The sequence below is a fragment of the Micromys minutus genome (assembly GCF_963924665.1).
Source record: "Micromys minutus genome assembly, chromosome: 29".
In the NCBI taxonomy this organism is placed as follows: domain Eukaryota; kingdom Metazoa; phylum Chordata; class Mammalia; order Rodentia; family Muridae; genus Micromys; species Micromys minutus.
The window spans coordinates 10678630-10750718 of NC_137964.1; the positions used below are offsets into that span (position 1 = coordinate 10678630).

The 72089-nt window shown below is 42.0% G+C and overlaps 2 protein-coding genes and 1 pseudogene across 3 annotated transcripts; all 3 read right to left on the reverse strand.

Annotated features, from left to right (window-relative positions):
- Nucleotides 1–6728: 6728 nt before the first annotated feature.
- On the reverse strand, nt 6729–7241 carry LOC308439081 (protein unc-119 homolog A-like; annotated as a pseudogene). The gene has a single exon. The product of its transcript is annotated as a protein unc-119 homolog A-like (transcript).
- Nucleotides 7242–15026: 7785 nt separating this feature from the next.
- LOC308439298 (CD209 antigen-like protein B) lies at nt 15027–23042 on the reverse strand (the record flags this gene model as incomplete). Its single annotated transcript, XM_080941026.1, has 9 exons — nt 15027–15177; nt 16271–16380; nt 17732–17883; nt 18372–18458; nt 19591–19677; nt 20519–20605; nt 21684–21770; nt 22217–22306; nt 22841–23042. 9 exons carry the CDS (start codon nt 23040–23042, stop codon nt 15027–15029), a joined length of 1053 nt encoding a protein of 350 aa, XP_080797152.1.
- A 7896-nt stretch (nt 23043–30938) lies between these two features.
- On the reverse strand, nt 30939–37869 carry LOC308439299 (CD209 antigen-like protein C; the record flags this gene model as incomplete). Its single annotated transcript, XM_080941027.1, has 8 exons — nt 30939–31089; nt 34173–34282; nt 34961–35112; nt 35729–35815; nt 35942–35990; nt 36465–36586; nt 37588–37674; nt 37776–37869. The coding sequence occupies 8 exons, from the start codon at nt 37867–37869 to the stop codon at nt 30939–30941; spliced, it is 852 nt and encodes a 283-aa protein (XP_080797153.1).
- Between the last annotated feature and the right edge of the window lie 34220 nt (nt 37870–72089).

A 72089-nucleotide genomic window follows, 5' to 3' on the forward strand; every position in this document is an offset into this window, starting at 1 on the left:
TACTAGCTTACAAACCTACCAACAATGGAGGAGTGTTCCTATTTCTCCACATCCTCATCAGCATCTGAATTCACCTGAGTTTTTGATCTTAGCCATTCTGACTGGTGTGTGGTGGAATCCAGGGTTGTTTTGATTTGCATTTCCCTGATGACTAAGGATGTTGAACATTTCTTCAGGTGCTTCGTAGCCATTTGGTATTCCTCAGTTGAGAATTCTTTGTTTAGATCTGTACCCCATTTTTCATAGGATTATTTGATTCTCTAGAGTCTAACTTCTTGAGTTTTTTTGTATATATTGGATACTAGCCCTCTATCAGATGTAAGGTTGATAAAGATATTTCCCAATCTGTTGGTGTTTTGTCTTTTTGACAGTGTCCTTTGCCTTACAGAAGCTTTGCAATTTCATGAGGTCCCATTTGTCGACTCTTGATCTTAGAGCATAAGCCATTGGTGTTCTGTTAAAAAAAAATTCCCTTGTGCCTATGTGTTCTAAGCTCGTCACCACTTTCTGTTCTATTAGTTTCAGTGTACCTGGTTTTATGTGGAGGTCTTTGATCAACATGGACTTGAGGTTTGTACAAAGAGATAAGAATGGATCGATTTGCATTCTTCTGCATGCTGACTGCCAATTGAACCAGCACCATTTGTTGAAGAGGCTGTACTTTTTCCATTGAATGTTTTTAGTTCCTTTGTCAAAAGATCAAGTGACCACAAGTGTGTGGGTTCATTACTGGGTCTTTGATTCTATTCCATTGATCTACCTGCCTGTCTCTGTACCTATACTAGAAAGTTGTTTTTTTTTTTTTTTTTTTTTTTTTTTAATCACTACTGATCTGTAATACAGCCTGAGGTCAGGGATGGTGATTCCCTCAGAAGTTCTTTTATGTTGAGAATAGTTTTTGCTATCCTGGGTTTTTTATTATTTCAAATGAATTTACAAATTGCTCTTTCTAACTCTATGAAGAATTGAGTTGGAATGTTGATGGTGATTGCATCTCACCTGTAGATTGCTTTAGGAAGATGGCTATTTTTACTATGGTGATCCTTCTAATCTATGAACATGGGAGATCTTCCCACTTTCTGAGGTCTCCTTCAATTTCCTTCTTCAGAGACTTGAAGTTCTTGTCATACAGATTTTCACTTGCTTGGTTAGGGTCACAGCAAGGTATTTTATATTCTTTGTAACTATTGTGAAGGGTGTCGATTCTCTAATTTCTTTCTCAGCCTGTTTATATTTTGAGTAGAGGAAGGCTACTGATTTGTTTGAGTTAATTTTATATCCAGCCACTCTGCCGAAATTGTTTATCAGCTGTAGAAGTTCTCTGGTGGAATTTTTGGGGTCACTATAGCATACTATTATATCATCTGCAAATAATGATATTCTGAGTGCTTTCTTTCAAATTTGTATCCCTTTGACCACTTTTTGCCTGATTGCTCTGGCTAGTACTTCCAGTACTATATTGAATAGGTAGAGAAATAGTGGGCAGCTTTGTCTAGTCTCTGATTTTACTGAGATTGCTTAAAGTTTCTCACCGTTTAGTTTGATGTTGGCTACTGGTTGACTGTATATTGCTTTTGCTATGTTTAAGTATGGGGCTTGATTTCCTGGTCCTTCCAAGGTTTTTAACATGAAGTGGTATTGAATTTTGTCAAATACTTTCTCAGCCTCTAAAGAGACTATCCTGTTATTTGCTTGAGTTTGTTTATTTAGTGGATTACGTTGATACATTTCTGTAAACTGAATGATCCTTGCATCCCTGGAGTGAAGACTATTTGATGATAGTGAATGATCATTTTGACGTGGTATTGGATTTAGTTTTTAAGAAATTCATTTAGTATTTTTGTATCAATGTTCATGAGGGAAATTGATCTGAAGCTCTCTTTATTTGTAGGGTCTTTGTGTGGTTTAGGAACGGGCATAATTGTGGCTTGGAAGAATGAGTTAGGTAGTGTGCCCTCTGTTTCTATTTTGTGGAATAGTTTGAAGAGTATTGATATTAGGTTTTCTATGAAGGTCTGATAGAATTCAGCACTAAACCCATGCGGTCCTGGGCTTTTTTTGGTTGGCAGGCTTTTGATGACTGCTTCTATTTCTTTAGGGGTTGTGGGGCTGTTTAAATAGTTTATCTGATTCTGATTTAACTTTGGTACTTGGTATCTGTTTAGAAAATTATCCATTTCCTCTAGACTTTCCAGTTTTGCTGAGTATAGGCTTTTGTAATAGGATCTGATGACTTCTTGAATTTCTTAAGTTTCCTTTGTTATTTCTCCTCTTTCATTTCTGATTTTGTTCATTTGGATACTCTCTCTGTGCCCTCTTGTTAGATTTCCAAGCGTTTATCAATGTTGTTGATTTTCTCAAAGAACCATCTCCTGGTTTTGTTGATTCTTTGTATAGTTCTTTTTATTTCTATTTGGTTGATTTCAGCTCTAAGTTTGATTATTTGCTGCTGTCTACTCCTCTTGGGTGTATTTGTTTCTTTTTGTTCTATAGCTTTCAGGTGTGGTGTCAGGCTGTTAGTGTTTGCTCCTCCAGTTTCTTTTTGGAGGCACTCAGACCTATGAGTTTTCCTCTTAGCACTGCTTTCACTGTGTCCTATAAGTTTGGGTATGTTGTGTCTTCATTTTCATTAAAATGTAAAAAGGCTTTCATTTCTTTCTTCATTTCTTCCTTGACCAAGCTATCATTGAGTAAAGCATTGTTCAGTTTCGATGTGTATGTGGGATTTCTGTTGTTTTTGCTGTTATCAAAGACCAGCCTTTGTCCATTGTGATCTGATAGAATGCATGGGATTATTTTGATGATCTTGTATCTGTTGAGGCCTGTTTTGTGACACAGTGTATGGTCAGTTTTGGAAAAGGTGCTGGGAATTGCTGAGAAGAAGGTATATTCTTTTGTTTTAGGTGAAATATTCTATAGATGTCTGTTAAATTCATTTGGTTCATGATTTCTGTTAATTTCACTGTGTCTCTGTTGAGTTTCTGCTTTCATAATCCATTCATTGGTGAAAGTGGGGTGTTGAAGTCTCTCACTATTATTTTGTGTGGTCTAATTTATGCTTTGAGCTTTCATAAGATTTCTTTATGTGGGTGTCCTTGTATTTGGAGCATAGATGTTCAGTATTGAGAGTTCAACTTGATAGATTTTTTCCTTTGATGAGTAAAAAGTGTTCTTTATTATCTTTTCTGATTACTTTTGGTTGAAAATCTATTTTATCAGATATTAAGATGGCGACTACAGCTTGTTTTTTGGGACCATTTGCTTAGAAAATTTTTTATCTCAACCTTTTACTCAGAGGTAGTACCTGTCTTTGTTGCTGAGATTTGTTTTCTGTATGCAGCAAAATGCTGGATTCTGTTTACATATTCAGTTTGATAGTCTATGTCTTTTTATTCAGAAATTGAGTCCATTGATGTTAAGAGATATTAAGGAATAATGATTCTTGTTTCTTGTTATTTTTGTTTTTAGACATAGAATTATGTTTGTGTGCCTTTAATCTTTTGGTTTTATTGCAAGACGATTATTTTCTTGCTTTATGTAGGGTGTAGTTTCCCTCCTTGTGTTGGAATTTTTCATCTATCATCCTTTGTAGGGTTGGTTTTGTGGACAGATATTCTCTAAATTTGGTCTTGTCTTGGAATATCTTGATTTCTCCATCTATAGTAATTGAGAGTTTTGCTGAGTATAGTAACCTGGGCTGGCATTTGTGTTCTCTTAGGGTCTGTATGACATCTGTCCAGTATCTTCTAGCTTTCATAGTTTCTGTTGAGAAGTCTGTTGTAATTCTGATAGGTCTGCCTTTATATGTTACTTGTACCTTTTTCCTTACTGCTTTTAAGATTCTTTCTTTGTTTTGAACATTTGGTGTTTTGTGTCTAGAGGAATTTTTTTTGATCCAATCTATTTGGAGTTCTGTAGGCCTCTTGTATGTTTGTGGTTATCTCTTTCTTTAGGTTAGGAAAGTTTTCTTCTATTATTTTGTTAAAGATATTTACTGGGCCTTTCTCTTGGGAGTCTTCACTCTCTTCTCTACCTATTATCCTTAGGTTTGGTCTTCTCATTGCTCCCTAGATTTCCTGGATGTTTTGGGTTTGGAGCTTTTTAAGTTTTACATTTTTCCTGATTGTTGTGTCAATGCTTTCTATGGTAACTTCTGTCCCTGAGATTCTCTCTTTTATCTCTTGTATTCTGTTGGTGATGCTTGCATCTATGACTCCTGATCTTTTTACTATGTTTTCTATTTTCAGGGTTGTCTCCCCTGTGTTCTCTTTATTGTTTACATTTCCAGTTTTAGATCCTGGATGTTTTGTTCAGTTCTTTTATCTATTTGCTGGTGTTTTCCTGTGTTTCTTTAAGGGCTTGTACTTGTTTTTCTGTGTTCTCCTATATTTCTTTAAGGGATTTACTCATGCACTCTTCAATGCCCTCTATCATCAGCATGAGGCACAATTTTAAGTCCAAATCTTGTTTTTCTGGTGTGTTGAGATATACACTGCATGCTGTGGTGGGAGAGCTGGGTCCTGATGTTGCCAGGTTGTCTTGGTTTCTGTTGCTTAGATTCTTGTGCTCGCATCTTACCATCTTCTTATCTTTGATGTTAGTTGTTCTGTGTCTGGATGGAACTTGTGCGTTTGTGGGCTGTGGGGGGTTCAGGGGGGGATTGGTCCTGGGTGTTCATCTCTCTATGGACAGGCTGTGAGTTCTGATGGCAATGGGCTGGCTCTAGCTCTGGGTGCAGATGAAGGCCTGAAAAGCACAGACCCAAGCAGTAGCATTATACCTTCACCCAAAGAGTTCCTGGAGGTTTTTCCCCGGATAATCAGTGAAGAGAGAGTGGGGGCTCACCTGTGGGCTCAGTAGGGAGAACGCTCCTGTGTCTCCTTTGGATGCCAAGCTCTCTGCAGACAGTCCTGATGGTATGTACTTTCTACTTGTGCTGAGGACTGGAGAGCCACAACCCATATTTCTGGTTGCACTGCCCCCACTAACCCGTGCTGCTCTGCTTTGTTGGCATAAGCACTCACTGTGATTTCTGCTGACTCTGGTGTACTGGTAGGTTCAACATACTCCTATTACTGCACTGCCTGCTGAAGATGTACTCATTTTACCCCACTGTGCTGTAGCATCGGATCTGCTTTCCATTTCTGCACACCCGGATTAGGTAACAGGCTCATAGCGCACAGTTCCTCCATGGTGATCTGATGTTTGAACACAGGCAATCTGACTCTATAGTCCTCATTGTAGATCAAGGAGAATAAAATGGTCCCAAGGAAAAAAAAAGCTTCCTAGTGGCCAGCACATATTGAATGAAGAAAGGATACATATTTTTTTGTTGTTTTTATAAAATGGAATACTCTTTATGGGCAGCAATGAAAACTGTGGAAGCTGGGAGTTGGTTCTTTTCTTCCACTATGTGGGAACTGGGGATCATATTGAGGCTATTAGGATTGGATACCTTTATCTACTGAGCCATCTTGCTGACCCATTTTACCTTATTTTTGACACTGAAAAGGTTCAGGTTGCCAATGAACCTTGAAATCATTGATTCAGCTAGATTGGCTGTCCAGTGGGCCCCGAGAATCGCTCTGTTTCTCCCTCCCCAGTACCGGGATTTACAGATGGAATCTTGCCATGCCTGGATTTTTACCTTGGGGTCCAAACTTGGTTCATCATGCTCATGTGGTAAGCACTACTTACTATCTTCCCAGACTCCTAATCTCTGCTATGAACTCGAAATGGAGGTGACCTGAATAGGTAGAGCAGAGACGGATCAGGTGGTTGAGCTACAAAAAGACTTCAATATTATGGAAATATTATATAAATTATATTGGAGTTATGTGGTGTGTGCATACATAAGTGTCTAGGTGGAATGAATGTCTCTTCACTGTGCTCCATGAGTGATATCATCTCGGCACCAGAAAGCATGCACACGAACCATAATCAGTGAGTATATTTTCCGGTCTTGTATTTATTTTATGGACTTAAAATACATTCTATGTTAATATTTGTTGGCTCAGAAACACAGCTCTCACCTCAAATAGAATGAAAAAGAGAATAAAGTGTCGATCTGGAGCGGAGTTTAGACAACAAGATTCCAGAGGCACACATTTATGTTGTCCTAAACACCAAGTTCTAATGGAGAATGGCCACATGAGATTTTTATTAGTTCAAGTAGGTGGGCTCCAGATGATTCAGGGAAACTTCTTCTCCCCCCCCCCCAAGAACAAAAAAGGTTTATTTAAAACTATTTACAGTTTGTCCAGGTCTCACAGGCTGTGCTCTGGACCCACCCCTCTCGAACCTCGGGCAGTTTCTCGGCTCCTGATGGAGAAGCCAGGGCTGAGACCAGGGTACCCACTGTGGATCTTTGTCTGTGAACTGGCAATTATAAATAGCATGGAGGTGGTGGGCAAGGGACAGGGAATAGATTTCTAACCTGATCTAGTCACAGTCAAGAAGGGGACACTACTCTGAAACTCAGACTCAGTGGACCTAGTGAAGCATCCAGAAGTCCTCCTCTTGCAGAAAGCCTTCCTGAACATGAAGACAGACAGCTTTCCCCTACTGCCCCTCCCACAAGCTTCAGAGGCTCGCCTAGGGATGCTGGGCACCTTTTCTCTCAAGACTGACTCAGGGTCCAGAGCTACTGGAGCCATCCCCGCATGGAGATGATGGTGGAGAGGACACAGCGCAGGTCCAGGCCAGAGCCTCAGGGGCAATGTTGGGGGTCAGGGTGCCCCACTGTAGGAATAGCCTGCTTTGTTGTGCATCAGCAGCCGATCATCCACGAAGTAGAAGCTGTCAGTCTGCCTCTCAGATGGATGATGAATCGTCTCATGATTAGCTCCTCGGAGGAAGGCGGGAAGTCATAGATGTGCTCACAGGTGTTCATGCTGCCGGGGATGCAGAAGCCAAAGTGGAAGTCGAAGCTTTTGAAGAGCCGGGTTCGAAAGTAGTGCCTCTCACCCATGTGGAAGTTGTTGACCGGCTTGTCTCCCCCCTGTGAACTCCACCTTGGCTCCCATCTGCCTCCCGCGGAGGAAGGCAGGTGTGAACTGGTAGCGAACAAAGCATCCTGCATTGGGGTTCCAGGTCCTGCCGATTGATGGGCAACCGTTCCAAAACAGGGGGCTTCTTGATTTCAAAAAGAACAGTCCCTGAATCCATGTCCTGGATCTTGAACTCGACGAAGTCAATCCTGTAGATAATTTCCTCAGGGGAGCACCCGTGATCCGCTGTAGCCCCAGCATGTCCTTGGACCCTACGGGCTGCTTGCCATGCAGAGGCCCCAACCTGGGTCCGGGGTCTGGCTCCCGCTACCACTCGGACCCGGACTCGGCTTCTGCCCCAGGCTCAAGCGTGGGCTCCATGCTCCGGTTCGAGATCCCTGGAACGGGCTCCGCCCCTGGCCAGGTCCCTTCACCTTCATGGCCTCGCGGGGCCACAGATCCTCGCCCGCTACTTGCACCGGCTGGAGCCAGGGGAAGGGGGAAACGTCTGTAGATTTAAGATTCTATCTGGTGACATTCTTAGCTTTGGATTGGTGGAAGCCAGTGGTCTCCTAAGAATTCATTTAAAATATGTTAGGTTAGATCAGAGGTAGGCAACAATGGTTTTCATAGGGACTAAACATGGCTCTTTTGCAGGGGTTGGGGGTCTGTAGCATTTTAACTTTCTACAGTTTTGAAGCTCAGTCACTTGTTTTAGTTTTAATTGTTTCTCTAATAAAATACCTTGACAGAAGAAGAAGAAGAAGAAGAAGAAGAAGAAGAAGAAGAAGAAGAAGAAGAAGAAGAAGAAGAAGAAGAAGAAGAAGAAGAAGAAGAAGAAGAAGAAGAAGAAGAAGAAGAAGAAGAAAAGCAATAGCAACTTAGGGAGAAAGGGTTGATTTCATAGTACAATTTCCATAAGGAACTCACTATGCAGGGGGCTCAAGATAAGTGTCATATCCATGGTTAGGAGGGAGGTTAACAGAGTCAAGCCACATTACTTGCCTCTGCTCAGCTCAGTTTTTACACTCTATAATTATAGAGTGCAAAGCTCCCTGACTAGGGAATGTGCCACCCATAGTCAGCTAGGTTTTTTTTTTTTCCCATATCACTTACTTAAGACAATCATCCACAAACATGCCCACAGAACAATGCAATGCAGATAATTCTTTGTTGAGATTCTCTTCCTAGGTGGTCCTAGAGTTATTAAGTTAACAATTAAATCTAGCTGTCATAACCTTGTATAATCTTTAATACAAGTGTAGCTCCTTTTTTTCCCTTCTGGGAACTCCAGTTCTCATCTTGTGCAAGTTACAGACTTACAGCAGCATGCCAAAGGGAAATACCTGTTTTCTGTATGCCTTTCACCCAGGATCCTCCAATGCTGATCTCCTACAGACCATGACAATGTGCAATGTTGACTTTTTAAAAGACAGATGTGTCCTGGATCCAGAGAGAGAGATGCCCAGTGGTTAAGGATGCATACTCTTCTTGCAGAGGACCTATATTTAACTCCCATGTCAAGCAACATAGGAGGATGATGGAGGGGGTGGGGCAAGAGAGTGTGGGTAGGTGGGGGAACATTTTCATACAGGCAAAGGGGAGGGGGACGGGCAGATGTGGGATGGGGGGCTGGTGAAGGGGAAACTGGGAAGTGGGGTATCATTTGAGATGTAAGTGAATAGAATGATTAATTTAAAAAAATTATACTAAGTCTGCCTTTACATGTTTTTTTGGCCTTTCCCCTGTGCAGCTTTTAATATTCTTTTTTCTGTACGTTTAGTGTTTAGATTATTATCTTTTGGGAAGACTTTCTTTTCTGGTCCAATATATTTGTTCTTTTGCAAGCTTCTTGTACCTTTATAGGTTTCATCCTCTTTAGGTTAGGGTTTTTTTTTTTTTTTTTTTTTTTTTAACCCATGATTTCTGAGCTAGAAATCTTCTCTTTCTTCTATTCCTGTTATTCTTAGGTTTGATCTCTTTAGAGGACTCCTGATTTCCTGGACGTTTTGTGTCAGGACCTTTTTAGATTGCACATTTTTTTGTCTGCCATGTCAATCTCTCTATCTTATCTTCTATGCCCAAGACTCTTGTGTTCTGTTGGTGACACTTGTGTCTATAGCTCTGTTCACTCACCTAGATCTTCCCATTTTCCAGTACCTCATCTTTTTGTGTTTTCTTTATTCTTCTATTTCTATTTTCACATCTTGAACAGTTCCGTTCACTTCCTTTAACTCCTTGTCTGCCCTCGCGTGATTAGTTTAAAGTCATGTTTTTTTTTTTTTTTTTACAAAGGCTTCTACTATTTTCATAAGACTGGATTTAAGGTCATTTTCATGTGCTTCATCTTTGTTATACAATCCAGTGCTCGCCGTAGTAGGATAGCTCTGGTGATCCCGTATCACCTTGGATGTTGATGACTCTGTACTAATACTGGCCTCTAGTCATCTGGGTTTTGGTTATTATATGTTTAGGTGATCATTTCTGACTTCTTTGTTGGATGGTTTTCCCCCTGCTTTTGGGTTTCTTTCTGGTCTTGTGGTCTGAGTGATGTATGATTCTGATGACCAGCAAGTCTTCAGGTCCGGTCCAGTAGTGTGTCTCCACTGGTGGTTTGGTGGCCTGTGTGAACTGACCTTTGGGATTCTGGGGTTCTGAGAACTGGCATGCCCTCGGAGATTCCACGTAACAGGTTTCTTGGGTTCCTAGTACCAGTGTGGCCTTTGGTAGAGTAGGAATCTTCTGGAGTTCCTAGTACAAATATGGCTCCCAGTAGAGACAGAATCTTCAGGTAGAGTTGGGGGCCCAGATATTAGGTCCAGGGAAAAGTGGAAATACAGATGTGAGGATGGAGGAGGAATGGTGAGAGGTTGAGATGTTCAGCTGAGATAAGATGCATTAGGAAAAGAATGTGCAAAAAGGTGCACACACACACACACACACACACACACACACACACACATGCATGAGACACATGGCTTTCTTTTTAAATAAAGCAAAAGATGTGTGGAAAAGTGGTTGTATATCATATTTTCTCATTAAAATATGTACCCACTGATTGATAGCTGCATGACTTTCGTGGGAGCAACCAACTGTTTCTTACTGTGTCAACGCCTTCTCTTCAGAAGGGAATTCATGACTGGCACTTTAAATCTGGCTAAAAATCCATAGCTGGAAAAGCCATACACATGGATGAATTGCTGTTTTGATAAATGGTCATATCGATAAACTACCCTCTAAGTATAATTTTCAACAATCTTAAGGGACTAGTCACAGATATTTTAGTGAATGCAACATGGACACACACACACACACACACACACACACACACAAACACACATGCACCACAGATCAATGGAATAGAATAGAGGACTGAGCTATAATTCTGTACTCCCATGCCATTTGAAATTTTGACAAAAGGTCAACAATACAAATTGAGAAAAGACATCTTCATCAAATGGTCAAACTGGGTAGACACATGTAGAAAAAGACAAATTTCTTATTTCTTAGTCTGCCCTATGTTACCATCAAAGCCCACTCAGAGTCTGTAATCTGGCATGCTTCCTGAAGCCATGTTAGTTGTCCGTGGGCACAGGGGAACTGGCCCTGTCCCTCCCCTCCACAACGTGACTGTCCTCGGTTGATGGCTTCTGGTGAAGATGCAGGTTTCCGTTGGGGCTGGCCAGTAGGGATCTGACCATGCTCCGGTAAGTATATGGACAACACAGAACGAACACGATTTTTCCTTTATTTAGGGAAATGTGGGAAGAATGGGAGACGAGTGCTAAAGAGCTGCATGATATGTGGTTCACAAATAATCAATTAAAAAATAAGGGTAAAAAGTTTCATATCCTTAGCCATTCAAACCACTCTGAAAACCCACCTTACCTCAGCCAGAATGACTAAGATAAAAATAAATATGTATAAATAAATAGGTGGCAACAAAAATGGCGGTGAGAATGTGGGGAAAATGAAACTTCCTCCTGGTGGGCTTGTAAACTGGTGCAGCCACTGTGGCAAGCCGTACGGGAGATTCTCAGAAAGCTAAACCTAGAACCGCCATATGTCTCAGCCGTACACTGCTGGGAATATGCCCCAATGTTTGCTCATCCAAGTTCACTGATACTCGATGCACAATAGCTATTAAAAAAGAGTCGGCTCAGATGTTCATCGGTTGCCGAATAAATAAGGCACTTTCGATACAAATACAGAGTTGAGCTTTAGTCATCTGTAGAGAAAGATGTAATTATGAAATTCACAGGTAAATGGGTAGAACTGGAAAAACAGCACTCCGTGTCAGGAAATGCAAACCCAGAAAGATAACCAGCACCCGCTTCTTCCTGTCTGTGGTCCTAGCTTCAGTTTTTAGATATCTGTGTTTAGACTGTGCTTGTATTGGCCGGGGGCCACTGGACGGGGAAAGAGCATTAACAACCTGGGGCTAATAGAACACACAGAACATTAAAGTGGGGGATGGAGGCGTAGGGAAATGAGTATGGGAGGTAAGGGTTAACCAAATCAAGAGAGGTTGCAGAATTCCACATGCAATCGTAATAGTTTGTAACAATTAAACGTATAGTACAAAATGAGTTTGAAAGGAGACATCTAGCATGGGTACCTAACAATGCTCCCAGAAACCACTGGTTACTAAGCAACATGTCTAGGGCCAGATTGGGATATGGAAGTAGGAGTGGTGGGCCGGGAATGTGGGTCAGGTAAAGGCACGTGCTGCCAAGCCTGATGACCTGAGTTCAGTCCCTGGGAAGAAGAGAACGGACTCTTGTAAGCCCTCCTTTGGTCTTCACTTGAGTGACATTCTGCCCAGCACGGGTATCTAAACATAAAACAAATAAATAGTGTACTAAGAAAAAAAAAAAAATAAGAGTCTGGCTTGTTGGGAAGAAATAGGGTTTGGTGGGACAGTGAAGGGATAAGAGAGGACAATTGGCAAGAATGTGATCAAAGTACATTGTGTGTGTGTATTTGTGAGTGTGTATGTGCATGTGTGACTGTGTGTACATGAGTATATGTGTGTGTTTGTTTGTGTGTGTGCCCAATCCAGGGGAGAAGTTTTATATTCTTTACCACATGGCTCTCAGATATCAAACTCACGTCACTGGGCTCACCTGCTGAACTGTCTGTCTTGTGGTAAGACTGTGCCAAACAGCTTGCTTCCTGTGAATTATCATGTTAAAACAAATGATGAGTAGTGTGGGAAAAAAACAAAGCTACCTATCACAATTGCAGGGAAGAGGGAGGTATCTCATAATAGGAAGAGGCTGAGGAAGTGTCTGACTGCTCAACCATTAAACGGAGAAAACAGTTGTCAGAATGACTCCAGAGGCAGGGAGAACACATAGGCTCTTACATAGGCAGGGGTCTGATTGTGGTGGAAACAGACAGTCACATATGCGCCTAGAAAGAGGGCTATCTGACTCAAGTGAGCTGGTGGGAAAGTATGCAGAAGAATCCCCCAGGTTCAAACCAGACAGAGTCCCCAGCAGTAAGACCGGGAATGAATACCCCCTAACAAAGAAGGTGTTTGCAACTGACACCCACTTACTTGCAAAGGGAAAAATCAATTCTCTTCAAAGGAATGTTGCTAGGACTATCAACTGCTCTCTCTCTAGGATAATACATTGCTTGCTGGTGTCCAGAATCTGATCATTACTCAAGCTCAGGACCTCAGAGGTAGGGAGGGAATTTGTTTATAGGCTCTACCATTCCCTAAATCCTTAGGGACCAGGCTTCAGGAGAGGCATGGCATGATGAGGTTTTCTTTGGTTTGTGATTGCTTCTTCCCTTTGAGATGGTTTCATTTTTCCCCACAGAGCTTGTCAACTTTAGGAGAAGAGGAGGTGCCCTGGTGTCTTCAGGCTGGGAGACCTAAAGGTCCTGGTTCATAATCTAACACAAACAAGCTCTACGGATGATACCGGAAGGACTACCTGGGGATGAAAAGAATAAGTGCATCCAAGATACAACATGAAAAAGTAATGCTAGCACATCTGTTAAGACGAAGAGAAGCTAAGAAGCAGAAGACTGCAGCTTTGTCCCACATACCTGAGCTGTCCCCGGCATGAGTCTCTTGTTGGAAAAGGTAGCTCTTTACATCAGAGTCTAGGCATTAACACATTGGTAGGCCATAGCTGCCTCCGACAGAATGTCTAGTAGCAGGGGAAACATGTTCTCTTCAGAGAAAAAAATCTTGGAGATCCTCTCAGCACATATATTATATATTGTATATATAATACATGGTATGTACTATATGGTATATATAATACATTCTATATGACACATACAGTGTGTGTGTGTCTGTGTGTACCCCATATAAATTTAAATGCCCACAGAAGCTATTAGAGAGTGATAGGTTCCACAGAGCTGGAGTTTCATCAGATATGGGTTCTGAGAGCTATATTCGTCTGGGAGAGCAATGAGTGTACTCTAAACTGTTGAGCCATTTCTCCAGCACCTGAGCTGAAATATTTGTATGATGTTTCCTGGAGGTCATAGGTGATGAAGCAGAATGATCTTGTCCGTGCTTTAGTTTGCATGATGAGCTACAGAGACCAGGGAAGGTTCCTAGCCAAGCGTTCTCAGGTAGGTTGCTGGAAAGTGAGCCGGCAGAATGCAGGCATACATGGAAAGGATCAAGTCTCAGGGGACAAGGCAGATATGTATGGCTCTATGGGATGGTTAGCTTTAGTTGTCAGTTTGACACAACATAGAAGAATAGCCTCAACAAGGAATTGTCTATTTTGGGTGAGCTTGCACAAATATCTATGGGGCATTTTCTTAAGTCAACTGAACAGGAGGAAGCTCATTCTAACATGACCACATCATTCTCTGGCCTTGGGTGACTGTATTACAGTAGAAAAAGTAGAAAAATTTATTCTCTGTGCTTTTGGACGTAATATGAATAGCTGACTCAAGTTCCATCCTTGGTATCCCTGCAGGGATGAGCTGCAACCTGGAATTGTAAGCCAAACAATCCTTTTCTCTCCAGACTTTCATTTTCTCAGGACTTTATTACAGCATCAGGAAACTAGACTACCTGACAATGGACAGAGGGCTGGGGAGATGCTCAGTGGGTAAGAGCACTGATGTGCAAGAGAGAGGGCCGGAGCTCAGAGCCCTAGTAACTGTAAGGCTATGCATGGCCACATGTGCCTGTAGCCCCACTTTAGGGGGTGAGTGGAGACAGGAAAACACTGGATCTTTCAGGTTGCTGGCCTTGCTGGAAGATAAGGAACTCCAATACCTTTCTCAAGGGAATAAAGTGAAGAACTATAGAGAACATCAACTTCTTCTTCTGGCCTTTGAGTGTGTGCATCTCAGTAAGGAAGATGGGTCAGATTAATGGAAAACATCCAGGTCCTGAATGCATCCCATATCAGGTAACTACACTGAAGTGGGTGTGGGGGGCAAGAGTGAACCCTAAGCCCAGAGAAACCTGAAAGCTAAAGGAAAATAGTGATTGGGTCTCACTGTGACAGTTAGCTTGTCAATCTGACACAATCTACAGTCACCCGAGAAGAGTCTCAGTGGGTTGACTTGTGAGCATGTCTGTGGGAAACTGTCTTAAGTTGACAGAGGTGGGAACATCCAGCCCACTATGAATGGCACCATTTCCTAGGCAGGGGTCGTAAACTGTAGGAGTAGGAAAACGGATGAGTCAAAGAAACTGAGTAAGTTAGCTTGCAAGCACTTCTGGCTGCCCCTGACTGTTGATGTGATGTGACCAGTTGTCTCAAGTTCCTGCCATGACATCCCTGCAGTGATGGACTGTCATCTGGAATGTAAGGTAAAATAAGCCCCTTTCTCCTTTAGTTGGTTTTTGTTAGAGCACTTTATTACATCAGCAGAAACAAAACTAGGATAAATGCCGAGGATGAAAAATCTGATGGAAAAAAAAAAAGATTCCCAGGGCATGTTTTCAAAATCCTGAGGCCACCAGGCAGGGAGAAGAGGCTGGCAGGAAACTGCGGCACATCTATCCGCCTGGCACAGTAGCATGAAGGTAGAAGGTGAGATGAGCTAGCCTTGAGCACATGGGGTTGCAGACTTCTTGCAGACCCAGAAGTTTTTGAGTTCACATTTGGCATCATTCCAACCATCCCCAGTAAATTCTACACAGTCTTCTTCGCCGATGTTGTTGGGCTCCCCTTTATTCCAATATTTCTGGAATCTGGAAAAGCAATCAACAAAACATTAGTCTACTCCAGCTACATGTTGTGAACCATGCCATAGTTTTAGCTTTGTGAAACTTAATGTCTTTCCATCCTTCGAGAATGCATATTGTAGACAGGCCTTATTCTGGAGATAGGGGCATGTCTGGGTCAGTTGGCTTTGGATTTTCTGATTCTTGATATGTCCTACATTGAAGAAGTGTGGGTTTTCGATGTAAACCAACCAATCAGAATTCTACCTTTCTTACTGGGTTCTTTCTGGCCCACAATATGTCTGCCCCATGCCACGCACCAGACAATTAGGGATCAGAATGATAAAATGGTAAACCCGTAGATGCTAAGCCTGTTTCGCCTGTTTCTATGTATGGACAACAAAGTATAGGTCCTTTCCCACAGTGTATCCTTTCTTTTTATTCTGATTTGTTCTGGTTCTTTCCCATGATCTCTGTGTTGTGCTGTGAGAAATATGGTCATCCTTATAAACTACCATTAAGCTTTTGTTGTCCCCCTCTCCTTCCTACATTTCCTTCCCTACAGACTTTTCTCTTCCTCCCTCCCTCCCTCTTCCTTCCTTTGTATTTTTCCTTTTCAAAACATTTTTTTTTTTTTGAAACAGGGTCTCATGTAGCCCAGGCTGGCTCAGAACCCATTACGTAGCTGAAGAGAACACTGAACTTCTGATTCTTTCCCCTTTACCTTCCAACTGCTGGGGTTACAGGCATAGACCACCATTCCAGATTACGCAGTGATGGGGATTGAACATTCTTTTGTGTACATACTATCCCCAAACCAACAAGCCATCTTTCAATGTTAATAATCCCCTTGCCCTGTGGCCTTTCTTTCTTTTGTCTTTTCTACTAATAGCCTACATCAAAATCAACACCCCTCAGAGGGACGTTTCTCTTGTTGCTTTGATGGTGGGATTTGCTAATATTCTACCTGGGCGTGGGTAGGAAGACTTCCTTCCATCAGCAAATATGGGCAGCTCTTATTGCTAGGAGGCCAGGGAGAGGAAGATGAGACCCAAAGGTAGCTATCAGAGCATCAGAGAACTGTCTAGACTCCACTCTGTTGGTTGTTCCCTGGATCTACCTGGATGACAGAGCAGAACCATCTACCCAGAGCCAAGTAGCTTCCTTCTTCAGGTCTGAGAGCCCCATCCAGGTTGGTCCTTTAGCCTTAGAAGTCTGCTGTAGGAAGGTCTGGAATAAAGAGGAGGAGAGTCAAGGGGGACTCCTACTTTCAGCTTGTCTCTCCAAACTCTGGCAGAAATGTCTACTTAAAATCTTATTTTTCCCTTCTTCTCTATCAGGTCAGGCACACTCATGTGTGCTTAGATGTTGGCAGTCGTTTTTACATCTGTAGCCTATGGGTGGCACATTTGCTCAGCACAGGGTGGTACCCAGCTGGCTGGACACGAAAACACATGCCTTTAATCTCAGAAATCCACAGGATTTCTGTGAGTTCCAGACCAGAAAGAACTAAAGAGACCCTGTATTAAAGATAGCAACATCATATACACATACACACACATACATACTACACACACACACACTTGGGAATTACACAGCTATCCATACCCTTCCTCAATTCTGCTAATGTTCCTGTATGGCTATTGAGAATTCCGAGTCTATAGAATGAGTCTATAGAATTTCCTCATTACTGACTATAATGTGTTGGAAGCAGATCATGCTAACTCATGGTTACCTAAGATGAGTACCTGTTCTTTTCAGTTCTTCAGTGGCATCCCATTATAAACTTGAAATTGTCCATGGTGAGAATATCTACACCAGGGGAATTGGCAAGCACTACATATTATATCAGGTTATGCGTGATTATCTATATGTGTGCATATCTATGTATGTGTATGTGCCTATGTATATGAATACATGTATGTGCATATGTATATGTGGGTGTAAATGCCACAGCACATATGTAGAAGTCAAAGGACAATTTGTAGGGGTTGGTTCTCTCTTTTCACCATGTGGGTTCAGAGGATAAATTGTCAGACTCGGTAGCAAGTGCCTTAAGCTGCTGAGCCATCTCACCCCATTCCTCTTTATCTTTGGATTTGAAGTCAAGGTTCTCAGGCATGTGAAGCAGGCCCATATCAGGACTTATTTTTTCATAATTACATCTACTTCTATGTCTGGATGGGCATATGCCACCCTGCAGGTGTGTCTGTCAGAGGGCAACTTGAAGAGTTAGTCCCTTCCTATTACCACGGGCATCCTAGGAATTAAACTTGGGGTGTGAGGCTCAGAGGCAAGCACCTTTGTCTGCGGTGCTGTCTAATCAGCATGTACACCAAGACTTTTATCTCTCCAAGAGCAGGTGGGCAGGTGGCTAAATAGTGACCAGCACAAAGGTGATATCTACCGCATGTTAGGTGTCCCCAAAGCACTAACAAATGTTCAGTCCATAGTTCTATGCCAAGGGCTCAGGATCTCCCTTCTCTTCTTTCCCTCACACAACTCTGGCAAATTATCTTAAACCCAGCTGATCAGGAGTCAGGCACACAGACCAGACAAGACTCGGCCCCACCAGATATACCTGCTCTTCATCACTGTTGATGATGACTAGCTGAGCCCTCACTTCTTTGCAAGCTGTAACGGCATCATTCCAGTTCCGTTGGGACTTGGAGAAGAAGTAACAGTTTCCTAGGAGGAATGTCCAGTCCCAGGGGCAGAGTCGACACAGGCGGACTGTTGGGGGAGTGGGTTAGAACAGACTCACCTCTGGATGCCTGTGATTTTTGTGCCTGCTTAGCCTTCAAACTCTCCAGAGCCAGAGCCTGCCCTTGACACAGCATCCCGGGAAACCATTTCTTTACCACTTTCTACACCCCCTTGAAACTGTAGAGAAACTCGGGGGTCCTAGCTCCGCTTCCTCTAGACTGGAAGAACTAGGTGGTCAAGTTCAGAACAGTGGGTAGGAGGTGAACTCATGGCCTCTGGGATTACTGAAGTGCCTGGGGTGTGCACCACTAGGAACACTCAGCGTTCACTGTGTGTGCACAGCCCCTGTCAACACTGAGTGCCTGCTGTCTGCACAACCCCCGTAAAGACCAATTGCTCTCTTTGCTGCTACATTATAGACCCAATTCAGAGGAGGAAACCGAGGTTCAAAGATGACTGAGAATTCAAAGAAGTTGACCCAAAGTGATTGAGGCCTCTGGCTTCTGTTCACTCACGGAGCTCAGTCTTCATCTGTGCCAGCTGTTGGTAGATCTTCTCCTGCTTAGAGTTATCCTGCACCTGGGAGCTTGAGATCTTGGAAACTGGGCCAAGAAAAAAGAGGGGGAACTGCAGCTGTTAAACCTCTGCTGTGAACACAGTGGCCTGAATTGTGTCCCCAGGGACACTATGCCATTTCTCTTTTGAGATGGAGCTCACCCTGCTGTCTAAACCTAACACCCAGGAGTCCTGCCTCCATTTCCTCTCCTGTATGGTGAGAAGTAGAGACTTAGAGCTCACACAGAGGCCAGTAGACTGGCTTAACCGGATGCCTATTATGTGCATGTTACCTATGAATATTGAGTTCCTACTCTGTGCACAACTTTAAGAATACTGTGTAATGACCCTGTGCACAGTCCCTGTGACCACCGACTGCCTACTATGTGCACAAACTCAGTGAAGATGGAGTCCCTGTTGTGCTCATTGGTGATGATAACATGATCATACCTGCAATGAACCAAGAGACACACCTTAGGGCAGGGCTGTGAGGGCATTTTTGGAAAGATGAACAGGATGGCCAAGACATAAGGAAGCCGAGGGAAAAGCACGGCTGCTATTGTCTGTCCATCTTCCCATCTACCCTGTTGCTGCCTCTGGTGCCTCCATCCTCTGCTGATGTTGAGCCTCATTCCTTCAGCTTTTCATTGCGGCTTGATATGTGCTCTCCAGGAATCCCTCAGGCTCCAGATCAGAGCTCAGAGGCACCCAGACTTAAGGACTGGGCAGCTACCATGTTCTCAGCTTCTGCAGCATGTTGACAGCCACTGTGGACGGGTTAGACCATATTGCGTAAGCTGACCTAGTAGAGTCTTTTGGTAAATATTCATTCTATAGAATTAACTTGTTCTTCCAGAGAACCTGACCAATGCAGGCTTTGTAAATGTTGAGTACCTACTGTGTATATTGTCCCTATGAACACATAGTACCTACTTTGTGCATGTCCCTGTGAACACTGAGTACCTACTGTATGCATGGTGCTTATAAACAAGTACCTAGTGTATATACGGTCCCTATCAACACTGAATGCTTACTGGGTGCCTGATTCTGTAAACACTGAGTGCCACCCTTGCTGTCACCTGTGGCCTCAATTCACAGAAGAAGAAACCGAGGCATAAATAGGTCTGATGATTCAAGGATAGTGACCCCAACAGTGACCTCTGGTTTCTGATCACTCACGGACTTCAGACTTTAGCTGCAGCAGCTGCTCAGTGACCTTCTTCTGCATGGATTCATTCTGACCCTGGAAGATGGGGATCCTGGACACTGTGCCAAGGAAAACAAAGAGAAAAATAAAGAACTGCCATCATTAAACACCTACAGTGTGCCACCGCCCATCCCTGGGAGATCTTATGTCATATTTTATGAACCATACCATGTCACAGCTTGTCATAAATTCTGGCCCAAACGAGCATTCCCTTCCTAGTTCCCCAGTGACAAGGATTGCAGGCACAGGTTGCCTACTCCAGCTTCTGAGCTGGTTTCTGACTGATGTCATGTTTACTCTCTTTTGGAGACTGGGGAAAGCAAACATTCAGAAGGGTGTTTAATCCTGGAGATGTGGGGTTTGGGGGTTAAAATGAGCCCATACTTGAATGAATGCTATGTTCCTTTTCTCTTCAACCTTCAGGCCCTCCGAAGTGAAGGTTCTTCCTTGACACAGAATGCTGGGGAACTACTCCATTCTCTGCTTCCTAAATCCCTCCCCTCCCCCAGGAAAGCCCAGAAGTCCCTGTCCACTTCCTCTGACAGGAAGAAATATACTTATATAGAGTCCAGAATAGGAGTCAAGACATTGGCTTGAGTTTCTACTGTGTGTACAGACAGCACTTTGTACACTGAGTTTACACAGGGCACATGACCATTGTGAACATTAAATGCCTGATGCATGCATGGTTCTTCGGAGCGATGAGTGCCTACCCTGTGAACAACCCCTGGAAAAGTGAGTGCCTACTGTGTGTATAGTCCCTGTAAGGAGCAAATACCATCTTTGTTGGTACTTTGTGGTTTCAATGAACAAATAAAGAAACTGAGGCTCAAAGAGGTCTGATGACTCAAAATTGGTCCCCACGGACCTAAGGCCTCGGACTGCTGGTTTCTCACTCACGGAATTCAGCCTTCAGCTCTTTCAGCTGCTCAGAGATCTTCTCCTGCATAGAGTCATTCTGCCCCTGGGAGATGGGGATCCGGGACACTGTGCCAAGAAAAAAAAAGTGCCATTATTAAATCTATCACGTGCCACTGGTCTCCAGTGATGCTGTGTCATTTTAAAAAGCGTTTATTTATTGTGTGTAGGGGCAGGGGGCGAGCATGTTTGCATGCCTGGAGCTCAGCGGAAAACTTGTAGGAGTCTCTTCTTCTACTGTGTGAGTTCAAGGGATTGAATCCAGCTTGTGAGGCTTTGTAGCAAGCGCTTCCGTCTGCTAAACGATCTCACCAGCTTTCACTCTCATTTCACCTTTTTAGACAAGTTTCAGCTGGTGCCAATGCTTCTCTCAAACTCCTGCACATAAATGGTTATGCCTCCCTCCGATTCCCCAGTAGCTCAGACTACAGATGGGTGCTGCCATTCTAGCATCTAGGACAGTTTCGGATTGTTGATTTATTTCCTTTGAAGACTGGGAAACTGAACACCCAGAAGAGCATTTAACCCCAGGGGAGGCAGGTCAGGATAAACCACCCTTGCATGACTATGTTTCTTGTCTACTTAACCTTCAGGCCCTTCAGAGTAACACAGCATCCTAGGGAACCATTCCCCTCTATTTCCCAACACCTACAACCCCAAACCCCATCCCCAGGAATCCCAAGTATTATCCTCTAGACTGGGGACTGTTTGATGATCAGCAATCAGAACAGAGGCCAAGAGAACTGTTTAACTGAGTTCTGACTTTGTGCATGACTCCTGTGAACATTACATGTGTATATGGCCCCAATGACCATGTAGTGTCTGTTGCATGCACAGTGCACATTGTTGTGTGCCAAGCATGCACATATCCTCTGGGAACACTGAATGCATACTGTGTATATGGCCATTGTGAATATTGAGTGCTTACTGTGTATACAGCCCCTGTTGGCACTGAGAACCTACTGTGTGCACAACCCGAATCAAGTATTATTACTATTTTTTTTTTTTTAGTCACTGTTAATCTTGTGGTCTCAATTCAAAGAGCTGAGAAAACTGAGGTTCATAGAGATCTGACAATTTAGGAAAATTGACCCCTTTCCCCAGAGCCCTCCAGAGGCCATGGCACTTCTGGTTGTTGGTCACTCACTAAAGTCATCTGTCAGCTGGGTCAGTTCCTGGAGGATCTTCTTTTGTGTGGGTTCCTCCTGCCCCTGGGTGTTTGGGGTCCCGGAGACTAAGAGGAAGGAAAAAACAATTTCATTATTAAATACTTTCTGTGTGTCAAGTCCTGCACTCAGACACATTCCTTTTTCTTTTAGATGGGTCTCATTATGTTGTCAAGGCTTCTCTCATATTCTTTGGCACAAATGATCATCCTGCCTCAGTTTCCCCGATAGCTGGAATTACAGGCACACAGCAGCACTCCAGAGTCTGAGACGGTTTCTCATTAACGTCTTCCCTAATTCTGCTTGAAGACTAGAGAAACCTACCACTCTGAAATAGATGAGCCACAAGGAGAAATGGATCCGGGATCCACCCACGCATCTTTTCTGTCCTACACCAGAGACGGGGGCTTCGTTTAAACACACGTCATCCACTTCACACTCTCCATTTCCCTCCCAGACCTAAAAAGGTTCTAGCTGAGGTCCTGCAAGAGCTGAGCCCTTGGTTGTGCCTGACCTTGGAAAAGGATGATCATCAGGAGCCCAGCCAAGAACAGGAAGGAGAGCAGCTGCAGGACCAAGAGGACTTGTCTGTGTCTCAGGCATCCTTCCGGGGAAAAAAGTGGACTTTTTAGTCGCCTGGTTCTAAAGCAGTTGATCAGCATCCTCCTCCCACCTGGCATGTGAATCGAGACTCAGATTCTACCTCCCCATGGGCCATGGTTTTGTTCCCCGCCCTCAGTCTCCTCACAGCTTGTGGTTTTTCTGCCCCAGCCTCCATCTACCCACACTCTCAGTTTCCTACCCCAGCTTCTACTCCCCCAAGACTCTCAATTCCTTGCTACACCCTCCATCTTTCCAGGACCGTCAATTCCCTGTCCCAACTTCCACCATACCATAGCCCAAGTTTTCATGTCCTACCTCCCCATGGTCCATCGTTTCCTTCCCTAGCCTCCTCCTCCCACAGCCTGTGACATCTCCCCTAACCACCTGCCCCAACCTTCCCAGTGGCCCTCTATTCCCCATCCAACCCCTATCTCCCCAGGAAGACAAAGTTCAGAGTCCTATCTATCGTTCAGCCCCAAAGACCCACTTCGAGGAGGGCTGTCTACTTTTCCTCAGCCCCCTCACAGTATTGTACCTGCCAAGCCTTTGATTCCAGAATTTGGTCGTAGTCTGGAGCTGCCACTGATCATTAGCTCATCATCTTCTGGGGGAAGAGAGCACCAGTCAAGCCTGGGCAGCCTCAGCTCTGAGCTTCCCTCACCATGCTCCCAGAATCCCAGCCCAGCCTCACCTATGGAACCAAGAGGCTGCATCCTGGTTTCCATGGAGACACTCATGGTCACCACTGTCCCCACTGTGGGAATGCTGGGGACCCCAGCTTTTATTTCCTTATGTTCTCTAAAAAATTTTTTTCACTCCGGAAGGGGAAAGGGAAGCCCATGGATTGCAGAAGAGCCAGAGGGAGGGACTGCACCTTTGACACCGCCTATCTTGTGCCAGATAACTTGAGATTTAGTTAGTTTTTTTTTTTTTTTTCAAGGGAGGGTATTGCATGTTGGGATTTTGTAGCAGAAAGAACCGGTGTGTTCATGGTGTGACCAAATTATCGGTGTCATTTCAAAGCTAATAATGGCCTATATAATAAATCTTTAACCTATGCTGAACATAGGAGATCAAGATCCCATTTTTCCAGTTCCTCTGCCCTTCTGACTCGTGGCTATCTTGCTTTGCTATGTCATAACCAGTGGAGATTTCTGTTCGCTTTGCTGTTCTCATGCACCTTTCGATCGAGTATCTGCGGTTGTCAGGACTTCTTACTGCTGGGTGGAGTCGTTCCTCCGAACACCTCGTTGCACTGGTGGTAGCTGAGAAACTGCATGTGCAGACCAGGCAACTGGTTCACAGCGAACCTGAGAATTGAACATGGCTAATCTGCTTTTGGGAGAATCAAGTAGTTCCAAGGAGGAAATGAAAAGTTCCCTAGCTATATCAGAATTGTAGAATTTTAAAGAAAAACAAACAAAACAAAACAAAACAAAACAAAACCAAAAAACAAGCTGGCAAGGTGGTTCACTGGGTAAAGTGTCTGCTGTACAAGCGTGAGGACCGGAGTTCAAATCCCAGCACCCAGGTAAAAAGCCAGGCGTGGCAATACTCACCCGTAACTTGAGCGCTGTGAGAAGTAGAGACAGGATGATCACAGGAGCTCATTGATCTACTTACCTAGTCAAACTGATAGTTCTGGGTTCACCGAGAGACCCCTACTTCAAAACATAAGCTGGGTGACATGGCCTGTTAGAGAGAAGCTAAACTCCTCATTCTCAGATATAAAACTTTTGTTCACTGTGCTATAATGGCTATTTGACTCCATTCTCAGGACAAAGGAGATAGCAGTGATCTACAACAGCATGAGGCCCATCCTCTTTACTAACATCTCTATGACAACACAAGAAAGCAGTACAAAGTGACAATCAGTGTTAAGTCTTGACCTGCCAGAGAGCCCCTTGCTTTCTTCTTCGGACAAATGTAGTTCTGTTGGGTGGGCAAGATGATTCCAGGTAACAACGGCTTGGAAAAAAATAACACGGATATACTTAAAATACGTTTTACATTACCTCTGCTTTGTAAATCTCCTATTGGTCTAAGTACAGACTTGCAGTCTCTTGTCTCTTTGTTTAAGATGTTCAAAGCATAACCTTGGGCTGGGACCTGGAAGAGATTTAAGGATGATAATGTGTGTGGAATGCATGTGTCTATGCTGTGTGTATGAGTTAGCAAGATTCTTCTCTTTGAGCATTAGCCGCAGCTGGACAAGCATCATTAAAGGGCCTCTTCTGTCAAAAGTGCAGAGTAATTCCTAACTGGGAAGGCTGCTCAGCTGATCAGGGAGAAGGAGTCTGGGAAAAGGGTGTTTCCTCTGAAGAACCCTCTGGACCCTCCCAACTGCTGATCACCAGTCCAGACTCTTCCAAAGAGAAAAACTGAAGTAGGCCCTTGCAGGATGGGGTAGGGCAAAGAACTCCAGGCATCAACCAAGGCTCCACCCCATAGGGTGAAAGGGGGCTCTGAACAAGCCCTAAGAGAGCTTTTTAGTAAAGCTAAGAGGTGGGTATGGGCTTTCCTAGGAAAGCTGACAGTCAGGTTTGCCATTAGGAAAACAATGAAAGAAAGTGTGTTGTAAGCTGTGAGGCAGGCCTGTTTGTCAGGGACTCTGTCTGTTGTGGAGACCCCACTGTGCAGGGTGATTAGGATGAATTTTCTTTGAGAGAATCTATTTAGCTGGGTTGAGCCAGATAAACTAGAATGTGAACTCATTTTCACCATGAAGTCTGCACCATCTGTGACCTAGGTCTGAGCTTCTGTCCAACACTGCCTCCCTTTTAGGAAAAAAAAAAACTCTCACAATGGATGGCAAATTTGTTGTCATTGTGTCTTTTGTGATATTTAAAAAATTTGAATTGCTTGATCAAGGAGAGTTATATGTAAAGATTAAGATGGCTGGATGTTTTCAAGCTAAAAAATGATTTTTTACCTTGAAATAATCCTTGTGAGATAGATATAAGCAACACACTGATCAAGCCAATTAAGAGGAAGGGTTGGGAGTTGTCCCTGCGTCTGTTGGTCTGTTGACTCCCTGTGAAATCCTTCCCCTAACCAGGGCCCCTTGTCTGGCTTCGGTGGGAGAGGTTTATTTACTCCAGAAGTGACTTGATGTGTTGGGGGTGGTGGTAGGGGTAGAGAGGATAATTCCCAGGGGGCCTCCTTTTTCTCAGAAGAGAAGAGGAAGGGAAAGTGGAAGGTGACTCTGTGTGAGAGGGTACTGAGAGGAGAAATGGGGGCTGATATTAGGATGTAAAGAGAATAAATAAAAATCAATACAAACAAACAAACAAAACCCAGAGAGTACATGAGCCTAGCAGGATATGTTTGTCTCACACAAACAAACGAAATCCAAAACAACAATAACAAAAAAACTGAATGCGTCTTTCATTTTGGCTGGAGAACGAGAGGAGGGTCATTTCTCAGAATCTTTTGGTGTCAACGCTCAGTAGGTAGTTTTTTTGTTTTTGTTTTTTGTTTGTTTGTTTGTTTTGTTTTGTTTGTTTTAGAGCCAAAACCTAAAATTGCAGCAATGTTAGATGAGAATCAGAGTAACTTTGCAACATTCAACAGAACACTGTAGTTATTTCTGTTGGTAAATCAAGGGCCACCTAGCCCACCTTTAGTCCCGTCTTGTCACTAACCTCCAAACTGGACAACTCTTCTATTGCTTCCATGAGCATTGTTTTTTTCCTATGTGAATGTGTTACATCCCTTTAAAAAGTCCCCATTATGAACCGCTCTCTGTCCGTCTCTCTGCTTGCTGTCTCTTGTCCCCACTCAAAGATGGCCTTCACCTCACCCCCAGCAAGTCTCTTGTGTGAGATCTGCCGTGTGGTGTGATCTCTGAGACCCCATCCACCAACGTACTCTTCCAGCTGCTAAACCCCAACAATTTCAGACACAGAATGACAATTAATTTTGATTTATAACCTTTTCTGGTATTTTGGTTTATGTTTAGTTTGTATAAGCATATATCGCTTTGGCTAATCCATCTGGACCGTGGTCAAGGTTATGGAAATCCTAGGTGTGTTGCCAAAGTAGGCATGACTGTTGTAAGTAGCAGCCTGGGGAGTATCTAGGTAGATACAAAATGGATTCCGGATAAGACATCACCTTATGTGAGAGCCAAAATTATGTTTTAAGTTTTAATTACTGTGCCTAAGAGATCTGTAATAGAAAAATAGCTCCTTGCCCAAGGTCAGATACTTCCTGAGGGGCTGGAAGCTGCTGTTTGTATAATATAACAAGCTCCATATTTCTTCTTCCCTAAGCAAGTTTGGGTGACCAAACTGCACCAGATGCCTTTGGTGACATGTAGGTGGGAATTATGGAGGCAGAAAGTACATTAGGATGTATGCTTGCCCTTGACTGGATAAGGCTGGATATATATAGCCTTGTGGGTTTGCCTTTATAAGCACCTGGCTAATGTAGTTTGTGGTCATTCTCTGGCAACCCCAGGTATGTATCTAGCCTGGGTACAACTTTCCGGCCGGAATTTAATAAAGCTTGCTTTAAACTTGGCTCAAAAGTTGTTGTGGTAGGTTTTCTTGCCTGGTGGGATTAACACTTAGTCATTTCTATCTAAAACTGTAATTTCACAAGTTCGGGTCTCTGAATAGTCCAGTTTGATCCTTTGTGTTTATGAAGAATGTCCTCCCACTCAACATTGTTGATATCAATAAACATCTCGCTGAGATGTAAATTTCTCTCTCAGGCCCATGGGGCCATAAGAAAGTTAAAAAATATATAAAAGTGAGTTTATAACATAAAACAGAGTCTCTGGCACATGGCCAGACATATATTTACCTAGTCAAAGTGTTAAGCTATTGTAGAGGGGATACATTTGATAAAGAAAGATGGGGACAAAACCATAAGAGTGTGAAGCCAAGTCAGAGTAGGTCTGAATGTATCACATGCAAAGATAATATACTTAATGCTAAAAATTGACAAGATATTCCTGTGGATATAGACTGACAAGGTTGCATGTTGACTCATTTATGTTTTTGTTAACTTTGTTAAGCTTTAGCTATTTGGAGAAACTGAGTCATGTAAGAATTGTGATAAAAATTAAATGTACACCTTTTTGTTTTCATGGATGTCTCTGTATGAGAAGCAATCTTACTCTTCTCTCCTTTAACTGTATCCTCTGTGCTTAAATCGAACCATAAACAGATCTGTTAAATTGATTTAGAGTTTGCTAAAGTATACTACAAAGAAATCAGAAGACGGAGGTGCCCAGATTCCCTGTGAAATATGAATCCAAATAATAAGTGGCCCTTGTAGAATATATATATATTGAATACAGCCTTCCAACCCCGTAAAAGGGCCAACTCTACCAACTGACAAGAAAGAGAGGGGGTTATGTGCCTACTTGAAAGAAGGGTTCTGCTACTATGCTAATAAGCCAAGAATGGTTTGAAGCATGGTGGAACCGCTAAGGGAAAGTGTAGCCAACAGAAAAGAAGCCCTAGAGCTCTGGGTATTTTGGAATAGCTGATGGATTTTAAAACTTTTCTAATGTCTCTAACAGAGCTCTTCCTTCTGGTTACACTAGGACTGTGGTTCTAGCCCCAGAGTCAGTTTGGTGATAAAACAGGAGGAGACTGAGTATTCAGTTAGTTCCCTATGGCACACAATTTTAAATTGAGGCTTTATAAAAGATGGTGAATGCCTTTAACAGGTGGGAATGATGTAGAAGAAACTCCAAGTGCTTGATGCATTTACCAATAGATTTGTATAGGAGACATTAAATCACACAATGTAGAGTTTAGATGAGGGAGAGCCGTCTGGTGCACAGGGAGGTCAGAAGAGGGAGTCGGCTCCCCTGGAAAGGAAAATCCAGTAAAATGCTTTATTAGAAAATTCCAGTGTGATATCTAATACCTAGTATGTTAATTTAAATGAAAATAAAATGCAAGTTGCTTTTGAGCCATTCGTTTTTATAAGTAACTCCAACAAAGTCATGGGTCTGCTGAGCTAGACTTGAGTGGAATTGTTTCTCTGACCCAGCACTGTTGCCTTTCCTGGGGTGACTAAGAGTCACAGGGCAGTGTTCCGAGCTTACTGCCGTTCTCTGTCGTCACCATTACTACTGCATTATTGCTGCTGTTTTTAGTGTGCCGTGGATGCCACACCACATACCCATCTTGCTGCACCCCCTACCCCAGACTGCCATCCTTATTCTGCCCTTGTTCAGAATCCAGGCACCTGAGTGACCAAGGAGGCAAAGCTTGATGCTCTGACTGAGGTGCAAGGTTATATTTCTCCACAAACATACACCCTGAGCCAACAACCAGTCTTTCACTTGTTCTTTGGTAATTTCTTACACCTTATTCATACTTCTATCCCTCCTGCCTACCCTTCCAGAAGTCTTATTTTCCTCTCAATTTTATCTCCTCCTGCCCTTTTTATAACCCACTGACGGTTGAAGTTGACTAGGTGACAGGGTGTGGGCACTGTTATATCAGGGCTGGGGCGAGACTTCAGGCAGCAGAGTTGTTGGGCATCCTTGGATGCCAACCTAGCTGAAAAGAGCTGTTCACTCATTCAGGAGACTCTGGACACACGACTTTTTCTTCTGGTCTCATATACATGTGCACGAACATATGCATGTGCACACATGCAGGTATAGTTACACCTACATCACCCCTCACATGCACACACAGAAACCATAGAGAGCCTCATTCATATTTCAAAACTGTTACCAGCATTCTCCTTGAAATCAGGAAGAAGAATAAAGAGAAACTCACAGATGGGAGAAAACGCTTACACATCATGAACTCTGTAAATTCTCAGGCTAGGACATTGCTTCGCTGGGAAAGTGTTCGCCATGTGAGCGCGAGGAGCCAAGTCTAATCCTCAGAACTCATGTGAAAAGCCAGGCATGCTAGTGCATGTTATAATTCAAGACCTGGGAAGGCAGAGACAGGAGGATCCCTGGGGCAGTCTGGCTGGCCAGCTCATTTTCTATAACAAGCTCCAGGTTCATAAAAGATGTTGGACATTCATTAAGTTTCCTATTGCTGTGATAAATTACTCCAACAACAACAGTTTAGGGAGACAGAGTCTATTTAGCTTGTGATTTCATGTTATAGTCCATTACTGTAGGAACTTGAAACAACTGGTCATAGACCGGAACAGAGAGCATACCTATGCCTGTTCACTCACACACAGATCAGAATCCTCTTACTTAAAAAAAAAAAATCATTGTGGATGTGCTCCATAGGCCTCCCGCTTAATTGCCTGGAGATCCTGTTAGCTGACAACCAAACATAACCATCGCACATACAACAGAATATTTTCCCCATTAATTAATTAATTTGTTCATTTTACATCCCAATTGCGCCCCTCTCCTCCCATCATCCCCTTCACACATTCCTTCCCTCTATGTCCCCTCTCCTTCTCCTCTGAAAAGTGGAAGACCCTCCTGGGTACCCACTCTCCCTGGCACATCTAGTCACTGCAAGACTGAACACATCCTTTCCCTCTGTGGCCAGATATGATAGTCCAGCTAGGAGAACAGGATCCACAAGCAGGCAACAGAGTCAGGGACCCCCACCTCCAATGCCATGTTCCAAGCAGGCAACAGAGTCAGGGACCCCCACCTCCAATGCCATGTTCCAAGCAGGCAACAGAGTCAGGGACCCCCACCTCCAATGCCATGTTCCAAGCAGGCAACAGAGTCAGGGACCCCCACCTCCAATGCCATGTTCCAAGCAGGCAACAGAGTCAGGGACCCCCACCTCCAATGCCATGTTCCAAGCAGGCAACAGAGTCAGGGACCCCCACCTCCAATGCCATGTTCCAGTTGTTAGGACATCCTCATGAAGACCAAACTGCATATCTGTTACATGTGTGCTACATATGTGCATGCACAAGGGTGGGGGTGGGGTCGGTCCAGCCCACATTGGAATATTATTTAGGGATGAATAAGAAAAAAAGTATGATAGACCCACAATATATAACAGTTTCCAGAATGTCCTTGCTGGGGCCAGGAATGACAGAAGGGAATTCTGTGTCCTAGTTCTTTCCTGTTCTTCACCCTTGTCTGTAAACTGTGAGGACATATCTGAGACTCAGAGATGCCCAATGCCTCGTGGGTGGGCCATCTGGACTGACTAGCTCACCCTCTCCTTATGTCCCTCTCCAGCTTCCGCCATAGGTCCTTTAAAAGGCCCCTACCTAGAAGTCCAACAGCACCCTATTTCAGGAGATCCCTCCTGCTACACAGTAGTGCCACCATCACTGTCTCTTAAGCTCCGTTGTGTGACTCAGACCTCATTTTAAAAGGTGTAGCATGGTGGCAAGCCAAGTGCTGAGGAGTCAGAGACAGGAGGATTCCTGTGGTGTGCTGGTCAGTCATTCCTAGCTAAGGTAAAAATGCAAAATACAAGATAGACACCAAGGAAGGCACCTGAGGCTGGCTTTTTAACACACACATACACACACACACACACACACACACACACACACACACACACACACGAGAGAGAGAGAGGACAAATGAGGAAACAGCTACAGTTAAGATCTTCATGTTCACAGAGGAAGGAATTGGCAGACACGGATTTTAGGCCAAGTTCAGTCACCCTGCAGGGTCATTTTGGCAGCAGGTGTTACAGAAAGATGACACATCATTTTCCAGCGCAGGGCATAGCAGATTTCTTGCAGATCCAGTATCTTGCAACTGTACACGGGACATCATTCCAGCCATCGTTTCTGAATTCTGCACAGTCTTCTTCCTGTTCATTGTTGGGCTCTCCTTGGTTCCAATATTTCATGAAACTGCAAAACCAATTGTGGTGGTTTGAATGCCAGTGGCTCCCATAGGCTCATATATTTGAATGTTTGGTCCCAGTAGGTGCAACTGTTTGGGAAGGACTAGGAGGTGTGGAATTATTGGAGGAGGTGTGTTACAGGGGGTGGGCTTTGCAGTTTTAATAGGCCACATAGTTCTCGCTAGCTCTCTGTCTTGTGCCTGTGGATTAAGATGTGAACTCTCAGCCACTTCTGCCCTTTGCCTGCTTTTCTGCTACCGTGCTCCCTGACATGATGCTCATGAACTCTAACTTCCTGGAACTAAAAGTGCCAATTAACTGTAGTTTACTACGCTGACTATCTAGTGAACACCAGATCCACGGTTTCTGCCTTCCCAGGGCTGAGATTAAAAGCACATGCCAAAACACTCGGCTTTCTTACGTGGGCTCAGGAAATGGACTCAGTTCCTCATGCTTGCCCCTTGTGAGGGTTAGTTTTCACTGTCAACACCACTTAGAGTCACCTGGAAAGACAGCCTTAGAGATTGTCCATGTTGAGTTGGCCCGTGGGTGTGTCTGTGGAGGATTTTCTTAGCTACGGTAAATGACGTGGGAAAGCCTGAACAGCACCACTGCCTAGGCAAGGGGCCCTGAATTGTGGGAGAGTGGAGAAATCCTGTGAGTGAGTGAGCACGGAGGCAGCCATTGCTCTTTGTTCTTGACTGTGGCTGTGATATCACCGCCTCACAGTTCCTGGAGCCTCAACTTTCCCACAGTGCCAGTTTGCAACCTGGAAGTATAAAAGCTGAGCTAAACCCTTTTCTCCCATAACTTGCTTCTAACCAGGGTATTTTAAGATAGTAACAGAAATGAAACTGGAACACAATCATGACAAGCAATTTACCAACTCAGCCATTACCCACCCCCTCAACCATGTTTCTATCATTGAAATGGCATGCTTTCGCACCTACCCTTCACATGTGACAGCTGATGTCACCTGCTCTGGAGTTGATGAGGTACCCAAGCCCTATGACCTTGGCTCAGGATCCTTGTAATCTTCCATGATTGGAGGAGGTCATCTTACTGAGGGTACCTTCTTCAAATATAACCAACTGACTCAGATTCCACAGACTTAACCACCTTCGTTCCCAAGGTTTTGTACTTTTAGCCACTATATTCCTATCCAGGGCCAAATGTCAAGAATAGCATCTACACCCCAGAACACCATGGATACTCCATACTGGTCAGTCCTAAGCCTGGAATACAGCTTTAGTTATTCGTTCCCATGGGCACCAGAACAAGAGTTCTCACCTTCAACCCCTACCCCGACCTCACAGCTTTTGACAAGACCATCCTTCTGTGATGCCTATGACATGATGTCTGTTCCTGCACTTGGGATCTGTGAGTATAGCACGTAATGCTTCCATGGCAACAAGAAAATTTACTCACAGTGATGGTTTCTACTAATTGTCAACTTGATGGAATCTAGACTCACCTAGGAGACAAGTGTCTGCCCAGTCTGTGAGAGAGCTTCTGATTGGGTTATAGAGGTAAGAAGATCCAGCCTTAATGCTGACAGCGCTTTTCCTTGGGCTGGGGTCTCAGTTTATAAGAAGAATAAAGTAAAGATCTGGAAAGATCGTGAAACAGATGAAGTGCTCGCTGCATAGGTGTGAGGACCTGTTTGGATCTCCACATCCATCTGGCAGTTGTGTGCTTGCGACCCCAGCGTTGCAGGGTGAGGTACAGAGACAGGAGGTCCCCTGAGCTTGCGGGTCAGCCAGCCTATCTCAATAGCAAACTCCAGGGTCCATGAGAAAGTCTGTCTCAAACTATAAGGTAGAATATGATCTGCAAAGATAATAGAGGTTGGCTTCTGCACCTATGCTCACACATGTGCACATACAGCAACTCCACACATGTATACATGCATTCGCCCCCACACATGTACACACCCACCCAGGCCACACATGTGCACTTGCACCCGCTCCCACACATGTACACACCCACCCAGGCCACACATGACACATGTACACATGCAGTCATTTCCACACATGTACTCATGCACCCACTCCACAATATACACATGCACTCACCCCCAAACATGTACACATGCACCCACCCCCACACATGTAAACATGCACCCAGGCCACACATGTACACATGCACCCACCCTATACATGTACACATGCCACCAATACACACACGTACACATGCACCCATCCTATACATGTACACATGAATCCACCACCACACATATACATATGCACCCACCCCACACATGTGCACATGCTCCCATTCCCACATATGTGAACACCCCACATGTATACACACACATACAACAGAGGAAGTAGGCTGGGTCTGTTTCATTCTGCTTGTTTGTTTTTAAAGCATTCATTTTTCTTCCTGTGCTTTCTGACTACGGACACAGGGTAAAGCTCTTGCCAGCATGCCTTTGCCATCATGGATTGTACCCTAAAACTGTGAGCCAAATTCCTTACATTGATTTTTATTAGCTAAACTATCAGAATAAACTATCACATAGATTTTATGTTAATACACCACATTTGAATGACTCCTGTAGGCTGCAGATCCCGCCTCCATCTCTGACTGTGGATTTCCCTGCACTTGGCATCTTATCAGCATGTGGTTATGAAGAGCTCCTTCCTCCCTGGGTAAATGTCTTTTATGCCTAGAAGGCTGGGGTATGGAGACACATCTAAGGAAGAACTCTAGCCAGCATTTGCTAATGCCACCTATTGTGGTTTGAGTGTGGTATGTTTTCTATAAACTCTGTGTTTGAATATCTGGTTCCTAGCTGGTACCATTTGAGAAGGCTGTGGAACCTTTAGACCCTGGAGAAAGCAGACCACTGTGGTGGACCTTAATCTTTATAGCCTGGCACACTTGTTTCCTTTCTGCTTCCTGGCTGCTGTTGCCATGTGACCCACTACCTCAGCTTCTGCTGCCAGGCCATTCCCACCATGAAGAACTATGTCCTCTGGATCTGTGAACCAGGTGAATAACGTCTTCCTTAAGTCATCTTTATCACAGCAACAGAAGTAACACACCACCCAACGCCGAAGGCTGCTCCCTCTCCCCTGGATCTACCTGAACAGCAGATGTGAGCCATCCACCCAGTGCCATATGCCTTCATGCTTCAGGTCTGACAGGCCCATCCAGGCATAGCCTTTCTCTTTAGAAGTCTGTTGCAGGAAGCTCTGGAGGGGCAGAGAAGCCGTCAGGAGGAGGCTATGTACCTTGTACTCCATCTATTGCTCTTTTGCCCTAACTCTTAGCAGGAAGTTCTGCTTGCAGTCTGATATTCAGCTTTCCAGGGTATCACAAGGTCTCATGGCTTCTACATCTATATCCTGTTTGCTCGGAACCTCCTCTCATGACACATGTTCATATTACCTGTCTGTCTGCCTTATGAGGAGTGCTGAGTATGGCCGGATGGATCAATTCACCACTGGGTACAAATGCTCAAGCCAGATTGTACCAGTTTTTCATTTTTGACCATACCCTGGACCTCCTTTGAGTTCTGCACTAAGGGATGTCCCATTGGTAACTTGAATTTCAGGATGTCAACATTTACATAAGGGAAATGGACAAATGCTAGATATTGGACTTAAAAAGAATAAAGAAAGTCATTCAGTGCTCTCCAGTGTGCCGACGGAAACCATTTACATTTTTGTGTTAACCTAAGGCACTGACTCATGTTCATATGCCATATAACGGTGGGGGGGGGGTGGAACTTGGAAGTTTTTTATTTCTACTCTTCTCTTTTTATGTGGAGCAAGTAGCGCTCACCCACAACCCAACTAGCAGACTGTGTCTCCTTGGATGCCTATGACCAGGTATACGACCCAGAACAGTTGGGACCCCTCCAGCTGTACCTGCTCATCATCACTTTTGATGACCACTAGTTGAGCACCCAGTTCTCTGCAGGCAGTGACAGAGTCATTCCAGTTCTGTTGGAACTTGGAGAAGAAATAACAGTTCCCTTGGAAGAGTGTCCAGTCCCAGGGGCAGGGGCGGCACAGGTGGTCTGTTGGGAGAGGTGGATCAAGATGGTCATGTACTTGGATACCCATATTTCTGTGCCTGGCCAGTCCTCAACCCCAGCAGTGGTTCCTGAGACATGGCATGCCAGGAGGTCATTGCTTTCTCTACTCCCTGAGGGGGTACCTCATCCCACAAGCATCCAGAAGTCTTGTCCCATCTCCTTAAGAATGGAAGAAGTGTGAGCTTAGAGTTCCAAACAGATCTTTGCAGTTTGGTTGAGTGTCAATCACATGCACAGTTCTCTACGAATAGCAACTTTTATTAACTAATTAATTAATTAATTAGTGTGTGTGTGTGTGTGTGTGTGGTTATGCCCATACCATAACACATATGTGGAGGTCACATAATAACTTGAGAGAGTAGGTTCTCCCCTTGCATCTTGGGAGTCACAGGAAGCTAACTTAGATCTTAAGGCTGGATCGCAAGTAGTTGTAACTGCTGATCAATCCTGCCACCCCCCCCATTGTTACATTTACATAAAGTGAACAAATCGAATGAGAAAAAGTGGAGGCTCAGAGCTGGGTAGTAGCTGAAGCCAACCCATGTAACACAGAGATTTTCCGCTGGGTCCCTAGGGCTCTTGCTTCCTAGTCACTCACGTATTTGAGGCTTCAGATGGTTTATGTCTTGGTACACCTTCTCCTTCTTTGCCCGTTCTTGTTCCTGGGAGTAGGCAACATTAGAGACTGTGACAAGAAAATAAATTTGTACTTATTAAACATCTTTTTGTATGCAATGGCCTGAACTTGCCCACCAGGGGCACTAAAAAAAAAAAAAAAAAAAAAAAAAAACCCAAATATTATGTTTAGTACCTCTTTTCAAAAACTGTAGGTGGGTGTGCATACACACGTATGTTTGTGACTATGAGTGGGCTGTCGCATACTGGAGGAGTCAAGGGATAGGTGGCTTTAGGTGTCAGTCCTCACCTTTCACTGTGTTTGATATAGAGTTTCTTGTCCACCATTGTATATGCCAGACTAGCCGGCCTGCAAGCTTCCAGGATTCTCTTGTCTCTGCAGCCCATGTCTCAATAGCTAGGGTTACAGAAACATGCCTACCAACTCCTGCTTCACATACGTTTTGGGATCCAAACTCAGGTCCTCATGTTTCTTTGACAAATGATTATCCAGTGAGCCATCTATCTAGATGCTGGTTCAATACCTCTTGAAGATGAAGAAATCTGATACTCAGAGAAAACTGAATGGTCAAGGCAAGAAGAGCCAGGACCCTCCTCTATACCAGCAGTGGTGGGGAGGGCCCTAAGAATGTTCTCAAAGTTCCTAACCTTTAGACTATCTCTCTCATGAGCCTTGGTACCCAGCTGAAGGATCTTACCAGGGAGCCCCCAACCCTCAGACCTGCCTGACCTTTGACAAGGACAGCCAGCAGGAGAATAGCACTGAGTGTGAGGAAGAACAGCTGCAGCACCAAGGGGCCAAGACCATGGCACAGTTGCCCTGCAGAAGAGAAGGTGAAAGTTTATCACAGCAGTGTCTCTGACCTATGTGATCCACAGACACCAGCATCCTCTTTTCAGAGCTACAGCTCCCACTTCCCTGGGGCCCATTTTTGCTTGTATTCCAACCTTCATTTTTCTACGACTCAAGATTCTTTCCTGACTTAACAATTCCATAATTTTATAGCCCAGTCTTTATTTCTTTATTCTTCTTGAGACCCAAGATTACAAAATCCCAATGTCTATGTCTCTCAAACCCTAGTACTTACATTCCTTTCCACAATCTCTGAGGAACATCTTAGCATGTTCTTCTTCAGAACCCAGGACTTGACCACTCTAGGTTTTTAACCTTCATCACCCCAAGACCCAGGAGTCCAGAGCCTCATAGTCCACCTTTCCATAGTCCAGGAGGATGAACATCTCCAGAATACAGTTCAGTCCTTCTAGACTCAATCACCTTAGAACTTAAGAGCCCAGCTTTTCATCCTTGACTATTTCAGGGCCTGTTTTGAACCTCTGTCTCTCTAAGACCCAGGAGTTCAGTCTCCCAGATGTGGCCACCCAAGGACCCAGAACTCTAAGCACTCAACTCCTACTTAAGAATGCCAGGAATATAAACACATAATCTCTGCTTAGTAGAGATGAGGAGTCTAACTGTAGCATCTACTTCTATAGGACCCAGGAGTCTAGCTCTCAGAGTACATATCCTAAGGATCCAAGAGCCTGTCATCAGTTTCCTGCATTGAACAGTGGAGTCCAGATTTCAGCCCCCAACTCCACAGCGCCCCCCAGTGTTCTCTTCCTTAAGACGTTAGTGCTGTCCTCAGCCTCCAGTCACAGGACCAAGGATCCAGGCCCTTGCCTCCATCCTTCAGAAGACCCAGAGGTCTAGTCTCCATCCTTTTCTTTCCTCGCTCTTCTAGACCCAGGCTTTTATCTTACCCTTACCCCTCTCCAGGACAGAGACAACCGAGGAAACCTGCCCTTCCCCAATCCTTTTACCTGCAGCTTTCTTGAGGACATAGGGTGATTGAAATCTGAAGGCTCTGAGGGAGTATCTGGTGCCGCTGGTTATCAGATGTTCCTCATCTGAATAGACAGAATGTCAGCCCGATGATTGGCAAACAGAGACACACGCTGGCTTCACTGAAACCCCTCTCCAAGTCCCTAGAATCCAAGCCCAGTCTTACCCAGGGAGCCCAGATGCTGTATTCTGCTTTCCTCAAAGTCACTCATCTTTCCCTGCTGTCCCCCGGTGCCAGAGGCTGCTAAGGACAATGGCATCTATTCGACACCCACCGTTGCTCACTCCTTGAATTTATTCTGAGTCAGGAAGCAAAACAAGGAACTGTAAGATGTCTAAGGAAGATGACAGAGGGAAGTGGTAGAGCCTCTGACACACCATTTCACACAACCAGCATTCCTGGAATGGATGGGCATGGAAAGGTTCTACTGTTCCCAGAAACATGGTCCTCTCCGATCTGGTAATTTTGCTGTCTTGATCTGAAGGTGTCATCCTTTCAGTCCATTTCTGCTGACTTGACAGAGGCTGTTTGGGATGACGATGTCCGACTATGAACTTAACACAACCTAGAATCCCCTGGAAGGAGAGTCTCAGAGAAGGGTTGTCTACACTGGGTTGTCCTGTGGGCATGCTCATTGGGAACTGTCTTAAGGTAACTGATGTGGGAAGACCCAGCTCATTATGAGACAGGCCAGTCCATAGACAGACGGTCTTACACTATGTAAGTGTGGAAAATAGAGCCGAGTGCAAGGGAGCATGAATTCATTTCTTTCTGCTCTTGATTGTGGCTGTGACTAGCTGTCCCAAGCTCTTGTTGCCATGACTCCTCCCAGTGATGGACTGATACCCAGAACTGTAACCAGGGTACTTTTTTTTTTTTTTTTTAAATCACAGCAACAGAAATGAAACCAAGAGAGGGTTGAATCATAGCTGTTCTTATGTTTAATGCACAGCATTATTGGGCAGGTTTTAAAATGGTTTATGTACTTATCCACTTAATGACACAGATGGTAGCAGATGTCATTACCATCATTTTATAATTAGGTCTCTTTGAAGCAGAGCAGTCAAGGTTACACAGCTGTTAATTCGTGGATATGAAGATGGACCCTAAGCAGTGTCTTCTACAGGTCAACCTGTGATCCAAAAAGAGTCACAGAAACTCAAGGAGGAAACAGAATGATTCTTAGTAGCTTGGGGCAAAAATTGTCCCAACCTGAAAAAGCTCAAGTGCTCAGTACTAGATGAACAAACGTGAGTAACTTTTGTCAGAGGAACGGCTATGCCACAATAAAAAGAAAATTGCTTTTTGGGGTGTAGGGGGTTGATGGGGCTGAGCAAATGTGTGTAGAAGCAAGGGGTCAGCCTGGGTGGTCATGTCTTAGGTTCATCCATATTATTATTATTATTGTTATTGTTATTATTATTATTATTATTATTATGTGTGTAGTGTGGTGTGCTATTCTTATCATCATCATCATCATCATCATCATCATCATCATCGTGTGTGTAGTGTGGTGTGGTGTGTGTATAAGTGAGTGGTATGTGTGTGAGTACTATTTTTTGAGAAAGGCTCTCTCACTGGCTGGGATTCACCACATTTCACCAGGGCCAGTTGTTCTTCTTCTTTTTTTTTTTTTTTTTTTTTTTTTTATTATTAAACATGAGTTACAGGGATCAAAGCTAGGTGTTTACCCACAAAGTAATCTCCCATCATTCATGAATGTTCTGAAACAATGGAATCATTCAGACACAGAGAGAAAGTACTAAAGGGCTACCGAGAGCACGTGCATACTCCAGAGCTCACACACATACTCCCCAAACTCATAAATACATACCTTGTGGAGAAAAGATGAAAGATGAGACACAGCCATTGCCTTTCTGTCTCCTTATGGGTCTGGAATTACCGACTGCAGGACTGCAGGGAGAGATGGTGGCTTCGGGAGGGCAGTAGTAAGCAGCAGATGAAGAGAGATCTGGTAACACCCAGATACATCGAATTTTAGATCTGTAAAACAAGATAAAGCAAAGGCTCCTAACATTAAGTGCATCGATCCTAGCTTTCGCTGCTGGGACGAAGAAAGGTTTGTTCTGTTTTGTTTAGCCCAACCATCCCAGCTCACAGCCCATCATTATGAAGAGGCCAAGGCAGGAACTTGAAGCAGCTAGTCACAGTCACCATCGCCATCAAGGGCAGAGAGAACAAGAAGGACTCTGTGCTTCCTTGTTCACTTTTCTCTCCACCTGTACAATCCAAGACCCACACCCAGGGAACCGCGCCACCCATAGTGGGCGAGTCTTCACACTTTCATTATTGTAGTTGAGACAACCTCATCGAGACAGGCCCACAGGCCAACCTGACTTAGAAAATTCCTCCCGGAGACTCTGGTGAGTATAGATTGTGTCAAGTGGACGATACTAAACACTATAATTGCCCTTGATAGGGCTTGAAACAAAGGGGGAAAAAGAATGTAAGTGATTTCCATATGTACACAGTCTGAAACTCTGCAAATGTATAGTTTTGCATGAGAGTAAACAGGCACCAAAGAAGGCCTCCTGTTCCTGTTGGCTTGCCCAATGGTGGGGTGCTGGGTGCCCATGTTTAGACAGGTCTTACAATTAAACCTTCGACTCAGAAGAGCAGAAACTTCTACATTTGATTTCCCTTTATATGCTTAGAACCTACTCCCCAAAGTCTCTCATGCTGGCTAAGCAAGGGGCCACCCCAGAGATCGAGAGGTGTGGGTTCCAGGGCTAAGGAGAAAATACAGGGCGTATAGTGTTTGCTTTGCAAATATAACAACCTGAATTTGTTCTGAAAAAAAAATGTCAAAAAAGCCAGGAATGGTGGCATGTGCTTTAATTTCAGGAGGGAGGCCAGAACCCGGCGGATACCTGGTCCTCACTGGCTAGTCAGTTTAGTGACATTATGAGCTATCGAGAGACTCTGTTTTAAAAAACAAGGTGGAAGTACTTGTAAAACAACAGTGGAGGTTGTCCTCTGACGTCCATATGCATGTACACACTCAAGTGCACACACACACACACACACACACACATGCACGCACGAACATGCATACTGCATATACAAACATGCATTCACAGTCTTAATTAGATTTGCTATATCTGTGTTAAAGCACCATGACCAAAAGCGTTGTAAAGAAGGAAAGGGATTATTCCGCCTCCGTCCATTACAGAAGGAAAGCAGTGCAGGAACCTCGAGGCAGGAACTGAAGCAGAAGCCTTGGAAGAACACTGCTTATTTTGGCTTTGCTTCTTACAGCTTGCTCAGTGTGCTTTCCTTATACACTCCAGGAACATCTGCCTGTCACTTGCTGTGCATTCTTCTTGCCCCTGGGACATTCAGTAGAACAGGTCACCTACTTGACAATTTCCTGTGCCTAGGCTATAGTGGCTGAGCACCTCTGGTATGAGGAGACTTCAATCAGACCATCCTTGTGCTCAGCCAATAGGAGCACCTGAAGTGTCCCCGTCCCTTCTGTCTGAATGGTCAGACAGGAGGTCTCAGGGCCAGTCTGGGAAGGCAGATAGCCCAGCCATCCCTCACACAGTATTTCCTCTCAAGCTTTCAGAGTCACACACTCTCCAGGCTTGGTCTGCCATTGCTGGTAGGAATTCAATACAACAGTGGCCACAGAAGCGAGCCTCAGCCTCCAAATAGCCATTCATTTGCTCACTGCTCCCTCTGCTGCCCATTTTGGAAAACTGCAACATGATAAGCCTAGGAAAAACTCAGCTCCATCTGGGTTGTTAATGATTCTCCCTCCCTCCCTCCCTCCCTCCCTCCCTCCCTCCCTCCCTCCCTCTCTCTCTCTCTCTCTCTCTCTCTCTCTCTCTCTCTCTCCCTCCCCCTCTCCCTCCTCTTCTCCCTCCTCTCCCTCTCCCTCCTCTCTCTCATATATATGTGTGTTAGTATAATAATATATTATATACTAACACACACATATATTCATTAAAATAAAATTATATTCCTTCCCTCACTTTCCTCCCTACAGCCCCTTGGGTACCCTTCCTCCAACACCTCCATGTCTCCCCTTCTGACAACTCAATAGCCTCTTTTCTTTCAACTATTATTGTCACATATATAAATATGTGTATATGCACAAATACATAAGTACATTTTGTTATGTGTATGTGGTCTCATGGCTGGCCACTCTGCACTGGATAATAAATAAGGGGGTGTCATGCCTCTGCACTGGATAATAAATAAGGGGGTGTCATGCCTCTGCACTGAATAATAAATAAGGGGTGTCATGCCTGAGAGAATTGAGGTCTTCCTCTCTCGGCAGTCAATATTTGCCTGTAGGTCTTTTTCTAGAAATGGGACCTGGTGAAATTTTCTTCCCTCCCATGTCAGCATGTGTGTGATGCTGCCATTGTTTTTTTTAAAATCATGCCAGGCTACGTAATTTTATTCAGGATTTTGACAAAAAGGATCCCCAAAGTAATATACATTTAGACACCTTAAAAAGTCTAGATGTGAATTTCAAAAGAAAATTGTTTCAGTTTCAAATCAAGTTCAAGTCAAAAGTCTAAAACAATTAAAATCATAAATACTAGCTTCCTCCTTTAATTCATTACATTTTAATTACAAAAACAGTTCACAAATGTTGCCTTTTTTTCTTTGATACTGGACACCAGAATCAATGAATATAATTTATATCTTTAAGTTCTGAGTTTATACCTATCCTGAATATCTTGTTATAATTAAAATTATAAATCCAGAAACCACAATTCCTTCCATAAGAATTCCAATTATAAAATATGGAAGAAATGAGAATTGAAAATCACCATTTAAACACCACTGTAGTAAATGCCACAAGCAAGATCTGCTGGGAGATAGCAAAAGGCAAACTCTAAGCAGAAATGGACATTTGCAGAGTCTCAAAGTGTCTCTAGCAAATACTTAGTAATTACAAAGGAAAGCAGGGTAAAGCTTATAGCAGAGGATCCTAGCAGACGCCAGTTTAGCAGAGCGCTCGATGTGAACCACGCCAGAAACACATGACATCACCAGCTGGCCTTATGATGTAATGTCACAGAGGGGAAAAACAACTGAGACTGACAACCAACTGCAAAACAGGATCTGGACCGGTTAAGAGGATGCTACTAAAAAGATAAACAAAGTATCGACTTTTAGCTTGCTACTTCAGCTGATATTAATAGCACTATTAACTCTTAATTTTGACAAATGTTTTCATTAGAGAAGATGTTGAAGCAAGGGGAAGGTGAATGGAGGGTATGCGGGAACTCTATTTTTACAACTCTTCTGTAAGTTTAAAATCATGTTAGTAGTTCAAAAAATGACTTGAGGTATAGACACATATATGTACTTTGAGTATAACGTGTACCTACACACCAATGAAGGATGTGCATTAATTGGCATCTTGAGCAGTATAAGAGAAGCAGACATGTTTATCTGAATCTATCACTGTCTTTCTGGCAGCACAACTTTAAGGTTTCTCCTCTTAAACTTTTTTTTCTTTTTTTTAACAAGTTTATTTTTAAAAGAGAGATATATATGTACAGATTTTTAAAAGCATTTTGGCATAAAACTATATGTATGTATTTTTGTCAGTACTTGATTCTTTTAAAGGTTTGATAGTGTGCATTGAAATCTTACTAGTTACCATAAGCATAAAGTACATGTAAAACAAAACATAACATGGAAATAGCCAAAGTTTTCTTGGTGTGTATAGATTAGACATAATACTTTTTAAATACCAAACATTGCCACAAGGCTGTCTTCTTAGCTCTTGAATTATTAATGATTTAAGGTGTACCTCACTCTGTCTCTTGGGTATTCAGAGCTTTCTGGGGCTAGTATCCAGTGGTCTCTGCATTGTGTCTAGTGGTGGTTTTCCGAGATGGTCTCCATTTGCTGTAAATAGAGGATTCTTTGATGAGGAGTGACAGGTGCCCTTGTCTGTGAATATAGAAGACATGACTTAGAATGTAATCAATAATAGATTGTTTTCTAAAGTAGCATCTTAAAAAAAAACGAATCATTCCACGTTAGTGATGACACAATGCATAACAGGTAAAGGAAACCTGGGTGGAGTCACATTTAACTCCATTATATTTTTTCCAAGCTGGTGATGGAACTCAGGTGTGGTGGTTAATCTTGGTTGTGAACTTGGTTGCCTCTGGGTGTGTCTGTGAGGGTTCCCTAAAAGGCTTACTTGAGGGGAAGCACTTTGCCTCAGAGTGAGTAGCAACCTAGATGGAAGGAGGTAGGAGGGTGCAAGCTGTGGCTTTTGCTTGTTTTCTTGTGTTGCTAATTTTATTTGCCAATATGACACAACCTCGAATCACCTGGGAAGAGAGTCTCAGTGGGAAACTGGCTAGATCAAGTTAGCCAATGGGTATTCTGTGAATGATTGTTTTGGGTACAAACTAATATAAGAGGACACAGCCACTATGGGTGACATCATCCCCTAGGCAGGATAAAAGTGAAGGGGGCTGACTTAGAGCAATTGAGCTCTAAGTAGACAGAATGGAGACATTTGCTCACTTGCTCTCAATCAGACCCCTTCACTCTTATCCTGCCTAGGGAATGTTACAAATATGATGTGACCAATTGTCTCAAGCATCTGCCATGATGATGTTTCTACAATTACAGACTCTAACCTGGAACTATAAGCCAAATGAACCCTTTCTCCCAAAGTTGTTTTTGGAGAGGGTATTTTATCACAATAATATAAATGTAACTAGGACAGCTTATGCCGGTTGAGTACACCCATGTTTTTTTTTTTTTTTTCCTGTCACTGCTACTGGTATCTTTCAGTGACATCAGGACTCATTTATTTAGCTTTCCCACATAAACCAAAGACCAGCAGCCCTTAAGATATCCACCAGATTGGGACATCGAAGGCATCCAATCTCATGGAGTAGATTCTCTGCCTTCTTGGAGACATAGACTACAATTATTGGATTGCCCAGCTCATTTGGTGTCAACCAATAAATAAATCTCCTTTGTAATATCTATTCATCCTATCAGTGCAACTGAAGATGATGGCATGACTATGTGTTGAGTTGTTTTGTTATTGTTGTTTTTCACTGTTCAGGTGAGAAATGGTTGGAGACATTAGGCACAAATATCCTCTCATCACAGGGCACAGGGCAATATGTGTGCCATGATATAGGTGTCAAAGACACAAGAAATAATTGGAGCGTTTTCCTCATAATGCCACCTTCTATCACTGTCTGGATGGAAAGAAGTTGAATGTGAATAAGAATTTCAGAGGTGACAAAACTTATCCAAACTATAGAACTTCCCTGCCCTGTTGCCAAAATCTCATGACATTTTCACAATTCAAGTATTCAATTGTTTAATCCCAAAGGAACATTAAAATATCAAGTTGTTAGTGCTCAATTCAAAGCCCAAAGTGAGATTAAAAACTCCTTCTGGTTTGCACCTTCCACTAGGGCAGATCATCAGCTTGTCTGCCCCTCTGAAGAACCCATAGTCTGAAGGCTTCCAAGGAGATCAGCTCTCCCTGGAGACGTGTAGCAACCCAGGGACACAGAAGGTAGGCTCTAGACAGAGATTCTCACGCCAGTCAACATTAGAGACAACCAGATGGTGAAAGGCAAGTGCAAAGCCATAAGCAACAGAAGCCAATATACTTTGGAATCAAGTTCTCCTGCCACAGAAAGCCCTGGATACCCCAGCATCCCTTAAAAGCAGGATGCTAACCTAAAATCCTATCTCATGGAGACAATGGGAGTTCTTTAAGGAGGATATAAATAACTCACTGAAAGAAATACAGGTGTGATGGTTTGTATATACCCAGACCAGGGAGTGGCACTATTTGAAAGTATGTCCCAGTTGGGGTGGGTGTGGCTCTGTTGGAATAGGTGTGTGACTTTGTGTGGGGTCTTTGAGACCCTCTCCCTAGCTGCCTGGAAGTCAGTATTTTGCTGGCAGCCTTCAGATGAAGATGTAGAACTCTCAGCTCCTCCTGCACCATTCCTGCCTGGATGTTGCCATGTTCCTGCCTTGGTGATAATGAATCAAATCTCTGGACCTGTAAGCCAGCTCAAATTAAATGTTGTCTTTTATAAGACTTGCCTTGGTCATAGTATCTGTTCACAGCAGTAAAACCCTAAGACAACAGAAAAACACAGGTAAACAGGTAAAAATCCTTAAGAAGGAAACATAAATTTCTCAAAGAAATATAAGAAAACACAATTCAACAGGTGAATAAATTGAACAAAGTGGTTTAAGACATAAAAACAAAAGTAGAAACAATAAAGAATTCACAAGGGAGGCCACCCCGGAAATGGAAAACCTAGGAAATAGTTCAGGAGCTACAGATGCAAGCATTAACAACAGAATACAAGAGGTAGCAGAGAATCTCAGGCCTATAAGATACCTTAGAAGATACTGTCACAACAGTCAAAGAAAATAAAAACCATTAAAAAAAATTCTAACCCAAAACATCCAGGAAATACGGGACACAATGAAAAGACCAAACTGGAGAATAATAGGAATAGAGGAGAGCAAAGATTCCCAGATGAAAGAACCAAAAAACATCTTCAACAAAACCATAGAAAAAAAAAACTTCCCCAACCCAAAGAAAGAGATGGCCATAGATGTACAAGAAGCCTATAGAACACCAAATACATTGTTACATAATAATAATAATAATAAAGAAAATCCTCTTGTTACATAATAATCAAAACACTAAATGCATGAAACAAACAAACAAACAAACAAAAAGACACTAAAAGCTATATGGGAAGAAGGACAAGTAACATATAAAGGCAGAACTATCAGAATTATACCAGACTTCTCAACATAGACCCCAAAAGCCAGAAGATCCTGGATAGAGGTCATGTAGATTCTAAGAGAACACAAATGCCAACCCAGGCTAATATACCCCACAAAACTGTCAATCATACTTGGAGAACCCAAAACAAAACCAAATTTAAGCAATATCTATCTACCAATACAGTCCTACACAGGATTCTAGAAGGAAAACTCTAACACAAGGAGAGTACCTACATCAAAGAAAAACCAAGATATCACAACAAAACCAAAAGAGGGAATTACTTGCATGTTGTGGTTAATATATAGGGAATGCAGACACAAGATAAGACAAGGCTTGTGATTGGACAGTGAAAAAGATAGGCAGGAATAGAGGTTTGGAAAGGAGAGAAACCAATGTGTGTGGTTGGGGTGGGGAGAATAACAATGAAGGAGGACGAGGAGGATCAATCTCTGTGTGGCTTTAATTAGCCACAGGTAGCAATGAATGTCTTATAAGAGATGGATTATTATAGGACAGTTTGTCTTATCTAGGTGGTCAGATTTTATCTTATCAATTGGATTTGAGTTTATTGTGTAGATGTTTTGTGGAATGTAAATTTACCGAGATAAATATGATTGTTAAATTACACATTTCCAGAGTTTTGATTTTGTTGGGCTGATAGGAGTTGTGACAGTGACCACAAAGGGCGGTTGCTGGGAGTGTGAGCAGAGTTTGAGGTACAGAGTTGCAGGAAGGTGGCTGCTGCTGGGATAAAAATGCTCTGCTAATGCCATATGACTCTATAGTGCCAGCCATAGCGAAGGTGCTGGGACCTCTAAAGTCTTGATTTTACCAGGTTTCTGGGAATGGGAGAATCTACATTAGAGAGCCACAAGATAGATGGAGCTATTCATAAAGGGAGAGAGTTTGCCATTGGGACGAGAGAGTAGCTGAGGGTAGCGTGGCATGATGCCGTGGACTGTTCACCATCTTTTTAAATATTTATTGCTACACATACACATAGTGCTACCTTAAAAAACAAACATAACAGGATCTAACAACTATCTGTCTTCAATACCTCTCAATATCAGTGGACCCAATTCCCCAATAAAAAGACATAAACTAACAGATTAGATATGCAAGCAGTATCCAGCATTTGCTGCATATAAAAAAAAAACACACCTTGATAACAAAAAAATAGAGTAAAAAGGCCTCAGAGTAAAAGGCTGGGGAAAAAAACAAAACAAAACAAAACCCTTCCAAGTATTTGGTCCCAAAAAAATAAGTGGGAATTGCATTCCACTATTCAATGAAATATATGTCCAACCAAAAGTTATCAGGAAAGATGGAGAAGGACACTTCATATTCACCATCCCTGACCTCAAGATGTACTACAGAGTAATAGTGACAAAAAACTGCATGGTATTGGTACACACACAGGTTGATCAATGGAATAGAATTTAAGACCCAGAAATAAAACAACAAACTTATTATGATCACTTGATATTTGACAAGAAACCATGAATATGCAATGAAAACAGAAAGCATCTTCAATAAGTGGTGCTGGTCTAATTGATAGTCTGTATGCAGAAAAATGAAAACAGATCCATATTTGTCATCTTGTACAAAGCGGAAATCCAAGTCAATTAGGGACTGTCACACAAAACCACATACACTGAATCTAATAGAGAAAGTGGGAAAGAGCCTTGAACTCACTGGTACAGGGGAAGATTTCTTAACAGAGGTCCTATGGCTCAGGCTTTAAGACCAAAAATTGATATATGGGACCTTATGAAACTGAGAAGCTTTTGTAAGGTAAAGGACATGGTCAATAGGACAAATAGGCAGCCTACAGATTGGGGGGAAAATCTTTACCAACCCCACAGCCAACAGAGTGCCAATATACAAAATATAAAAAGAACTCAAGAAGTTAACCAATAAAATAAAAAAGAAAGAAAGAAAGAAACCAAACAGCTCAATCAAACCATGCGGTATAGAGCTAAACAGATAATTCACAACAGAGGAACCTTGAATGGCCAAGAAAAACTTAAAGAAATGTTCGAAGTCCTTAGTTGTCAGGGAAATGGAAATCAAAATGACCCTGAGATTCCATGTTACACCAACTAGAATGGCTAAGATCAAAAACTCACGTGTTAGCACATGTTGTCAAAGATGTAGAGTAACCCAGGTGGTCCTCGTTTTGAAGGAATGAAGGGATGAATGTCTTCCCATGCCTGTCTCTCTAACAAAATTCTCCCCTGTCTCTCTGATGTTTTACCTTCTAAGCCCACCTAATCTCACTGGCTTTTAAATTGACAGGTGAATGCTTCCACACAGTGCACAAAAGTTTCTCTCTAAATTTCCTTCTTTTAGTCCAACAAAAGGCTCTTTCTCTTATAACAATAAATTATATAATAATAACAACAATTATTAAGGTAAGACTTAAATTCGCAATGTCCAGTCCATATGGATCTGGCAACCTTGGAGAAAGTATTCTATTATATATCCTATTTTTGTGAGTTCAGAATTCTGTACTTAACCAATCTCTATCGTAACTGGCATCACCAATATAAAACATCTTAGACTTAAGAACATTTTTGTAAATCCTAAAGAACCTAAGTTTAATTGTGAGACTATAACTGTCTAATCTTCAATACCAGCAGGGACTTGAGAAAGAATAGATACTACCCAATCATGTATGCAGTGCAGAGCAAGTAGCTTCCGAAACTGTAGAAATGACAGAGAAAGCTGGATGCCTAGACAGTTCTCTCAAATTTCTATAAAGTTGGGGCATCCATCTTCAGCTGCATGGCCTAGAATATCTGAGATACATTTTTGTGAGGCAGGAAACATGGGGGTCTCTTTACCTTGTCTTGGCAAAGCTCAGCAATTGATGCCCCTGCATCTTGCTTGTCCACCTTAGACAGCATACTGTCAGAAGTTGCAGTGAGGGCAGTTTCTTGCCCAGCAGCTAGCATGCTAAATATGAAGCAAACTCCATATGGAGGTTTTTAGATACTCATCATCTTCCTTGAAGAGGAATGGGAGTGCTTCGAGGAGCAGACCTGTCTCATTGGCAAAAAAGGCCTTCTATAATGAAACATCTTTAAATGCCATAATCTGTAGGTCTGAGGTTTTTTTAAGACCATATCCATATCTATAATATATCTGAATAGGTAACTGTTACTTGTTTCTAGCTATTTACTATCTGTTCTATCTTAGAAACATATTTTTGTAATAAATAGACTAGTATCTAACGTGACCATAAGTTTGATTGATTAAATATGAACTTGTATTTCTTAGTCACCCTAAACAGTTGGTAATAGCTTTAAAGGAAATAGAACTTAACACTTCAGTTACATAGGGGAGCTCCATTTTTTAGTACTCTAACTACTAACGTGGATCTGCACTTTACACCACAGTCCACAGTGCTGCCTGACTCCCAGGAGGACTGCTCCAAACTGAGACAACCAGATGAGACACACATGCCCCAAATCTCTGCCTACTTGGTCTCCAGCAAGCCCAGAAGATAGGAAGTCTTCTGCATCCTTTCTGTGCTCAGTCTTCTAGTCCAATCCCTACCTGTAGTCATGGATCTGCACTCTACTCTCCAGCCCATTGTTCTGCCTGCCTCCCAGAAGACCTGCTCCCATCAGAAACAATCAGGTGAGACAACAATGCACCAATTTTTTATCTGGTGTGCCCCCAGCAAGCATGGGAGCCCAGTCCTTCCTGATCTCTGTCTTCCAATCAACATATCTACCTGCAGTAGAGGATCTGTGCTCTACTCCCTGGGCTACAGCTCTGCCTGCCTCCTTGGAGGTCAGCTGTTACCCAGAACAACCAGTCCTAAAGACCTGCTGTTCACTGAGACTCCAAGGCCAGACCATACCAGAAACAAACACATGGCTCAAAAAAGAAAAAAAAAAAAAAAAAAAAAAAAAAAAAAGAAAGAAATCCAGTACAATATGGCACCATCAGAACAGAGCTCTCCTACTACAGCAAGCCATGGATATCAAAGCTCGTGTAACAAGCAAGACTGTGACCTTAAACCAACTTTATGAAGACTATAAGGTATTTAAAGAGGAGATTAACAAATAACTAAAGAGATACATGAAATCAAACGTGAAGGAAACAAATTAAATTGTTCAAGACTTGAAAATAGAAAGAGAAGCAGAAAAACAAAAATAAAAACAAATGCCTACAAACAGAAGCTACCCTGAAAATGGAAAGTAGAAAAGAGAACAGAAACCTTAAATGCAAGCATCATCTACAGAAAACAAGAGATAGAAGAGAGAATCTCAAGTGTAGAAGATATGATAGAATAAATCAATATATGTATCAAGAAAAATGTCAAATGTAAAAAGTTTCTAATACAAAACATCCAGGAAATTAAGGACATTATAAAATGACCAAATCTAAAAACAATATGAATAGAAAAGGAAAAAGATTACCAAGTCAAAGATTCAAAATGTACTTTTTAACAAAATCACACAAGAAAACTTCCCTAACTTCAAGAAAGAGAAGAGATGGCTATAAACATACAAGATGCTTACAAACCACCAAATAGACTGAATGAGAAAATTTTTCTGCCATATAATAATTAAAACACTCAATGTACAGAACAAAGAAAGAATTTTCAAAGCTTCAAGGTAAATGGGCCAAATACCATATAAAGGCGGACCTATCAGAATTACACCTGACTTCTCAACAGAGATTCTAAAAATTAGAAGATCTGAGACGGATGTCCTGGAGACTTCAAGAGATGACAGATGTCAGCTCAGACTAGTACACTCAGCAAAACTTGCAGTCACTGTAGATAATGAAACCAAGATATTTCATGACAAAACCAAATTTAAACAATATCTTTCCACTAATTCAGATCTACAGAGAATACAAGAAGAAAAACTCCAACCCAAGAAAACACAAGAAATTAATCATCTGACAGCAAAACTAAAGGAAGAGAAACACACACACATATAGTATCACCACTGACATCAAAATAACATGAACTAACAATTATTGGTCACTAGTATCTTTCAACATCAATGGACTCAATTCATCAATAAAAACACCCAGGTTAACAGCATAAAAGGAACACTTCAGCAACATAGATAGACACCACCTCACAGTAACAGGCAGGAAAAAGGATTTTCCAAGCAAATAGATCCAAGAAACAAGCTAGAGTAGCCATTCTAATATCTAATAAAATAGACTTCCAACCAAAAGTAATCAAAAGAGATGGAGAAGGGAACTTCATACTCATCAAAAGAAAAATTGATGAAGATGATGCTTCAGTTCTGCACATCTAAGCCCCAAACGCAAGGGCACCTACATTCATAATAAAGAAACATTTCTAATGTTTAAATCATATATCAAACCCTACTCGATAATAGTGGGGGACTTCAACATGCCACTGTCACTAATAGGCAAGTCAACAAAATAGAACCTAAACTGAAAAATAAAGAAAAAAAAAAAAAACAGTAGTTATAAACCAAAAGGACCTAACATATCTACAGAATCTTTCATAGAAACAAAAAAGAATATAACTTCTCAACACCTCACAAAAACTTCTTCAAAATTAACCATATAATTATTTGGTCACAAAGCAAGCCTCAGCAGACAAAGCTGGACTTCAACAACAAAAATAACAGACACCCATGTACCCATGGAAAATGAGCAACTTTCTACTCAATGATCACTTGGCCAGGGAAGAAATAAAGAAATGAATTAAAGACTCTTTTGAATTCAATTAAAATGAAGGCACGACATATTCAAACTTACAGGACACAATTAAAGCAGTGGTAAGAGGAAAATTCATAGTGCTAAGCACCTTCATAAAGGAATTGGAGTGATCTCATACTAAGTAAATAAAAGTACATCTGATTCTAATGGCACTGGAGGAGGGGCAAACACACCCAGGAGAAGTAAATAGCAAGAAACAATCAAAATTAGGTCTGAAACAAATCAATTAAAAACAAAGAGAACAGTGTAATTAATCAACAAACCTAGAGCAACAAGATAGACAAACCCTCAGCCAAATTAACTGAAAGCCACAGATACAGTATCCAAATTAACAAAATCAGAAATGAAAAGGGAGAAATGAAAATATTTTTCAAAAGCATATGTCTTACTTCAAAAGCCTGTATTCCACAAAACTAGAAAATCTAAATGACAGGGATGGTTTTTTGACAGATACCACTTACCAATGTTAAAACAAGATCATGTAAACTATTTAAACAGTTCTAAAACCTTTAAGGAAATAGAAGCAGTCATTAAAAAACTCTCAACAAAAAAAGCCCAGGGCTAGAAGTTTTTTTGGTGAAGAATACTACCAGCCTTTAAAGAAGAGCTAATACCAATATTCCTAAAACTATTCCACAAAACAGAAACAGAAGAAACACCACCAAACTCATTCTGAGGCCACAGAGTCGCCTTGATACTTAAACCACACTCAACAAAGCAACAGACAACAAATAAACACTCAACAAAGAAGGATAATTTCAACCATTTTCAGTTCTGAACATGGTCACAAATACACACAATAAAATTCTCACAAACTGAATCTAAGAACAAATCAAAAATATAGTTCACTATGAAGAAGTAGGTATAATTCTAGGGCTGCAGAGATGGTTTAATATACAAATATCTATCATATAAATAAACAAAAAGGAAAGGCACATGATCTTCTCAATAGATGATAAAAAACTTCTTTGACAAAGTCCAATACCTCTTCATGTTAAAGTCTTGAAGAGATCAGGGACACAAGGTGCATACCTAAACATAATAAAGGCAATGTATAGCAAGCCAATAGCCAAGATCCAATTAAATGGAGAGAAATTTAAACCAATTCCGCCAAAATCAGAGACAAGACAAGGCTCCCCACCATCTCCTTATCTATTCAATATAGTACTTGAAGTTCTAGCTGGATCAATAAGATGGCAAAAGGAGATAAAGGGGAATACAAATTAGAAAGGCAGAAGCCAAAGTATCACTCTCCACAGATGATATGATAGTACACATAAGCAAGTCCCAGAATTCTATCCAAGAATCTAAACACCTTCAGCAAAGTGGCTGGCCACAAAATTAACTCAAAGAAATCAGTAGTCCTCTTTTATACGAATGATAAATGGGCTGAGAAATAAGTCAGGAAAACAACATCCTTCACAATAGCCAGAAACAATTGGAAATATCCCATACTAGTTACTTAACCATGCACCTGAAAGCTCTATTTTAGTGTAACTTTAACCTATCAAGTGAAAGACCTGTATGACAAGAACCTCAAGTCCCGGAAAAAGAGAAACTGAGAAAGCTATCAGAAGTTGGAAAGATCTCCTATACTCCAACATACTACAAGGACACATGCTCCACTTTGTTCAAAGCCACTTTATTTGTAATAGCCAGAAAAAGGAAACAACTCAGATGTCCCTCAACTGAAAAGTGGATGGATTTATTTACACAATGGAATATTATATAGTTATTAAAAACAAGAACAACATGAATTTTGCAGGCAAATGGATGGAACTAGAAAATATCATCCTCAGTGGGTAACCCAGATCTAAAGGGACATACATGGTATGTACTCATTGATAAGTGGATATTAGCCATAAAATACAGGATAGCCATGGTACATGCCACTAAGCTAAAGAAGATGGAAGGCCAAAGCGAGGTTGCTTGAATCTCACTTAGAAGGGAGGACAACAGTCATATGTACCAGATGGAGAGAGGGTACTGAATGGGAGAAGGGATGGGGAATGGAAGGGGGTAATCAGGATTAAGTATGGAGAGATACAGGAGAGATAACTTGAGGGCCAGGAGAATAAATGAAAGTCTGGGGCTGGTAGGGGAGGCAGGGCCATCTTTAGGACATGCCAGAGACCTAGGATTGGGTTTTTAGGATCAGTAGCAAGTGACCTTATCTAAGCCGCCCATCAGTGAGGTTATGGAACTTGGAGAGGCCACCTCCTGTAGTCTGGTATGAGATAAGGATACAAACCCACCCACAAAATTTTTGACCCCAAATTTTGTCCTGTATTAAAGAAATGCAGGGACAGGCATGGAACAAGACTGAGGGAATGGCCAGCCAACAGCCAGTCCAACTTGGGCCCCATCCACGGACAAGCACCGGTCCTTACTGTTGCTGATGATACTGTTTTGGTTGCAGACAGTAGCCTAGCATGGCTGCCTTCTAAGAGGCTCCTCCAAGAAGCTGACTAAAACAGATACAGAGACCCACAGCCATTGGGACTCTTGTGGAAGAGTTGTAGGAAGAATTGAGGGGCCTATAGGGGATAGGAACTCCACAAAAGACCAGTAGTATCAACTATCCTGGATTCTTGGGAGGCTATCAGAGAATGGGCCATCAATTAAAGATCATGCACAGGCTGGAGCAAAGTCCTTGGCACATATGTACCAGATGTGCAGCTCAGTCTTTATCATGTGGGTCCATGGGAGAGGGGCAGCCAGTATGTCTACTGCCTGTCTGTAAAATCTATTTCTCTATCTGGCCTGCCTTGTCTGGCCTGCATGGACATGCTGCTTTGTGATGTCATTTTTCTTTTTCCCCCTGCCAAATTGGGTTAATGGTCAGTGTTAAGAAAGCTAGCTGTACCATTTGCTCCCCAGTATCTGCATGGTGAGAAAGTTTAGGGCTTAACTGAAGTCCAGATTGGAACATTCTGTGATATCGGACCAAGTGGGGTCATCAGGGGTCTGCAGCGTCCTTTGAACAAGTTTTTGATGAACCAGCTATTAGCGTAGTCTGTGGGTGGATCTGCTGGGATGCTGGAATAAACATGTCTCAGCTTCTCAGCCTCCTTTTTAGCATCCTCAAAGCGACTCTTTCAGGGCTGCTTTTCTGGTTGCTTTCCTCTGTAAACATATAAAAGCATTATACATGTTTGCATTAATGTAAATATGGAATGTGCAGTGTCTACAATTCAGTTAAAGATAATTGTTTGCTCTCTGTTCCAGCGGGCAAGTTGCTCTCTGTTCCAGCGGACAAGGCATCTTTCTTTATAAGTTAGTTCGATTGTATGACTGTAATTTAAATTTAAATCCCACTTGAAAGGATGGCATGGTAGGTCTTGAGGATTTTGTAGTCAACAAGGTTTATTTCCTATGCATAGCTGAAGTTCTGGCTCCAGATATTTTTGTGTCTCAAACAGTCAAAGATGTTCTCATGTAGAGGGATCTATACGTATTTTTTTACCTGTTTTGTTCTTTTTTTCTTGATTTCTTTCTTCCTGTCTGCAGCTGTCAAATCTGATTTTTTATCAAATAAGAAGGAATCCACAGCTTCTCTTTTCCTGTAGAAAAAAAAATTACAAAGCCTCTCTCCCAGCATAACACTTATCTTTTCTTCCATTTTGAAGTTAAGACATCCTTAATCTAAACAGTATGATTTAGTTCAGGAGTTTTTCCCATAATCTCTCTGTAGCTGTTGGTTATTCATTAGCATTAAAAAAACATTAATAAAGCATTATGTAGTCTATTTCTGGGTGTCTTTGTTATCTCTTTCTGCTTGTTAAACATTTCCTTTAAAGTACAATTAGATCTTTCTACAATTGCTTGTCCTGTAGAATTTTGCAGTATACTCTTAACATGCTTTATATTGTATTATGCAAAATATTACTTCATTTTACTCATTATATATACTGGATCACTGTCTGTCTTAATTGGTACAGGTATGCCCATAATTGCCATAAACTTTAATAAATCTGTAATTGCAGAGCTACACTTTCATATCTTAAAGTAGATGCCAATTGACATTCTGAAATGTGTCTATGGTATGGTATACATATTTTAATTTTTCATACTCTGCAAAATAAAGCACATTCATTTGCCAAATTTTATTTCTTTGGGTACCTTTTGGGTCGTTTCTTGGAGGTAATGGGGTTTGGTTATACAAAGAGCAAAATTCCCTTATTATTTCCTTGGATTTTTGACAAGTGATAGAAAAATGTTTCTTTAAACCTTCATTATTAACATGGTGGGCTTTATATGACATTCTAAACTGTCTAGCTCATTTCCTATTAGTAGCTGATCAAGTTCATTACTACCTTGTTCGTTCTAGAGGGCCTGGCCCTCTATAATCTGTTATGTATTTTATACAATGGATAGTTTCTATTTCTGATCACTTGTTGCAGCTGAATAAATTGTGAAGTTAATTTTGAATCACCCTGAATAAGTTCAGCAATTTATATATGCAAAACAGCTCTTTCTGCATATATAAAGCCATTAACTATATTAAGAGATTCTGGAAAATCTAATAATACCATAATGATGTCATACAGCTGATTTATAATTGAATTATAAGAACTCTGAGGTATCTTATTTATTTTTATGATTTATAACTCGCCTTTTCTGACTTATTTGCATCAGTATAGAATCCAGAAATTGTGTTCCCTTTACTAGATAAGGGAGAAGTCAATTAGTTATCTTTATAAACTGAAGTCACTTGCTTTCAGGATATTTGTTGTTAATTTCTCCCTCCAGAATTGCTGTGGGCATTCTGCCAATTTTTATTTTCTTAAAACAGGAAGGCAATTTCTGCATTAGTAGGAGGTACCCCAATATCTGATGGATCTATTCCTACTAATTTACAGTCTCATTTTTCTTCAAAATCAATTCAGAGACCCTCTTTTATATAGGTATTTAATGTGTTACTGTTTGTGGGCTAAAAATATTCATCCTAAAAGAATTCCTCTGCCAGCCACAAGTAACTGCCTATAAATCCCCAAGGATGAGTGTATCCTCATGAGCCTTCCCAAGGGGCTTCCTAAGTGTGCATATCTAATACGGGGGATATATAGACTGATGTGCTTAGAACATGGCCAGATCCAGATCTTTATTTTTCTGTGCCCCTGTGAGCTAAGCCAGGAGAAGCACAACCTTGAAGAAGGCAATTTTCTTTTTATTTTAACAACTTTATTTTAAAAAACAAAGAGAAATGTACAAATTTTAAGCATTTTTGCCTAAAAGTATACGAATACATTTTTGTCAGTGGTTGGTTTTTTCTTAAAGGTTTGATAGTGTGCATTAAGATCTTACTCGTTACAATGAGCATTAAGTACATGTAAAACAAGATGTAACCTGGAATTAGTCAAAGTTTTCTTGGTGTGTAAGGATTAAGCATAATGGTTTTTTCTTTTCTTTTCTTTTCTTGAACTTCATATAGTCTGTGAGTTGTTTCTGGGGTGTTCAGAGCTTTCTGGGGTTAGTATCCAATTATCAGTGACTGCATATTACCTCTGTTCTTTTGTGACTGGGTTATCTCACTCAGGATGATATTCTCTAGATGCATCCATTTTCTTAAGAATTTCGTAAAGTCATTGTTTCTGATAGCTGAGTAGTACTCCATTGTGCAAATATACCACAATTTTTGTATCCATTCATCTACTGGAGGACATCTGGGTTCTTTCCAGAAGAAGGCAATTTTCTGTGGCAATCCAGAAATGAAAGTGCTGACAGGTGACAGATATCTCCAACTGAACTCCCAATAGTTGGGGCCACATAGCCTTATTTTTTTTTAAATGAGGTGTTTTGGTGGATAAAGATACTCATTGATAACCTGATGTCTTGAGTTCGATCCCTGGGACTCATATGATACAAGGAGAGAACAAGTCCAGTAAGTTGTTCTCTGATCCACATACCTATTTATGTACTTGTCCACACACAAATAATTTTAATAAAAGTTTTATATTTCTTATTGGTATAGACCCCTTTCTGAGTGTATCCCACCTTTCCTGTTCCATCCTTCCCTTCTCCCCATCTTTTTCCCTTTGTTCCCCTAGGCAACTTTATTTCTACTTTCATTTAACATATGCATATATGGTTTATGTGGCTATGTAGGAACCGAAACCACATATGGTATTTGTCTTTCTGAGACTGCCTAGATTCACTCAACGTGATCATCTTTAGTCGTATCCATTATTCTGCAGATGGTGTTGACTTTATTCTTCCTTAAGACTGAGAAAGATTCTATTCTGTTGTTCTGGTCAGTTTTTTATGTCAACTTGACACAAGCTTGGGTAATTTAGAGAAAAAGAATCTTAATTGAGAATTTTTTTTTCCACGGGATTGCCCTATAGGCAAACCTGTAGGGTGCTTTCTTTATTGCTGGTTGATGTAGGAAGTCCAATATCATTATGAGTGATGTCATATCTGGGCTGGCAATCTTAGGATGTATGAGAAAGCAGGCTGAGCAAGCCATGGGGAGCAAGCCAGTAAAGAGAATTCCTTCATAACCTTTGATTCCGTTTGCACTTTGAGTTATTGTTCTGACTTCCTTTGATGATGTAAGATGAGGGGTAAGATGATATAAACCCTGACACAGACACCCCAAGTTGCCTTTGGTCATGGTGTTTATCACAGCAATAGAAACCTTTCTTCTTCCATTGTTGGCTACCAAGGTGGGTTCCCTAACTTAACTATTATGATAGTGGGACAATAAACTTGTTTAAGTAACTCCATGATGGCAGCATGTCTTTCCTTAAAGAGAGATGAAGGAGACTCATCTTCCACACCTCCACCAATATAAGAGAGAGTGGATACTCAAAACATTGGTTGATTGGTGGATTAATTCCATGATGCAGACAAACCTGAAATAATTGGGAAAAAATCATCAGAAGATTTGTAAAGGGGGAGGTGTATGGAAGATGAATGGATGGAAGGAAAAGATGCAGGGATGGGATAGTTTAGAGATTCTGGTGTTATAGAGCAAACCATGGCAATGCAGACCCTATAACCTCGGTAAGGACAACAACATTTTTATTGTAAACATATAATCCGCAAGGATATCTCACACTTAGCCACTGTATTCAGTTGCAAAGAAAGGCCAGATCAACAACCTATAAGCCAAGTGGGGTCAGGAAATATCTGAGGAAAGGTCACAATGAACCAGCACCTGAGAAGATAAGGGGACATGACGGAAGACAACAGCAGAGCTGTTGTTAAGAGCTCCTTGCCTGCAAATAGGGAGAAGCGATTAGCACAAGTCTGGTCACTTACCAGGGAGGTTGGAGCTGCAAGGGTTGAGGGAAGGACCTGAGCATCAGTTGTTGGAGCAGGATACTGATGACTTCTTGCAGATCCAGAATTTCTTCAGTGTACAATTGTCATCATTCCAGCCATCATCTGTCAATCCCACACAGTCTTTCTCCGAAGCATCTTTGGTTTCCCATGAGGTCCAATACTTGTTTTTAAAGCTGCAAAGGACATGCATGCTGTTAACCTGTGTCTCTCCCCTTGTTTGTGAATGGCTTCAAGCTTCTGAAAACTAGATGCCTTCATATCTTTGACCTAGCACCAATAACTTGCTTAATGAATCTTCTACCTAATGTTGGAGATCGAAGTCCTCCTGCTGAAGGTATATTTACACACAAATTAGTTAGTTGAGACTTTACATCCCAACATTATTATCGGGCTTTTGTATTCTGGATGCTATGCACCTGCTTTAACCAAACTAGGCAGAAGGAGAGCATTAGGAATAGAGTCCACTGAGATGATTGAAACTGGCTAATCCAAACTGGATTAACTGTATCAATTTAGTCCTATCCGCACAAGTAATAATGAAGGCTCTTGTCCATATCTTCTCTCTCTCTCTCTCTAGCCATGCTGTGAATGAGCCTGGCACTTATACATATGGTCACTCACGGAATAGTGTACACCCCTCCTTTGGGAAACTGAAAATCTAATCTTTTCAGTAGCAAACATCTCCAGAGCTATTGGCTCAATCATAGAGAAGATTCTTATTTTGGGACTTATTATAATTTGAGAGATAGATAGATAGATGATAGATAGATAGATAGACAGACAGACAGACAGACAGACAGACAGACAGACAGACAGATAGATAGATAGATAGATAGACAGACAGACAAACAGATAGATAGATAGATAGATAGATAGATAGATAGATAGATAGATAGATAGATAGATAGACAAACAAACAGATAGATAGATAGATAGATAGATAGATAGATAGATAGATAGATAGATAGAGAGTTAGAGTAACAGGTGGCAGTGAACTGAGAGCTGGGAACCTAACACAGGTTCTTTGCAAAAACCATAATACTCTTAATTACTAAACCAGTTGCTTAGATTTTAGATTATTTATACCATGCTATCTTTCTCAGATTCCAAGCTCTTCCTGACTCTCCACTACTGGAGTTCCGAAACATCTGCCCCATTTCCATTCAGAGACATATTTTTATGTCTAGGGGATAAAAAACCCAGGCAAAAATATTTCACATTAGAGTTTCGGACACCAGTCTCACACATTTATTCTACCTTTTTTTTAACCTACCTTAGCGACAGAGATGAACCATCCACCCACTGCCATGAGCCTTCCTGTTTTGTGTCCGAGAGCCCAATCCAGAGATGGCCTTTAATCTTATACATCTTCTGTAGAAAGGCCTGAAAGGGGAGAAAAGTAATTGAGATAGAGCTCAGTACTTGAATTTTCATCCAGTGTTCCTGAAAACTCTAGGGGGGGAAGTTCTGTTTGCAGTCAGACCTTCTAGGTCTGACCATGATTTCCAGCATGTGTACAGGAGATGTGAGCCCTCCCATGTCTGTGTCCTTTAACCAAACAGCTTGCACAGAAAAGTGCACAGGTGGCATTTTGTCACATATACTTATTTTTACTGCACGTTTCTGTGGCTTGTGAGTTTTGAGAATGCCTATTTGAATTTTCCCATGACCGACTGAGTGTGTGTGAGCCATATTCTAGTAACTGACTAATGGCACACTACAGAGTTTTCCCTCTACAAAGTGATTAAGTACTAACCAACCTACTATAGGCATTCTTTATATTTTCAAGGCCTCCTTCTAATCTTGTTCGTGTGTGTGTGTGTGTGTGTGAGAGAGAGAGAGAGAGAGAGAGAGAGAGAGAGAGAGAGAGAGAGAGAGAGAGAGAGAGAGGTATTGTGATTCTCTAATTCCTTCTTACATTTTCCCTGGAAATTTTCTGTCCATCCCTGTTAAACTACTTGTCCTGTAATAAAATGCACACCTCACATCTAAAAGATTGTAAGAGCCGGAGGCAGTGGACATCTGAACTGAAATGGAAAGGGTAATGCAGCTGCTTGTATTACAAATGCTAATTGCATTTCCCCAAATCTGTTTGCCTAAGAGGGTCTGCATGTAGCTTCTGGGAACCTTCCCCCAGTTGGTTTTGATTGGTAAATAAAAATGCTAGCAGCCAATATCTGATGAGGATAGACACAGTTGGGGTTTTAGGATTGCAGGGCTTGGGGCTGGGGGGGGGACAGGGAGGAGATCCACCATGCTTTCCAAGAGTGTGGGAGTGGGTTGGCATATAAGCCTCAATGGAGCAGAGACGCAAGGAGAGTTCCCTGGGCTCTGGGCCAAGACAGTATGGCCCAGAGGGGGCCACAAATGGAGCAGCCAAGATAGAACATAGCAGGCAGTAAGTAGTAACTCAGGATATTCAGTGGGAGGCAGATTCTAGCAGCATAGAGGCTAGACAGTTGCCTACCTGTTGTGCTGATCAAGGCATATTAAAATATAAAGATTGCGTGTGTGTGTGTGTGTGTGTTTCATTTGGGAACATAAACCATTGAGGCAGGTAGTGAACCTCGTGATGAGATTTATTAATTAATTAGTACAACAGGGCAATTGCACACATGAGCTCACAGTGGCTGCACAGGATCAAGACACCCAAATAAGAGAGAGGCTTGTAGAGTATCAGTCTTACCTAAAGAACTATTGGCAACTGATAGACTGTAAGGAGAAAAGGTAAGTATTTCAAACATGTAACTCCTGAGAGACTAGTAGACATGTCGGCAGCACTAAGGAGACTCCGTGACTTTAGGACGAGGAAGCACAAAGCATTGAAAGGGGAAAGTGTGGGCAAAATAAGAAAGGAATTGGAAGGGAGGCGATGTTTCGTCAAGAAACATGGTGTGATGCATTAAATTCTTAGTAATAAAAAGATGCATGTCTCACTCTAAAATCAGGCATACCTGCTCCTCATCACTTTCAATGATGATTAGCTGGGCCCCGACTTCCTTGCAAGCGGTGAGAGAATCAGTCCAGTTACGTTTAGTTATGGAGAAGAAGTAACAGTTTCCATGGAAAAGCATCCAGTCCCAGGAGCAGGGACGGCACAGGAGGTCTGTTGCGGGAAGGATAGTTAGAACAAACCCAAACTTGGTTATCTGTATTACTGTGTCCTGAGTCAGGGACCTGCAAGTACCACAGATGGGAGACATCACCCTCTTAATTCTCAAAGTATCTTCCTCATACTGTAGGAATCCAGGCGTCCTGCCCTCATCTCATCCACACTAGGAGAAGTGGGAGCTACATTCTACATTCTCAGCTAACTGGAATAATTGATATATATTGTTTTTTTTTTTTCTTGTGAACACCACTTTGGTGTTGTGCCATGTTTCCATTTCACAAGTAAGAAAATTGAGACTTAAAAAGGTCAGAACCCAAGCAAAGTGTCCCCACATGGACTGCCCATTAAGATCCAAACAGCCAAACTGTTATCACCCACCTATTCTAGTCTTCAGTTGCACGAGTTTCTTGTATATCTCCTCCTGATCCTGGGTGCATGGAACCTTTGGAACTGTGCCGAGAAAAGAGAAACACTTACAGTGTCTCATGGTCTACACTGCCTATGTAGGAACATTGTGTCTGAGAGCCAGCTATTGGTTATAGAACACTTGAAGGAGAGGAATACTGAACTGGAGAGATTGACTTAGTTGGTAAAGTAAGTTACATGTTACATGTTGCGTGCAGGCATGAGGACCTGAATCCAGTTTTCCAGAACCCACATTTTAAAAACCAGGCTTCCTAGTGTACATACACGTTAATCACAGATTTGAAGATTTAAGGACAGATGAATCCCTCAGCCAATCAGACTAGCTTGCTTGATGATCTCAGGACAATACGAAACCTTTTCTCCAAAAAAGTGGACAGAATCTGAGAAATGACCACCAAGGGTGTCTCCTGGCAACTACATAATGCTCACACATGTGCATGCTTATCCTCACAGGTTCATGTGCACTCAAATACACGTATGTGTATGCACATATATGCACACAAACACATGAGAGAGACAGAGGGGATACACACACACACACACACACACACACACAGAGAGAGAGAGAGAGAGAGAGAGAGAGAGAGAGAGAGAGAGAGAGAGAGAATCTTGCCACCCAGAAAGGATAAGTAGCAAGTGGAGTGAACCCTCTCCTGTTCCTTTTCCATTTCCCTTTCTCTGTAGGTTTGAGGAGTTTTTTTTTTTTTTTTAAACGATTTTATTTTTCAAAACAAAGATAGATGTAAAGATTTTAAACATTTTTTGCTTAAAATTATACATTTTTGTCAGTACTGTTTTTTCAGACATTAAAATAAATTTTACATAAAACCATGTGAATATGTTTTTTAGTCGGTACTTGATTTTTTTCAAGGGCTTGACAGTATGCATTGAAAACGTACTAGTTGCAATAAGCATAAAGTACATGCAAAACAAAACGCAACATGGGAATAGTCAGTCTTCTTGTTTTGTGAATATATGTATATTTTTTTGTTTTCTTTATTTCTTGGACTTCATACAGTCAGTGAGTTGTTTCTGGGGGAGTGCAAGCCTCTGGGGTTAGCATCCCACTATCAGTGACTGCATATTATGTCTGTTCTTTTGTGACTGGGTTATCTCACTCAGGATGATCTTCTCTAGATGCAGCCATTTTCTTAAGAATTTGGTTAAGTCGAGGAGTTTTAATATATGCTTAGACGCTATAGAATAATCAGGTTCCATCTTCAGTCTCATCATCCTGCTAAATCTGTTTTCACTAGCTCCCCCCACCAAAACAAAAACAACAACAACAACAACAACAAAAAACAAAAACAAAAACCAGCATTAAGATCCCAAGTACTCAGGGCTGTCTGACCTTGGAGAAGAAATACCACCAGGACCCCAGAGAAGAGAGTGAAGAAAAGCAGCTGCAGCACCAAAGGACCCAGGCCATGTCTCACACTCCCTGTGGAAGAGAAGGATGGGTTTTCAGCAAATATTGCATTGTCTGGACCTAGTGACACACAGGCCACCAGCATACTTCTGTCCATACACAAAACTTTAGGACTTGAGCTTCCAGGTTTCTATAGCCAAAAGTCTAGGTCTCAACCATCCAGGACCCGTGACTGCAGAATACCATCTTCTATTTCATAGGAACAAGTGTGTAGGAAGTATTCACTACTCCTCGGGCTCTCTCTGTGCAGAGAATGTGAAACTCTTAGATCCAGCAGCTATCTGGAATTTAAAACACTGATCATCAGTTTCCCATCTGTTCAACTCAGAGGAGGAAATATAAGAGCCTGGCCAGATTGCTCTTGGCTACACACTAGAAACTGATGCTAAAACCCATTGCTGAAGAGACCCCACAGTTTGATCAAAAGACATGGAAAAATCTAACTGGCAGTGATCGGGAAACTTCCTCCCCACTAACTAGTTTCCATAATCCAGGAAGATTCTGTGAAGTCATCACCTAGTTATGAACCATGACAGCTACAGTAATGACTAATGTAGCAAGATATGACCTGCCAACAAGATATGACCTGCCAACAAGATATGACTGACATAACAGTGGCAGAAACATTATACACTTTCTGAATAAATTAAAAGCCTTCTTCACAAAATAGATCTCATGCCTGGCAATCTAGCTAAAAATGTGTGTCTGAGTAGTTTCTGAGGCCCTAGAAGTTATTTTACAATTATTTTGACAAATGGGCATGGTATCAAACTGTCTTCTAGATACTCTATACTCGTAGATTGGTGCGTCTCTCAGCTATCATCAGATAATCTGTTTGGCAGTGAACAATGGTTCCTACAGACTCAATACCTGGTCAAAGTGCAGGAGATGAGAGTCTGTGGACTGCTCAGCTACAAATGGGACACCTATGTCACAACTGTCCCCACACAGCATAGGAAACACAGACAGGACCATTTCGTTCACGAACACCTGCTGTGGTTTCTTGCACAAGACTGAACAACACTGAGCCAGTCAACGTTCCAACACTAAGGTGAGCTCATGAGCTCACACCACTAGCTGAGAAGCTATTGACAGCTATGACTGATGCGGGTGGAGAGTCAGTTTTCTTCAGGGATTGTCTCCTGGTAGGTGGGCCAGACCACAGTGGATAGCCTTATACATGTGCATGTGAGCAGCACTGATTGGTCCCTGTGAATTTTTTTTGAGGTACACAGAAGTGGGAGGGGACCTTGAAGGACCTAAGAAGATTTGAAGGGGGAAGGAAGTAGGGGTGAATATGATCAAAGTCCTCTTTTGTGTAGGCATGGGAGATATATATATATATATATATATATATATATACACATACATACACACACATATATACATATATACATATATATGTATATATACATATATGTGTGTATGTAAATATGTAGATATGTGTATGTGTGTACATGTGCATATATGTATACATGTATATATATGTGTGTATATGTATATATACATATATACATATATATGTTTATATGTTTATATGTGTGTATGTGTATATATGTATATATATATATGTGTATATATATATATATATATATATATATATATATATATATATATATATATAAATTATTGCATGCCAAACCATGCCTATGAATTAGGTGGAAAGTAGAATTTTGTGTGAAATTATAAAAAAATTATTTTTTAAAAAATTAAAAAAGAGCCCATGCAGAATAAAACTGAGCTATTTCCATCTTGAGCTTTACAAATTCCAGCTCAGCCACATCTAGGGGCTCAGCTGCAGCCTCACTCCCCAGGAGGCCCTCATAATGACTTCATGATTCTAATTTCTGGAAACTGTTATGGCACAATGTTTATTTGCCTCCCTGTGTTCCTCACTCCCTGAACTCACTCCCAATAAAAAAGAATAATGGGAGAGTTGGACTATAACTAGGAAGGGCAAATGTAGAAATAGTTAAACCATGCACACCCACTTTCAGGCAAAGAAGCATCCTTGTGGTTAGCTTGTGGTCAAATAAATCCTAGAATATTTATTGGAACTAGAAGGCAATGAGACATTTCAGCCTGCACTAATTTCAGCTGCATGTAAAGCAAGGAAACCTCTGCCTTCTGAGCAATTTTAGAAAAAAATTATATTTCCACCATATCAATATGCATCAGTGAGCATTCATATAATTAAAATAATGATATATATGACCTGTGCCTGTGCAAAAGAAACATTTCCATCATTCTATTGGGATGTTAGCAGATCAGAAACAAATCCAAGCTATGCCCCCAAATTGTAGAACACAGTCCTATGAGCAAAAGAGCCACCATGCTAATCCTAGCACTCAGGGGTAAAGCAACGTAGGCCAACCTGTTCTGCATAGTGAATTCCACAATAACCAGAGCTATATAGAGTCTGTTTAAAAAAACAAACAACATGTACGTGCACACACACATAACACAATGTCACTATTTTCATTAGTTGTAGTTACTTAGGAGATTCTATCAAAATGTCATTTGTTCACAATCCGTCATGGGAGATGAGAAAGGTCACTGGACCCTCACCTGAAATTCCAGCAGCTCTTCCCAGCCTGCCATTTGTATGAGATTCTAACCTAATTACATATAGCCTTGGTAGTTTCAGGGCTGTGCAAGCTCAATTAAAGAAGGCTCCACCTATGCTGCTGTGGAAAAGTAGTCAACCAGACTGTATGAGGAAATATATATATATGTCTGTGTGTGTGTGTATGTGTGTGTGTGTGTGTGTGTGTTTCTGTGACTAACCACTCACTCATGCTCTGTAATAAACTCATTTGTTCTCAAAGGTAAATTTTAATGAAATTGTTCTTTGAGTTGGGAACTAATGATGAAGGAGTTTATGTCTCCCTGTGGAAGTTCTCACAACATCCTAGGAACTATCTCATTCTCCTCCAGGACCCATAAATGGAAACCCAGAACTTTTGAGGGAAGTAAGGACTTTATAACTCTGAAAAAAAATCCAGAATATTGTCTCTGTGCATGGATATCTGTGAGTATCATGTGCCTCCTCAATGTTTCCCCGTGTCTCTAATTCACAGCTGAAACAAGTAAGGCACATTGGAAGCTTTACTTCCAGAGACACAAGCAACCACACCACAGATGTGTCTGCATTGGAGGACAGAGACAAAAATAACCATACCACAGAGCTATCTGCAGGCACTTGGGGACTCACCAATTTCAGCATTCACCTCTGTCACCTCATTATAGTTATCCTCCTCATCCTGGGAGCTGGAGACACCGACAACTGTGTCAAAAGATGAAGAAGTTAGTGCTCATCATCTCTGGGGAACCAGTAATGACAACGTGATACGTGCACGGTAGGATTTTATTCAGTGGTAAATAAAAATCAAGTTCGTAAGAAATGACTGAATGTGGAAATTAGAAGATTAAATGTCATGAGCAGCAGAGAACAGATCCTGTATCCAGGTAGAAGGGGAGCACCAACTTCCACAATTGTACTATATTTTATTTGTACGTGCATTTGTACAGACACACCATTAAACTCATGCATGTGCACATTCACACACTTTTAAGTGCGTAAATTTCAAAGGTCAACCTCCCATTTTTCACCTCAATGTCATAGCTTAGTCCAGTGGTGTAAGCACTCGCTATCCAGGACCTAGAAGCCCAGAGTTCTAAACTCTGCCTCCCTAGGAATTTAGAGGAACAATTTCTATTTTAAAAGCCTACAGAAAACAGGTAGATGAGAGAAACTGCCTAGTTCCCAGGCTCTTATCCCTGCTGTACCTGAAAAGCTGTAAAGTTCAAAAGTTGGCTGGAGCCCAGAGCCTTTAGAGAAAGATCTGGTGCCGCTGGTCTTCAACCCCTGCTCAGATTGAGAACAACATCAATAAAGAACTAGAAAGATATATGAACTTCCCCTAGTGGGGCTCCTACTACTCCACCCTACCTTTATCCAGTGGGGCCATGCTCACCCTGACTTTCTTGGAGTTGCTCATGGTCACAGCTGTCCCTCAGTGTGCAGGACTCCTGGACAACAGCTTTCAATTGTCACACCCTGTAACTCAGTCACCAAATCTACCCCCAAGGAAGACAAATGAGGAAGTGGGTTCTACACTGAGAGAGATAGAGTGGGGTTGAGCTTCTTGAATGGCATGGTACTTACTAAATCGTCTAGAAAATTGGTCTGAGAAATTTTGACATCTTTACCAGAAAGAACTACTTCACTCATTGTATGACCAAGGTATGGGTTGCCTTTAATAATTTCAATGACTTCTGAAAGAATAATCTTTGTTGTCTCTCCACTCTGCATAATGGAGGGGGTCAAGCAATTCTGAGTCTTTCATAAATGCCATCTATTCATGGCACTAATGTTTAACTTCCCTGGTTTGACATTGTCCCTACTCATGGTGATTTCTGTTCAGTGAATCATTGTTGCTGACAGTTACTTAGTGCCTGATATCTTCACCCACGTTTATAGCTGTTTTCCTCTGCTCAGTCAGTGAATTTCCCAACACTGATAGCTAATCCACTATCCACTTAGCAGGTAAGGAGAACCAGAGCACAGGAACTCAGGATTCAGTCTGTCAGCTATACAGCTCCATTATGGGAAATATAGAATTTGTTTGCTCCATTTTAAAACAGAAAACGTATTCATTCTTTGACAATTCCATACATGTATATTTCCTTTTTCAGTTACCCAGGTTATACCCCAATACACCTCCCTCCTACTTTCATGTTCTCTTTTTCTTTCTTTCTTTATAACTCACCGAGTCCAACTAGTGCTGTTACCAGCTAAAATGACTGGTCCAGATGGTTTGATCTTGTCCAAGACTTATGCAAGTAACCATAGCTGTTATGAATTCACGAGTGCTATGACCATGTTGTGTCCAGAAGACAGCATTTCACAGAAGCTCTCCAGCCTCTGGATCTTATATTTGTTCCTCCTCTGCTGAATGTAAGCCTTGTGGTAGTTGATATAGATGTTGCAATTATGACAAAACTCTCAGCAGTTATTCTAGGCCTTATTCTAGGCACTTTTGGTGCTATCAGTTAAATGAATGAGTGGACGAAAGCAGCTGTAAACATGGCTGAAAACCTGGAGATGCCACTCCAGGGCATATACTCCTCGATCCATTGGATTGTTATTTTGAGAATGGCCATCTCACCAAAAGAAATCTACAGTTTTAACGTAATTCTCACTAACAATCTGATGCAATTCTTCTTAGAATGGAAATATGATACTGTAGGAACTTTCTAAAATATTTACATACACACATCCGAGAAGAGTTTAAGTAGAGCTACTCCATCATAGGACAACAAAACATAGGCATACACCAAATACTAACAAATAAAAAACCAGGTTCCAGGAATGTATCATCTTTCTTTTTTATTGGATATTCTCCACATTTACATTTCAGATGTTATCCCCTTTACCCCAATTCCATCCCCTCCCCCTCCCATAGTCTCTATGAAGATGCTCCCTCTCCCAACCACCCTTTCCCACTTCAGCACCTTGGCATTACCCTACACTGGGAAAACAAGCCTTCACTGAACCAAAGGCCTCTCCTCCCACTGATGCCAGACAATGCTGTAGCTTCTGCTGCATATGCAGCTGGAGCCATGGGTTGCTCCATTTGAACTCATTGGTTGGTGTTTTAGTCTCTGGGAGCTGTGGTGGGTGCAGTTAGTTTATTATTTTGTTCTTTCCATAGGACTGCAGACCCTTTCGGCTCCTTTAGTCCTTTCTCTAGCTCCTTCACTGGGGTCCCCATGTTCAGTTCGATGGGTAGCTGCAAGCATCCTCCTCTGTATCAGTATGGCTCTGAGAGAGCCTCTGAGGAGTCATCCATATCAGATTCCTGCCAGTAAGCACTACTTGGCATCAGCAATAGTATGTGGGTATAGTCCCCTGGTGAGGCAGTCTCTAGATGATCTTTTCTCCAATCCCTGCTCCTCTATTTGTCCCTTTATTTCCTCTCATGAGTGTTTTCTTCTCCCTTCTAAGAAGGACTGAGACATCCACTTTTTGGCCTTCCTTCTCCTTGAGCTTCAGAATTTATGTAAGTTGTTTCTTGGGTATTCAGAGCTTTTGGGGCTAGTATCCACCTATAAGTGAGTACATACAGTGTGTGTTCTTTTGTGACTGGGTTACCTCACTCAGGATGATAGTTCCATTCATTTGCCAAGGAATTTCATGAAGTCATTGTTTTTAATAGCTGAGTAGTACTCTATTGTATTTATGTACCACAATTTCTATACCCATTCCTCTGTTGAAGAACATCTGGGTTCTTTCCAACTTCTGACTATTATAAATAAGATTTCTATGAGCATGGTGGAACCTGTGTTCTTCTTAGATGTTGGAGTTTCTTTTGGGTATATGCCCAGGAGTGGTATAGCTGGGTTCACAGGTAGTACTATGTCCAATTTTCTGAGGAACTGCCAGACTGGTTTCTAGAGTGGTTGTACCAGCTTACCACACCACCAACAGAAATTCCTCTTTCTCCACATCCTTGCCAGCATCTGCTGTCACCTGAAATTTTGAGCTCAGCCATTCTGTCTGGTGTGAGGTAGAATCTTAGAGTTGTTTTGATTTGCATTTCCCTGATGACTAGGGATGTTGAGCATTTCTTTAGGTCTTCTCAGCCATTCAATATTCCTCATTTGAGAATTTTTTCAAATTTACATTTTTTTAATTTTTAAAATTATTTTATTGGATAATCTCTGTATTTACATTTTAAATGTTATCCCCACCTACCCGTTCCAATATCCCGCCTCCTCTACCTGTCTCCACAAAGGTGCACCTTCTCCACCTCAGTGCCTTGGCATTCAACCTACATTGGGAAAACATACACTCACTGGACCAAAGACCTCTTCTCACATTGATGCCAGACACTGCTATCCTCTGCTATATATATATAACTAGAGTTATGGGTCTTTCCATATGTGCTCAATAATTGGTGTTTTAGTCCCTGGGAATTGTGGAGAGTTTGGTTGGTTAATAATGTTGTTCTTCCCATAAGGTTGCAGACCCGTTCTGCTCCTTCAGTCCTTTCTCTAGCACCTTCACTGGGGCCCCCGGGTTCAGTCCAATGGTTACCTGCAAGTGTGCTCAGCTGTACCTGTATGTCTCTGGCACAGTCTCTGAGGAGACATCCATATCTGGTTCCTGCAAGTAAACACTTCTTGGCATCAGCAATAGTGCTTGGGTTTATTGGGTGTATATGGGATGGATCCTCAGGTGAGGCAGTCTACAGATGATGTTTTCTGCCATCCCTGCTCCTCTGTTTTTCCCTTTATTTTCTCCTGTGAACATTTTATTTTTTCTTCTAAGAAAGACTGAGGCATCCACTTTCTGCCCTTCCTGTTCTTTGAGCTTCATAAGTTCTGTAGATGGTTTCTTGGGTATTCAGAAATTTTTGGGCTAGTATCTGCTTATAAGTGAGTACATACCATGAGTGCTCTTTTGTGACTGGGTTACCTCACTCAGGATGATAGCTTCAAGTTCCATCCATCTAGGAATTTCATGAAGTCATTGTTTTTGATAGTTAAGTAGTACACCATTGTGTATATGTACCAAAATTTCTGTATCCATTTCTCTGTTGAAGGACATCTGGGTTCTTTCTAGCTTCTGGCTATTATAAATAAGGCTGCTATGAACATGGTGGAGCATGTGTCCTTGTTAGATGTTGGAGTTTCTTT